The sequence below is a fragment of the Anser anser genome (genome assembly GCF_964211835.1).
Source record: "Anser anser genome assembly, chromosome: 1".
NCBI classification, from domain to species: Eukaryota; Metazoa; Chordata; class Aves; order Anseriformes; family Anatidae; genus Anser; species Anser anser.
In genome coordinates, this window is record NC_139720.1 from 77,204,663 (window position 1) to 77,276,751 (window position 72,089).

At 39.9% G+C, this 72,089-nt stretch overlaps 2 protein-coding genes across 13 annotated transcripts in view; both read right to left on the reverse strand.

Annotated features, from left to right (window-relative positions):
- Positions 1 to 15,059: 15,059 nt before the first annotated feature.
- Positions 15,060 to 23,937, reverse strand: KCNJ8 (potassium inwardly rectifying channel subfamily J member 8). Its single transcript, XM_083829651.1, has 3 exons — positions 22,404 to 23,937; positions 21,702 to 22,150; positions 15,060 to 17,960 (listed from the first exon to the last, which is right to left on the reverse strand). The coding sequence occupies exons 2-3, from the start codon at positions 22,064 to 22,066 to the stop codon at positions 17,060 to 17,062; spliced, it is 1,266 nt and encodes a 421-aa protein (XP_083685777.1). The 5' UTR covers positions 22,067 to 22,150; positions 22,404 to 23,937; the 3' UTR covers positions 15,060 to 17,059.
- Positions 23,938 to 34,368: 10,431 nt separating this feature from the next.
- The window catches only part of ABCC9 (ATP binding cassette subfamily C member 9), a 74,786-nt gene continuing 37,065 nt past the window's right edge, over positions 34,369 to 72,089 (reverse strand). For 6 of the 12 annotated variants that reach the window (XM_083829357.1, XM_083829354.1, XM_083829356.1 and 3 more), the window contains 23 exons: positions 71,313 to 71,418; positions 67,106 to 67,144; positions 65,426 to 65,527; positions 63,909 to 63,993; positions 62,441 to 62,521; positions 61,299 to 61,436; positions 60,687 to 60,812; positions 60,040 to 60,136; positions 58,159 to 58,406; positions 57,049 to 57,197; positions 56,172 to 56,241; positions 55,177 to 55,334; positions 52,222 to 52,314; positions 49,357 to 49,459; positions 46,965 to 47,066; positions 44,108 to 44,228; positions 42,864 to 42,994; positions 41,423 to 41,501; positions 38,366 to 38,474; positions 38,030 to 38,133; positions 37,219 to 37,352; positions 36,781 to 36,843; positions 34,369 to 34,654 (listed from right to left, as the gene is read on the reverse strand). In XM_083829357.1, the coding sequence (XP_083685483.1) occupies positions 34,517 to 34,654; positions 36,781 to 36,843; positions 37,219 to 37,352; positions 38,030 to 38,133; positions 38,366 to 38,474; positions 41,423 to 41,501; positions 42,864 to 42,994; positions 44,108 to 44,228; positions 46,965 to 47,066; positions 49,357 to 49,459; positions 52,222 to 52,314; positions 55,177 to 55,334; positions 56,172 to 56,241; positions 57,049 to 57,197; positions 58,159 to 58,406; positions 60,040 to 60,136; positions 60,687 to 60,812; positions 61,299 to 61,436; positions 62,441 to 62,521; positions 63,909 to 63,993; positions 65,426 to 65,527; positions 67,106 to 67,144; positions 71,313 to 71,418 (2,576 nt within the window). In that variant the 3' untranslated portion in view covers positions 34,369 to 34,516. Of the gene's footprint in view, positions 34,655 to 35,517; positions 35,698 to 36,780; positions 36,844 to 37,218; positions 37,353 to 38,029; positions 38,134 to 38,365; positions 38,475 to 41,422; positions 41,502 to 41,913; positions 42,048 to 42,863; positions 42,995 to 44,107; positions 44,229 to 46,964; positions 47,067 to 49,356; positions 49,460 to 52,221; positions 52,315 to 55,176; positions 55,335 to 56,171; positions 56,242 to 57,048; positions 57,198 to 58,158; positions 58,407 to 60,039; positions 60,137 to 60,686; positions 60,813 to 61,298; positions 61,437 to 62,440; positions 62,522 to 63,908; positions 63,994 to 65,425; positions 65,528 to 67,105; positions 67,145 to 71,312; positions 71,419 to 72,089 lie in introns of those variants that run through there. The other 6 variants (XM_083829359.1, XM_083829355.1, XM_083829358.1 and 3 more) reach the window with 6 other exon arrangements.

Here is a 72,089-nt window from a genome sequence, read left to right on the forward strand (position 1 = left end):
GACCATGGTGAACTAAAAGGTGAGGGTATCGGTGAGACCAGGTGCCTGTGGAAACATATAAAGTGAGACAAACTGAGAGTAGAGGTGCAGCTGTACTTCTGTAGTTGTAGGAATGCTTACCTGGTTTTCTGAAGTCATGAAAAGCTGAAAACCTGTAGCATCATAATGGTTTAGAAAAAATTAGCTTTCTGTTGCTCGATTGGGATCAGCCGGTGCCACACCTGTGGTGCTCTCAGGCATAGGACTGCTGTAGCATTTTTATTGCAAAATTGTGGTAGGGAGCATTTCTTAGCATCTCAGGCATTTTGTGGCCTCACTCCTGTTCCTCTCAGTTAATGGGACTTTTTTTCAGTCCTAGATAGAAACAAAACAAAACAAAACAAACAAACACTTTCTTTTTTCTGGTTCTGCCACATCAGTGCCTGGCCTGGCACACCTGGATGCAGGAAGGCCCTTTAAATAGGTGGAAAAGCCAGTAGTCCACACTGACTGTCTCTCAAAAGGCTCTACTGGAAGGCAGCTAACCAGCATCCTCTAGCCAACAGGAGGCCCAAGACTGCCCAAGGAGCTAGTGTCTCATGCCACATGGATAGGTGAGGAAATGCTGGACTGTTTGCTCCATGTCATGGTGAAGGAAGAAGCAGCTGAGAGGCAGAAGGAGGCTGTGAGCCAGACCAAAGGTGTACTGTGAATCCGCAGCTGTGCAAACAACATCAGACTTAAGTCATAGATATACAAAACTTTTTATTCAAGGCTACAGACCCAGACAGGACAAGATACAGTTCACATATAGTCAGGGCCAGATTTAGAGCTGGTGTAAGGAGGTGATCCTTGGCTTAGACAGGTTAGCTTTCACATTCTGAATAACTAGTCCCTGTTAAATAAGAATTTAATTAGGTCTTATGACGTTTTCATGTAGCTTTTTCTGGCCTTCAATTTTAAAAGTAGGCTACAAATTTTGTGTTAAATTTTGTTTGCTCCATTACGTAACGTGTACAGCGGAAGCTGAGTCCTTATGTATTTAACAGATGGACACAGTTCTCTATACTTGCATATAGAAGGTGGTATGGATTGTCTTCTGAAGTACTGTTCTTCCCTGGCTCTTTCTTGGCATTACTTATGTGAATCCCATTGCAAAGGCAAACCAGTGTGTGTGTGTGTATGTTCACCCGCATTACAAACACAGCCACCACAGATGCTGTGCTCTGCAAATCAAATGGACTTCAGCAATCTGGTAACTTCAGCAGAGTTCCTGAGGAGAGACACGTATAGTCAAGGCCAGGATAGGCTCCACTTAAATAAATAAATAAAGGTTAAATATCCTGGAAGATTCATTTTCCAGTGTCCTTAACCTTGTCTTTGTTGGTGACCTCCTTATTTATTTATTTACTTATTTTCAAATTGAGCTTTTCATGGCCATTGACATAAATTTTCCAGCTTTTCTAATACAGAACATCTGTGGTCCCTATGCAGTGTCCTCTATAGGTCATGGGAAAGCTTTATCTTACTAATAAGCTCCATTCCTCTATATATTCAAGCCCAATTGACAGGGCCAAGTGTGTTTATAAATAAATATTGTCTTGTAATGACCATTTCCGTATGTCCCAGAGGAACAGAGTTTTAGTCCTTTTGAGCTGGCCAGCTGCCTCCTTTGTAACATTGAGAATAGTTTTATCCTGTCTGGTTAACATTTGATTTATGTGGAAATGTACTCCCCAAAGTGACAGACCAGTGATACTGAAGAATGCAGTGCTCCCAGCCTCACGTAATGGCTGGGGAAGTTTCTTTATTTATCCATTGTTTTCCTCTACATCAAACAGAATGATGGGCATGTATATTGAATATTTTTATTTGTCCCTGACTCATTTTTATTTGTCTGCCTCAGCCCAAAAGAAAGACAAAAAGCAGGAGGAAAACAATTGAGATTCATTTCAATGCTATCCCCAAATCTTTCAGTAAGAGAAATGACTATAGGTATAGGACATTACTAACTTATGGAACAATACATTTGCTGGGAAATTCAGAGAATGGATTCCAAAAAATATTTGGTGAGTGATTGTCCCTTCTTACTGATGAATGCAACAAGAAATATGCTGTAATATGCCTTCTCATCTGAATGAAGCATGATCTAATAGCTCTTTATCATTGAAGGATGACATACTGTCTCAGTGGCTTATTTCTTAATATGTCCTAGGGGAGAGAGAATGCCATATATCTGACATGAATCTTGATCTGCTATGCATCCTTTTCCATCCAGGCAACTGTGCAGCAGAGGTCAGGGTACATTTTTAAAAGCCTTTAAAGGCTTTCAGAAGAAATATATTGCAGTTTTTAGAAGATCAACATTCAGGACTAATGTAGCATATCTGTTAATCTTCACTGCTTAAATTGTTGCTTAGCTACATATATGCATGTGTTTGTATAGATATATACACACCGAGTAAAGAATGTTTATTCTAATTTTCCATTCTCCTGGAGTTTTGTATTTTGTGGACAGGAATGAATATCTGTGGATTTATATGGTTTTGTTTCTTGTAAAGCCAGTCTGATAAGCAGCCTCCAGCCTTGATCAGTAACAAGAATCGATTCCTATTCCTAAAATTTCATATCTTTTTATATTCTGTCAGTAATAGTTTGACTGTTTCAGTTGGTATGATAAATATATTTCTAGCAAGACTTGTTATGAATCCAATGAAAGACACCATTAGGAAAAAGTCAAATCTAAAACATCTGTCTCAACCTCTGTTATTCCTTGATGTCATACAAAAGTATGACAAATACCACAGTAGTGTCTTACCATGACATTAAAATCTGCATTAACTCTTCAGATTTAAAAAACAATAAATAAAAACCGTCTGCCTTCTTCAATCAAATTTGAGGCCATGAAAGTTTAAGAATGCATAGTGTTCTGAGTGTGGTTAGACATTCCTATCCCAGAAAGAAATAAACTCAAAAAACCCTGACCCTGGAAACCTGAACAGTAAAAGAGATTAGGCATGAAATTTAAACCTTACCTCCCCTATCTTCTCACAGTCTCTGGGTTTTCAATAGATTTTTTTTTTAACTCTTTCTTGGAATTCAGTTACATCTCTGAATCTTTTTAGCTGATCGTCAGAGGAGATTGCCAGTGCTACAGGTTCACCATGCGGTACCACAGTCACATTGCCTCCAGGAGAAGGGGTGGCCTGAGCAGGGCTGTGGTTCCTGAGTTGTCTGCTTGGGGACAAGAAGTGAGAGAGGACAGAGTCAACTATAGTCAGAGGAAAAGAAGGGATGTGTGTATACATCTGAGGTAACCAAAACGGAGCACTAGACTGTGGAAAGAGAAGAAACATTTAAGAATTCAGTCATTTTCCAGAACTTTATTTTATTATACAGGGAAAGCAAGAATTATCCTTCTCCTTGGCATGTGAGGGCTTTAGTGAGTAAGAAACAGTTATATCAAAATAGGGCACCTCTTTTGGGTGTCTAGGTGTTTCTCCATTTTTGAGACAACTCCAACTTTGGCTGATGCACAGAGGACTGGACAAATCCTCCCTTCCCTGTTCTCTGAGACATATTCTATAGGAGAATTCAGCAGTAAACCAACTCCTATGATTTCAGTTATTAAAACCTTGTCATGTGTTCAATTCTTTTATAGAATAGAATAGTGTATGTTAGAAGGTCATGTGTGAACCATGGTCTTGTTTTGATACCAATGAAATTTTGTATTTCAATCCTGAGACTGGGTCCTTCTATTTTAAATGGCAAGTAGGAAGTCACATCACCCTGAAAATAATATAAAATGCTGTTTGTAGATAATTCACTTCATGATTAAAAAAAAAAAAAAAAGAAAAGCAAAACCCACCCCCAAAAAAGTTTAACTGATCTATTATACCAGGATCAGTTCAATTTTTTGTTATGTAATCTGCATGATGGCCTTGTTTTCTGCTGGTGGGAAATTATCCCAAGGAGCAGTGTGTCTCCTCTGGGAATGCTCAGTACCCTGGAGATGCTTCTTGTTTGACATTTTGTTTTTCAAGTGATTACTGGGCCTTTGCTCAGATGAGAGAAATAATTTTTCTTTCCCTGACGTCAAGTAGTACATGCAATTATGTAATTGCAGGGCTCTTTCCTTTATACTTCATGCTAAACTGGCTTATAATAGTGAATATACATGGATTTGTCCTCCTGGTGCCTATTGAGGAAGACTGGATTGGGCAGCTTCAGCTGTATTTTGGTAGCAGGTATTCAAAGGATCTCTGGAAATCCCAGTTATTACTGGGTTGTTGTCCATGCTTGCTGTCATACATTCTCTCATGGGGAATTTGGGGGCCAGAGTCAACAGACCTGAGTGCAAACCAGGGCAGCATCCTTGGCATAAGGGGCCAGAGATCATTTGTGCCAGCTGTAGCTTTGGTGTGCATGTTATGTCATTGAACCAGAAACAAACTCTGTTTTGTTTATAAAATGAAAACACATATTTGTTCTATCTTCTAGAAATGTGGCATAGTTAGTGTGAATAATGCTTGTAAAATAGGCAGGGATTGCATCTGGAAAACCTGAAGTACTCCACATTGTGCGAATTAGAAGTTAGGATTAGAAGCAGAAGTTCAGATTATGTCTGAACTAATTATAAATTTTAGCTAACTGGGACATCTGTTTTCTGCCTGATACTGTTTTCTGTTATGAACTGCCAGCAATCACAGCATTTTGAAGGCTTTTTGGAGACTCACATGAAGGGCAAAGCTAATAAATGCACACAGGTGATCCAAACCGTGTACCTAAATTTATTTTCATTGTACAGCTTTACAGTAACTCTTCACATTCATACTCTGAGAGGTTTTGTTGATGTGAAGCCAGAATGGATGCGGTTGTTAGCATCTCTCTTGATGCTCCTTCTCAGGTTGCTGTGAGGCAAAGCATACATCATGCAGGTGATGACTAGAGCTGATGGCACTTGCAATACTTCCACTCAGTAATGGTTCCTGTTTCAGCAACTTGCAGTAAAAGGCTCTATTAATATCAGTTTCAAGATATGTCTGATAGACACTAATGGTAAGTTTTGATCATAATCGAATTATTTCAGACAAGCCAAGTGTTAAAGTAATCAAAGGCTTTGCATTTAAAAAGAGGTTAATAAAAGAAGAACAATTAAAAAAAAAAAACAGAAATTAAACTCTGCATGAAAAATCTCCAAGCTGTATGATTTCAGAGAAATGGCATCATTTAAAGTATTTTTAATATCACTACTTTGTGAAGTCCTTCTTTCTGACGTGAATGTTTTAAACATTATTAAATGGAATTCTGGCAATAAGAATTTCTGGTTTTAGTTAGTTGGATTTCATTCAAAGTTATTAATTATCCTTTTCTTCTTCTTCTTCTTCAATGCTGCATAATCTTCCTTTTTTAATTAAAAAAAAATTGCTAAAAGTACTGCTGAAAGAACACAGTCCTTGGTCACAATCTACTTGAAAGCTCATGGCAGCTGATTTTTCTGTACTTTTTTTTTTTTTTTTCATGAAATCCCTTCTCTTTCTGTCAGTTTGGAATATCATAACGGATATAGCAACTCCTTATGTTATAGCAAAGGCCAGAGACAGTTTTGTCCAGACAGAGGTGGATCCACAGACTGTTCCTACCTAGCCTGAAAATTTCATCGAAGAAAGTTCATCTGAACTATACAGCATTTTATCTCTAACTCCACCAGGCTTTGAAGTGAGATTATACTTTTTATTACCAAAATGTTATGAATGTGCTTTGTATATGGCAGGGTTGGAGCAGCCCATAGCTCTGGAAATTAACACAATGCCATAATAACAATGAAGACAAAATTCTTTCTTAATGTGCCTAAGTATGAAACAAGCGCACAGTGCATTCGTGCATAAAGGACAACAGGAACCTTCCTGCCATTTTAATTTCCTCCAGATATTGCGCCAAGATGTCTAAACCAATATGCTTGTGTTTTTATGTAAGTTGAGGGTTAAATAACTCCCTGGGGCTGGAAAGCACACACCCACGCTGCCTGGGAAGGGTTGAATCAGAATTAGGAAAAGGCCCCGTCTAGGCAGGGTTATGCTCTGGAGACCCTGTCACTTTTCACACTAAGTACTCTTCCTGCCTGGACTCTGGGCACTTAAGCATGTATTTAACTTCAGAGGCTTCCTTGAGATACCTCCTAAATTAGAGAGAACTTAAAGCAAGTGTGTAGAGATCACTGAATTGCTCATGATTGCTGCATTTCAACAGTGCAGAGGTGTTTCTGTCTCAGTGGGTAACAGTATCCTTGCCTTGGTGTTTTAATAATGTTCACATTTATTCATGTTATCAGATAGTACTCTATAGGTCATACTTAATTAGGTACCCATGTGTTATCATGCCCTACCCAGCACAGCAGCTGGAATCCAGCACCTGTAGATCTCCCTTTCAGAAGTCTTTAATCAGTTGTATCTGAAATCAAAATCACTTTTACGTTACCAAAAAAGTAAGACATTTAGCAATAAATTCTTTTTAAACTGAACAGCTGACATTCACTTATGCTTTCCTTAAAAGCCAGCCATCCCTTGACTTCTTCGGTACATTTCCACATTAGCCTGGATCCCTGGAGGAGCCATCCTCCTGTAGATGATGTCTTCCTTCAAGTCTGCTGCAGTAGTTTAATCTCTGTTATCCTCAGACTCCACCTTGCCCTGAATTTCTTTCTTTATATTACTCCATGTGTGCTGAAGGATGGTTTGTCCTACTTTTCTTGACTTTTCTGCTTCTTTTGCCCAGCAGACCTTTATTTAGCTGATTAACCATAGCAGCACCCTAGGAACTGGATCAGCATTCATTGTCCACAGTTTAGTACAGAGAATCAAGGTCAGCCAGAGGGCATAAAGCAATATTCTGGTTCAGAGTGCGTGCGAAACCCTTCTATGCAACAATCAATTGTTTAACAAGAGGAAAAGCAAAAGCTGTGGAAAGGAATCAGGACTCTGGTTTGTCTTTCACAGTCCTTTGAATCCTGCTTTTGGCAGCTCAGAGAGAGTCTTCCCTGTGGGGACATTGGGCACATGTACTTTAGGGAGCTGGAAGATCTGGGGCTGATCCTTGCCATTACTGTGATGTTTGCATGGTCACGGCATGCAACCAAGTTGGAAGTGAGTCCCTGCCTGATGTGAACAGTTAGGCATGTAACTGTGAGCTCGCCATTCCTTTTCATGACTGGAAGAACATGTCTTGCACATTGTGTGCAGCTTCCCGTACGCCATCATCTGCACTAGTGGTGCTCCCTGGGGCCATGAGCATGTACTGACATTGAGTGTTAACCTTTAAAAGCTCAGACCTCTGAATGAAATCTTTTGGTTAGCCTACCATGTCTTTGCTAATAAATATGTCACCCCTTGGAATGTCTATTTGTACCCTCTTTTGTGTGTGTGTGCACCATGACTTAGCTGTTGGGTGGATGGGTCCATGCGTAAGGCAATTTCCCCAAGTGGAACTGCCATAGCCTCTTCAAGATTTCGTGCACCAAATTACTACACACAATTTTCTCAAAGGGAGTTTGAAATCTGTTTCTACTAAAACAATTCTTCCTTTTTCACAGAAAAAAAAAAAGTTCAGGAATAAAACATAAATGGTCTTTGCATGCTTGTGTTTGCACAGTTGTATGTGCACATATTACACTACTATTTCCCCTGTTTAATACTCAAAATGACATTTCTGAAGTGCCAATATGAAGTGCCTGGAAATCCTGATGAGGGAAGAAAAAGAAGCTTCACTTTAACTACCCTGCCCCATTTTCTGTCCAGATGGCACACTGGCATGTACCAGCCTTTCTCTGCCACTGCACCCCCATGCAAGTCAATCTGAAAACTTTAAAGAGGAAAGTGGTCATGTGAAGCTCTCTGAAACACTTGACAGAAATCTAAACCAACACATTTCAAAGAGTTATAAACAACAACCGGTCTCAGAAACAGTGCTTCTCCTGTGACATGATGTCACATTAATCACTGCTAGGTTGCCCTAATAAGGATGAAAATTCCCCCTTCACAGCCTGTTCTCCCAAACAACAACAACAAAAATGCATCTTCTGTGTTGGACCTTCCTTAATGTTTGCCAGAACAGATGGAGCTGGTAGCTTTGTTCAAAGGTCAATGAGGTTATTCAAGGCCCTGGGTGGGAGTGAAGTCCAAAGGCATGATAGTCACAGTGATGTTCTTTTCCGTGCTAAAGCACATGAGAGAGTCTCTGAGACATGAGAATTCCTGATGTATAAATAATTTGTGTGTCTGTGTGGCCGGAGACCAAGACCAAGCTTTATGCGGAATCTGTTGGCTGGAAAACCAAATTAACTATAACCTGGAGAATCCCTATCATCAAATCTGGCTGTGCAAACACTTACCTCCTCTATTTCTATATATAGCAAGTTAAACAAGCTTTTATCCTTTGATTTGCTAATGTATACAAGGAGAATTTAAGTTTAAGGAATTCAGTGAGGAGTTAACAGCCATGTGCTTGAAGGGGAATAGCAAAGAATGTAATAATAAGCACAGATGTATCATGCGGAAAGACCCTGAGAAGTTATCACTAGCTGCTAGCTGTGTGATTTGCAGAGAATTGCAAGCACTGTGCAAGGTGCCCCTATGTACCTGAGATGGTCTTTCTTTTTTGTGGACATTACTAGTAGCCTCTCAGTGAATCAGTGTTCAGATCTTGACCTTTGAAATGAGAAAGATACAGTTAACTTGGTCTACATGTCTCCCTGCTAAGTTGTTACGGCTTGTACATGCCTGTGTATGGTCTCATTTTAGCATTGCCATCAGTGAAGTTTCTCCCACTTTTGCTTTGAAGATTGTTCTACATACCACTCAGTGCATGGTCAGGAAACCCCTCTTTTAGTTATCTTAAATCCTCGTTTCTTTGGTTTCAAGCTTTTACTCTGGTAATTGATATGATTGAAGTATACTAGCCCTGGACCTCCTCCAACCTCCCCTGGAAGCAATGTACAGCATAGATCTTCACATTTTAGATATAGGATTTTCCATTAATTATCAGTGTGAGAGGTTTAAAACTATAGTGACAAAATGTTTCAGGGTGTTGTGCATGATTTGTGTTGCACTGTTTCCAAGTTTAAATCAGGGTGGAACATTTGTTGGGAAAAAAAACAACCTAAAAGATGGTCCATTTTTCCTGGAGTGTCCACTGACAGAAGGAGTGCAAATAGGGGTCAGGTAGCTCCACTATCAGCATCAGCTTTATGGCCTTATGTGATCATCTTACTACTACTGGTTTAGTCACAAGAGTATCTCATGGGTGACATATGTAGGTTTTCTCTGTCAACCTGATGATTATAATTTAGGCTGTGACTGAACAAAGTACTTGATCTTTAACTTGAAAATGTGCAGGAGTTAACCCCAGCCAACAGACAGTGAGGATGTACATGTACACTGTGCAGTTGGGTCAATGTTACCATGTCCATGAGAGCGGCTGATTTAATTGATCTGAGTTGGAGGATTAGGCCAGGTTTTCACAGGTTGTTTTTTAGCTAACTTAGGCAATTATGGATTGCTGACCATGCATGGAGCCACTGCATGGACCCATTGGTGCCACAGGCAAATGCTCCCCATCCCTGTGCTTGTCGTTCATCTGCTTTACTACAAGGTGATCCACTTTTGACTGAAAATGCTCTAAATGGGCCCAACTTGTTCTGCTTGAAGGCAGTGAAGGGTGTTTATCCCATGCCTACTTGCAGGCTGAGCCAGGATGGGCACATCTGACACAGGGGGGGAGGCGGACCATGGCCCAAAGGGAAGGACAGCAACCTCTTATGCCTCTTACACCACAGTAATGCTTTTGCAAGGATTTAACAAAATAACTTTGTTATACAAGCAAAGAATAAACCCAGTTTTAGTGCTGGACATAGTCTTATTCTTTCCATGATAGGACAGCTGTGCTTCAAAATTGAGCACACACTTAATTGCAGCACTGACCTGGACCTTGGTAATACATGTAGTCATGCCCAGCTATATATTTTCTTGGGGTCATTCCTCAAGAATTACCACAATAAATTGGATTATGGATGGGGTTTTTGCTTCTTTTTTAATCTCTGAAAAAGGACATGATGAAAACCATGGCCTCGGTTACACAATTTACTACAAACCTTTGAAGAAACCTGATGCTATATCATAAGCAATTCTGCTGTACTCAAGCAAAATGTGAACTTACACTTTGCTCGTTGTCTGTTACTCTTTATCTTTAACCAGAATATCTGAATTGATATTTGAACATACTCTTGTCCCTGAAAGGAAAAAAAAAACATGGCTGATAAGGGCATACTTAGTACGAACATAAACTGAGGGATACTTGTGTCTTTAAAATTAGCTTATATTAAATATTTCAAAAATCTCATCCTGGCTTGCATTCCGTTTTTCATGTTGGTATATAGGCAATACAAAGGGGCTAACTATAAGGAGACCTTTAGTTCAGAAGCCTTATTGTTCTCTTAATTTAATACATAAAATTTAGAGAATATGGTGAGATTTTGTATATGGAAAAAGTAGCACATTACAAACAATTTAATCTGATCCGCCAGGAATAGTATCTGTTTATAACATACTTTAGAAACACTGGCTAAGAGTGAGCATAGAACATCTTTTATTATTTGATATATTTTTTAAATGCTCTGAGACACAAAACTGGCCACCCAAGGGGCTAACAATCATTACTTGCTCTCCCTCAAACTCAGCAGTGTTTCCTTTATCCAGTGTTGCAACCCTTCAGTTTTCCTTTAAATCCTGGCCTTGACTGAATATAAAAATCATGACAGTCAGCAGAAGCAGCCACGTTTTGACAGACCAACCCAGATCACCCAAAATCAAAGACCTAACATCAAAAAATATACCCTGAAGAACAATGAGGCTGGGCCATGGAAGGATGCAATTAATTGTCATCACTATTGTGGTTACAAAAATAGCCCTTGAGGAGAACAGTGGTGCTCCCTGGATGAGGAAGACACTGAGACCCAAACCACAACAGCCCTTTTCAGTCACTCCAGTGCTGTTCCTTAATTTAATGGCCTTTGCAGTAGACCTCAGACCATAAAACCAAGAAATATAGTTTCACTTTGGCCCACGCAGAAGCTGACTTTCTCATCGTTGCTAGTAAGCCAAAATTTAACAGCAGTAGGTAGCAAAGTAAACTCCTGTAATGGTAAGATACCCTAATTTTTACAGATTATCCTCAGGGACATTTGTCAGCAATGTTTGAAGGGTCCATAATTAACACTGAAATGCATTTTTTAAAATAAATCAACAATTTGGTGATGCCTAACACTGTTTTTTATTTTGCACATTTGTTTGTTTCCTCAGTGGGAGCTTAATTTAAAACTTTGAATCAGAGGAAGCCTTTCTATTGACCAAAATTCATTAACTTTCCCTATTAATAGATTTGCAGTCCAGAAGGGACCATTAGATCTTCCCATCTGGTCTCCTGAGTAGCACAGGCCCTGCCATCATGCGCAAATATGCCTGTACTGAGCCCAGAAATGTGTGTTGAGGCTAATGCATATCCTCCAGAAACATAGACCAGGTTCGTGGGTAGAAGTAATGTGTTCAGTTGGATCAACTCTTTTTTTTAGAGTAGAGAAAAAAAAAAAAAAGAAAAAAAGAAAAAAAGAGGTTAAACATTTGTTAGATATGAATAGAGAATCCATCAATTTTTTGGTCTTCCTCTTTGACTATTTAACACAAATGTTAAAATTATTGGTAGCATTAGCTGAAGTATGGACAATATTTTCCTTGAATGAATGTTTTTTGTCTTTATGTTGTAGTATGGCTTGATGTTTCCAGCATATTCTGTTCACTTTTAACTCATCAGTGGCCTGGAAGGAGAGTCCTGAGTCCTGTAAATACACTTAGTATTTTTAAAGGTTTCTTTTAATCCAGGCCTCTTGGTGATGTGTCTTAACTGCAAGTGCCTCAATTTCAGTGGCTGTTTCTCTTGGACAGCACTGATCTTGTCTCCATAAGGTAAATCTCTCTACACTATCCAATGGAGGAATGTGGGAACATATTTTATCTTTGCTGTCTAGTTATCACATGAGAAATCTTTTTTTTTTTTTTTCTTCAAGTTCAAAGAAGTCTTAAAGGGAAGTAGAAAATATAATTCAGAGAGATAGGAAGAAGAAGCATTATTAATATGTTAGGGGTATTAGAAATTCTTGCCTATCAGCTTAGATTAGTCTGGATGTGATGTAAGCACAAATATACAGAAAATATATTTTAACATAAGAATTTGGGGAGGGGGGAAGCGGGGAAGAGAGGAACAGGCAGGAAGTTATCACTCACCTGACTTTGCAAGCAACCCAGAGCAGGAAATCAGGTGTAGAGAAACAGGGTTTTACTCTATCACTTCATATTTCACTGCCTTCTGTTACAGACAGGAGGAGTTTCCCCCACCACCTTGGCATGAATAATGATATCTTCCTATGAAGGATACTGAAGGAAAATGTCTGGACAGCAAGAGCTGTCCACGTCCTGCCCATGGGCCTGGATATCATAAGGACACCAGGTCCTTGCCATTTCCAGCCCTAACTCCGTGTCCACAACCCTTGGCATTGCTACCCATAGAAACTGGTGACCACGGCTCCTGGAGCCAGTCACCATCCAGCTCACCATGAATCCCCAGCATCACGGGTTTGGTGATTGCAGGTGTCTGGAGAACGGGCTGACACACACTGGTAGGATGCTGCTCCATGGCTGCAAAACCCTGTTGCTAATGGCAGCACAGCACAAAATCAAAGGCTAGTGGGACGTGATTTATTGTTTGACAGTGCCTTCCAAACCTTCACCAGTGTTTTGAAAATATCATGCTCTGCAAAGAATATCATTTATCAAAAATAATGAAAGCTTTATTCCTTTCATCATATAATGTATCATGTTTTTCTTCAGGCAAAGTTCCTTTCTGGTCTTGCACCAACTACATTTTCCAGCTTGCATCAACAAGCATTTGCTAGGAATAATCACTGGAGAGCTTGGAAACTGATTTCACAAAATGTCCTCAATCTTAGTTTGTGAAGGAAGAAAAGATATGCAAAATTAGCAATGTTTTTTCAGTCAGCAGAATGGGGTGTGCATACTGCTTTCCAGACAGAAAAACAAAAGCATAATGCCTTGCCTGAATGTTATGCAAAATAGAAGGTGTGTACTTCTGTGAAATGTGTTCAAGATGGTTGTGAGGTAAGTCGAGTCCCATGCCTCTGAAATGAGCTGAGGGGCTACAGTAAGACATGGCATTACAGCGAAGGCCTATTGCGTACTTGAGCTATTAGCTAAACCTAAATAAGCCCTTTGCTCCCATGCCATATGATGTCTTGAGTGTCCCAGAAAGCTTGGGATAACCCTTCTGCAGATGGAGCCACACAGCTGCACTTGCAAGGGTGAACTGCCATGGTGCAGCACATTCCCACAAGGCAGTGCTCAGGGGTGGATCGCTTTTGGAGGGGCTGGAAGCGTAACTGAGGGAAGGCTTCAGGCAGGTTTGCTGTGCAGAGCGGGGTGCGTCGGATGGTGCTTGAGGCAGACAGGGGTGTCTGTGGTCTGCCACCCCTCCTGCAGGCACCTCACTCACTCTGCTGGCTCGAGGTCCACCCGCCCCAGATCCTGCCCTGACCGTGGCTCACACCAGATGTTTTGGAAGAGAGTGCAAGGAAACATGAAATTGACAGCTACAGAATGACCTGCCAGTGGGAGAAGTTCCCTCCAAATCCCATTACTTAGAGGTTGGTTCCACCCTGTAGCATTAAGCTTTATATCCCCTCTAAGTGCTCTCTGTGTTTATTTGCTCTCTGTGCCCCCATCACAGTAACTCTGAATCTTCTGGCTAGCCACTGAGAGAACAAAGGCTCTCCCTGCCATTTTTCTATTTAAAATTATGTCTGTTCTGGAAGGACTTTATAATTTTTAAAATCCTGGAAGGACTTTTCTGCTCTCAGGAAATAGTTCTGTTCCCCACAGAAGGCTGCAGCAGTGACAGGGACACCTTCCTGGTGTGCTGTTTACAGAGCCAAACATAGTAAATGTACAGAAGAGGTGATGCTGAATAATGCCCTTCCAGTTATACCGTGTTACTGGGGGATGGTAATGGTAGGGACACACATAAATCAGTGAAGTGTGAAGAGAGGGCAGACAAACAATGCTTATAAATGATTGCTTCTAATTATTCTGAATTATTATTGATGAACCAGAGGCTGATAAAGGCACGGGCATCAAATGGAACTTTTGGGTGCTCGGCATTTTGAGCATCTTGTTTATTCTCATCCTGGCATGGATGCCAGTGTGTAACCATCAGCAGTGTTTGGTAGAAATGTCATTTGTAACTCTTAACTTGACAGTGTATTTTAAATACAGAAATCTTCAAATATAAAATAACCTCCCCTGATAAAGTTGCCAGGGAGAATAAGTCATTAAACATTTCAAATGGCAATACTAACAGCTCATCCCCTTCCAGCAGTCTTGGTGCTGTGAAGACAGGTCTGAGACCATCCTTCAGTGGGGAACACAGCTCCCAGCCTCAAAACTGCTGCTCTCTGCAGCCAGCCAGGTGGCTCAACTAGGCTGCTTCTGCCAGCCTGCCTCATCCAGGACTGCAATGCTCCCTCAAGGAAGGGTCTTTGCTCTAAGGGGATTTCTGCAAGGAGCAGGAGCACAGAAGAAATGAACGTGAAAGTCATGATACAGCTGGCTGGGAAGGGTCTGCCTTGGGTATCTGTGCAGCACCCTAGCATATGACCAAGGTGCCTTAGTGTTATCTCCACAGTACCAATATTCCAGTAATGTCAGTGTGGGAAAGAGAGAGTACACCAGGTCTAAAGCAGAGGGAAAGGCAAGGGCAAAATTAAAATTAGAAAAAAAAGGATTGTAGTTAAAAAAAACTCAGCTGAAATAATAAGAAAGTATTGAAATAATATTAAATTATTACTCACAGGGACCATAGAAAAGGCTGGGAGAGAAGAAGGACTAAGAGTATAGAAAAACAAATGGAGAATAGAAAGAAAAAAAGAAAAGAAATGAGGAGAAAATCAGAGACGGAATAAATCATTATTGTCACTTTTTATTTTTTTAGAAAATTTGCTTTTGTACAGCATTTGGCTTAACCATATTTCAAACAGACTGCCTCAAGGAAATTTGTAGCCCTGGAAATGGAGGCCAGAGACAAATTGTATATACTCACTCTGACTCTTCTTGGAAGCTACAGATGTTCGTTGTTTGGACGCACAATGGACAGATTAATATCTCCAGATGTTCACCAGCCATCCTCCCAGAACATTGACGGGCAGGACAGGGAATAAATGCTTTTAGCAGAAACTTCAGTTTCTGCTACTGCTTCAGATAAAGCATTTTGTCAGTGTTTATTTTGTGGGGAGCACCTGCTCCAAATATACAGTGCCTACGCTACACAGAAATGCTCTTCCATGTCACAGCCTACATCAAAAGAAGCTGTAAACTGTCCATGCAAGTGCTGATGAACTGGCTTGTAAAGAGAATGAGACTCTGGCATTGTTCTTGACTGTTTTACCTGATAGGAGTAAGCAGATATTTAAAATTACAGGAGTATTTATGTGGTTGGGTGGTTTACAGAGTCAGTACAGGGAAGGGAAGTCAGTACTTCCCTCGAGCCAGAGACTTAATAAGGCAACTCCTGGAAGAAACATGAACAGAAATTTGTCCATAATTATTATTCACAGGGGAAAGAAGCTTGCATCAATTTAGCATTTCCAAAGGTGACACAATTAGTTGTTATACATGTATTTATTCTTGTAGAAAAACTTGTGGTGACATTTTGGAGAAGGATGTTGATAACAAATGCCCATTTTAATTTGAAGAGAAAAGCTGCTTACCACCAATTTTCACTGCCATTTTACATAAAAACACAAGAGAGAGACTGCTGCAAAATACTTCAGCAGCAGTGCCCTACTCCCCCTAACTGAAAATTATTCATCTGGTTTTGAAAATATTATCATTAATATTATTGCCACGATCCCCTCTCATTCCCATTCATGAATTCCCACTGGCAAAAAAAGTAACCTGCTGAAGCAAACGTACTTAATCCTACAAAAGTAATGTAAGTGAATGAAATAGACTTCCTGCCTTCAATATATTAATCTGTAAGAGAAAACAAAACAAAACAAAACAAACAAACAAACAAAAACAGGATTTGGTCTTCCACCAGTACAAGGAGAATGTTAAGGACATGTGTGCTGTTTCCAACTTGAATAATTTCAGTGACATAGATGCTCAAGTGGTGTCTCAGAAGACTTGTGTCTTGGGTTACGGCTACATAACAAATGCCCGCTGTCCCGCAGTTGTGTATCTCACCCACAGAACAAGAGCAGTGTCCTGCAACAGGTCATGCCATTTCATGGGCCTGCTGAAATTTTTTTTTTTTCTCCTGGCTCTGCCCAGAGTGGCACCAGGTTTCTTCTGGGGTGGCCAGGTCACTTTGGCTGACTGGCATTGCTCTCAAAATGACTTTACCATAAAACAATGGAAAGAAAAGACTTGGAAAACTGAAGGGAAAATCCTGGCTCTTCTCCAGTGAAATCACTGAGGAATTTAGCTACTCTTTTCAAGAGAACAGAGAATTCACCCCAAGAAGATCGATATCCAAATATTCCACACAATGTATGTGCAAGCTGTTGATACGCAGCAGTTTTGAACTTCTGCCTGCAGGTGGGTAACCCAGTTCTACAGGAAAAAACACATTTTGTGACAGCCAGCAGAAACAGATAAGAAAGAGACCTTTGATAGGAAAAATATGATTTAAAAACAATAGCATGCCATTAAAAGAAGTATAAATACACTTTATATTACATGAGTGGACTATGTTTTCTTTAGTGTACGTGCCATTTTTATTAATTCATACACTAAGTGCTAACGTGTTTCCTAATGCCATTAGGTGGTGCTTTCAGTAAGTAATATAGTTCTTGAACAGTCCTTTTCTGCATCATGTTCTCATTTTCTTCAGTAGAATAAAATTTAAATCAAACACGACACTGCCTCCTCCTTTTGAACTCCTCGACCTCACACAAGGCTGTGTATCACGTTTCTGAGGCACTCTGGCTCCCCTCGGGTGTGATGAACTGCACTTTGGGCACAATGAGAGAGGGATTGGTTCTCCGCATGGAGTTGCTCCTCCGTATGGAGTTGTTTCTTCTCATGGAGTTGCGTTTCCGTAGGGAGTTTTGGTGGGACAGCTCACTTTTCTGCAGGGTCTGAATGAGAATTGATGGCTTCTCGTCAAGTTCTCGAGCGCTGCAACGTGGTGCTGCCACTTTGACGGTGTTGCCGAATTTGGAGTAGTCAACAGCATATACACCTTCCTCTTCAGTGACGATGGGCACGAAGCGGTGACCCCACAGTATCTCCTCTGCTATGTACGAGGTTCTTGCCTGCGTTGTGATGCCAGTCGTTTCTACAACGCCTTCAAGTATCACTATGAGCTCCAGATCCTGGAGTGCCAGGTCAGCAGCAGAGATATCATAAAGAGGACTCCGCTTGTCTATGACGTGACAAATGATTAAGGGAGCCACCAGGAAAATATTGTTACTTTCAATGGGGTTATCCACAGGGATATCTACTTGGTGAATGGGTATGACTTCTCCTTCAGGGGTCGTAGTCTTCCTCACAACCTGGATTCTCACTGAGGCACTGATGATCATGCTCTTCCTCAGGTCTCCTACTCGAAACATGAAGCAAAGTTTGCCATTTCGAACTGCAATGACTGCCTGCCTGCTGAAAATCAAAGTCTCTGCCCGCCTGTGAGCTTGTGCAGTTTTCATGAATATGCAGCCCAGCATGACAGCATTGATGATCAGACCCACAATGTTCTGTAGGATCAAGACTGTGATGGCCAAGGGACATTCCTCTGTCATCATCCTGCCGCCAAAACCAATGGTCACCTGAACTTCAATGGAGAAGAGGAAAGCAGAGGTGAAAGACCTGGAGGGGAAGATTACACAAAGTTAACTCAAAGTACATCGAACATAAACTGATAAGCTATTAGCATGTACTTTCTAGAAACAAATGGCCTTAGAGGCCTATATTTGCAGTCCTTGTACATTTAAGCCGTCTGTTAACATCAGCGGAAAGACTGCACTCTTGGTGACTCAGTGTTTGCACTATCAGAGCAGCATCTAATGGTGAGAGGGGAAGGAAGACCCGAGAGCCTGAGCTCCTATAAGACCATCTGTAATACGAGGTGAACCTGAGAAGCTCACTAGAACCTCTGTTCCGGAAGATATGTCCCACACCATGTTAGCCAACAGTGCTTTAACTTGCAGCGTGACTTTCCACCTTCTCCTTCCCACGGAGATCTTGGTGGAGCTGTGGTTTTGGAGACAGGTGAGCAACTGGCTGCACACTGACATTCTCCCACCACCCTGCACCTGGAAAAGAAGCTGGGCAAATGGCAGCATTTCACTCACACTACCTGCCCGTCTGTCCTGAACCCCTTTAAAAGGATTCCCTGGAGGGAAAGGGGACATTCCCACATTTCTTACACCTCCCAAACCCACGCTTGCCTCATGACTGAGCCTGCTGGATCAGGCTGCAGAGGGAAGGCAGTGGCCTCCGCGGTCCCCTCTGCGCATCCCTGCAGGAGGACAGCACTGTGAACCTGGGCTTGGGTTTAGCTCACTGTTGTGTCAAGGCTAGCTGGAAAATTTCAACACAGAAGTGTACTGTAGAAGTGTGAGTTAAGTTAAATGTCCCTGATAAGCTACAGTGCTGGACATCAGATTAGGCTGTCCACAAGCTTTCCAAAACACATGGTTTATAATATTGAACAATGTCACCTCCCCTGTATACACCAGGATCTTTAATTTCTGTTTATAGCACAGATATGTCCTTCACCAAAGTCTCTTATGTCCAGAATTTGTACCTTGGAATTTATTTGGTAGACATGGGATCTCATGAACTAACATTATAGTTACCCTTTTAACACAGTGCAACACACAAACACTTGAAGCATCCTCATTCTCATTGTGGCTTTAACTATGGAAAATATATATCCTGTCCATAAAGATGGACATTCATTGTGTTCATTGGTTTTGGTTTGCTTTCCAATGAATTCATTTTTAAATAACGTCTTATTGTTCTGTTGTTGTTGTTGTTTGTTTTTCCTAACCATATTTGCAGTGAGCCTGGGATCATTGGGATCATGAAGACACATTACAATAGCATAGGTAATACCAGGGATAATTTTCTGTAGAATGAGAAAGCTCATCTTTCAGAAAACCAGCCAGCCTCCGCATAGATAACTTTGAAAGAACTTTGTCATTTCGTTCCCCGCCCCCCCCCCCCCCCCCATTCTTTGGCAGATCCCCTGTATTGAGGGGTTTATTTCTGCATTTCATTCTAAAGAAATCAGTGATGAGGGATTTTATTAATGTAATTCATGGAATGATTTCTATGCTCATAAATATTCATCTACATGCAGAATTAAACTTCTGGCTGAAACTTAATTCAATTTTATTCAACTGAAGGCTCTGTGCAGTGAAATATTCTGATTCCCCTTAACAGTAGCCATTTTAAAAGGGAAAAAAAAGGGGGGGGGAATCTACCTTTTTACAGCAGAAGTAACAGAAGCAGCAAGCTTGTACAGCATTTTGAACATGCGAAGAGGGAGCCATAAATGCCAAATCACACTATTCCCAGCTCCCTCTCTTCAGAGCTCTGCAAATTTTCCTCTTTGGATTATGCTTGATTTGCGTGGCAAAGTGCTTCTAGCTTTAGAAATTCTGCAGTACTTTGAAAAATTAAAGTGTTGTGCAAGTTCCATCCAATGATTAGAATTTCCAAAGCCAGGTTTCCCATAAATCTGTAATGGCACCTACTCAAAAAGCTCTCCTGAAATATCTTTGGGCCTAAATCTCAGAAAAAGTAAGTTAAAAAATATTTGCTATTATTTTGGCAGATTGTCTCAGCATGAAATGTTTTACATCCAGCAATTCACAGCTCTTAAAAATATCAGCAGTCATACTGCTGTTGCATGGCTGTGTCCAAAGTGGTAGCCAGGTTTAAGAAGATGAAGATAAAAGATTTTCCATGGCTTGAAGATGGATACTTGAGCAGCTGTTTGCTGAAACTCCTCAGGCACTCACAGCAGAGTGCGATGTGTGCTGTTTGTTATGGGCTAAGCCACGCAGCCACACCAGTTCATTGGCTCTGCTTATCCCCATCCCTCCAGGCTGTTCATGCAGCAGCGGGCTTGCTGGGGAGGTAGTGAGGGGCCATGGCTCTCCTTTGTCCTGGTGGCATGAAGTCCTCAGCACCCAGAACAGGCTTTGTGGGGTGGTCTGGGAGTCCCAAGGGGGCCTCCAGGCAAACAGGGGAGTGTCCTCCCAGATGATGCTGAAGAGCTGCTTGAGTGCAGCTACCAGCTAGTTTGGGTTGGACAAATCCCACACATCCTTCTCTCTAGGACCAATACACCAGAAAGGCTGGGGGTGACACCCCTGAAAGACTTCCACAGTGGGCAGAAGCTGGGCCATGACATCTCACTTCAGAGGCAACTGTGGCCACTTAATGGAAGAGAAATAAGAGCAGCCTCCCCCTGCCTCAGCCCCCAAAGTTGAGGAAGGTTGGCTTGGAAAATCCCTGTTTCCTTTCAGTTTGAAAAAAACTCATCTAGCAAAACAAGTGTCAAAGTGAAGGTAGAATGAAATCACTGCTCCCTCATGAGCCAGATCTGATGTGCCTTCATACTTGCTGAGGTGCCTCAAAACCTACATGCAACTCCACGTTGGAGTTTTCCTCCAAGAGGAGGAAAGAGGAGTGGATACCCTCAGCCAGCTCTGCAGCCCCCTCATGGTCCCTACCACACTGCACCATGTAAAGGCAGTTGCTCTGGCCATTCTGAACCTGGATCTTTCTGCTTAAAAACCTTGTGCTGTAAAAAGAGATGTTACTGATGGCAGAGCAATCTTGTTGCTTACCCCCACCTCCAAGTAACAAACACTTCTTCTAGCCTGTGTAAATATGTGCCAGTTTGTCAGAGCCTTGAAAATTGCCATGGCTTTGGGGACAGAGAGGAAAATATTTTTCTTTAACAGCTGACATTTAACCCAGCAGTCCCTTAAGCTTTCACTGTCTGATACATCATGCACGTCATGGAAACAGTTTATCCGTCAAACCGCTGGCCTGTGTCTTCACCAAGGGACAGGCATTTTGGAGCTCTCTCATGGGAACTGTCTCAAAAGACATTTAGCTTTGCCCTAAGCAGCACTTTTCTTGCTAGCTGATACCCATGGCCAGTGCCCTGCCTCTCAGGCAGCACTTTTGGGGTGGGCGACCTTTTACCAGCATGGCAAGCGGCTTGCACCACGCTCAGGATGCTCCCGCTGCCATAGACAACATTACAATACGTGTAACACATACCCACTCTTGTAGCAGGCTCTTATCTCGACAGGCAGGGTATGTTACCCACAGAGTGTGGAGACACATGAAAAGCAGCGGGTCTCCCTCTCTTTCAGATCCTGTAAGGAATCAAAGAAATCTACAGTACAGTATTTTCCAAGCTCAGAAGGCTTGCTGAATTTATGTACTCTAGAGGAAAACACCACACTTTTCAATTGTCTCAACCAAACATCACGGTTCATTAAAAAAGCTGCATTTCAGGTATCGGCAGGACAGCAGGCAGCTCTGTTCCCCCCTTTCTTTGTCCCACCAACTGTACTTTACCTGACACACGTCACGCAAGGTGTCCACTTTGTGCTGTTTGTGGTGCCCTCTGTGCTTGGGTCCATGTCGCCATGGGCGAAAGCCACCAGCCACCACATCATGGCGAAGAGCAACCAGCTGCACAGGAAGGACATGGTAAAGATGACCAGTGTGTGACGCCACTTCAGGTCCACCAAGGTGGTGAAAATGTCTTGCAAGAATCGCCCCTGCTCGCGGATGTTCTTGTGCGCCAGGTTGCATGCCCCATTCTTGGCGATGAAGCGGGCTTTGCGCGGCCGGTCTCGGATGCGGGGCTTGCGCAGGTTCTCAGCAGCGATCCGTGCCAGCACATATTCTTCAGGGATAATACTCTTCCGAGCCAGCATCTTCCTGCCACCATAGTCCACCTAGCAAGATGTGAAACAGGGGACAGTCCCTCTAGCGCGACTCTGGAGGGCTCACTGCCTACCCTGAGAAGAGAGAAAAGCCAGTCAGATTTGTCACCCGTGCACTGTGGTTAGGTAACCTTACATCAGCAACCTTTACATCAAATGTCACTGAGTGTCTTATTCTACAGCGCCCTCCCCTTCTCAGCCCGTCACTTTTATGCGAGCAGTCGGTATCAGCTCCCGACGGAAAGGAAAGGTGCTATTCCCACGCTCCTTGCGGGAAGGCAGGCTGCAGAGCCGTCTCGCAAACTCGGTGTAAAGTAACCTGACGTACGATAGGACGGATCCTCGGGCTGCTTCTCCGGGAGGCAGCTGTGCCCGGGTGGGTACCGCAAAGTGGGGTGCTCGGTGGTTTGCATCCTCTGGGACTCGAAGAGTTGGGCTCCTCTGCTTCGAACCGAGGCTTGCCTCGCTCAGTAGGGCTTTAGCTGGCGGGGCCCTGCCAAAAAGCCCCCGTCCGGTCCCCAGAAAGCGTCACAAGAAGGAGCCGAGCTGGCAGCTGGAGAGAGGGCTGGCGGAGCAGGCGTTCCCTTTTCCCCTCGCAGCCCTCCTCCCGTGCCGGGACTAGGCGGGGCAGCCCTGCCTTTATCCCCAGCCCTGGCCCCAGCCGGCTGCCAAAGCTCAGCAGCAGCGAGCGGGGCTCCCAGCATCACCACCGGCCCCCCTCCGTGGCCCCAGCAGCGGTGGTGTGGGGCTGGAAAAGGCGCCTTGAGGGATGCTGGAGCATCCCCTAGGGCCAGATCCTGCAAATGTGGCAGGAGGCAAGGCGGCTCCCTGCGCGAAGCCCACCTCTGGCAGCAGCAGGGCTGGCGAGCCCAGGGTTTTTGCCTTTTTAGCCTTATCGTGCTTTGGATCTCAGCGAGACAGCTTGCAGGCAGAAAGCGAAGCATGTGCGTAAGTGTCTGGAGGAGCAATGCCAAAATCTCACGGCCTTTGCTGCTTTTGACAAACTTAATTACCTGTTTCTGTGAGAGGAAAAGAGGCATTCCTTTATATGGTTCACAATTTGTGTTAACTTGGACGGGCGCAGCATCAGGGCCATTATAATCTTCAGCTGGTGGAACAGGCATTGACAGATGGGTTTTTATATATTTGATGGGTATAGGAGAAATTATGCACAATGCCAAAAACAAACAATGAAATAACAGAAGTTCATTCGTTTTCTCACAGGTCGAGGTTTACAGTTTTGGCTCTTGTGTTTAATGGAAACTTGCATTCTTGGAAATTACAGCTTTTTTTCCAAGGTCTTAGGGTTTGTAGTAGGAAGAATAAACAGTACATCAACTTTATGAAAAGATCTAAATTTAGATGTTAATGAAACAAAGTGCAGAGATTTCATTGTGTCAGATTAACTCCTCCATGCCCAAGGAATGTGTGTGTACAGTGGGGAGGTTTCTAAAGTTTTCTGAGTATCACTCAAGTGAATGACCTTTACAGTATAAAATTTACACAGAACATAATACATTACTTCTCTCTGTAAACTGGAGACAGAAAGAAATGCTTCACAGGCCTGCTGCAGTCAGGAAGTTTTTAAGTGTATTCAGGCATGGAAAAATTGAGAAGGCACATTTGACAGGCAGTGTAATCCTCAGCTTGAAGATATCCATCCTATCAAACACATGCACGTGCTCAAGTTTAAATAGAGGAGTGATTCCTGGAAACCTTTCTAGCAGTATCCTTTTCTAATACCAAGTATCCAGTAGTCAGAAAAGAGACAGACTCAAAGCCACGGTCATATTAGGCAATTAGCTAAACATTTTTGTAGGAAATTAACTCCAGGCAGATGACCAGCTTCAGTGTGAAAAATCAGGTTCTAAAGCAATTACTTTGAGTTGTAACCAGGCTTGAGTGTAAGCACATAAAGTCACTTGTGTGTGTATCTGCAGGATCGGCGTTGCTGTCCACTGTGGCACTCGATGGGCTGGCATGGGAGAGCTCGGGAGGTTATTCTGCTACAAATGGAGTGGCAGAGGCTGGTCATGGGGGACTGACTCATTCGTTTGCTGCAGCCTCCAGAAGAGCATCTCACTTGGGTGTAACTGTTGGAAACAGCTGATTTAGTACACATGCAAAAAATCGTCTTTCCTTTTTCCTCTCCCTTCCCCTTTGCCCCTTCTAGCCCCATGAAGCGTTTGTTCCATGCTAGGGCTAGAAACAAGACTGATGTTTCCCCAGTATGGCTGCTAGCTGTGTTTCAAAAAACATACAGAGCTGTCAGGAAATTGCATGCAAACCCCCCTCCTTTTGCAGGAGATCCTTGCATATTATTATTTTGCTTCTGACACAACTCATGCCATGCAGCCAGTTCTAGTTTTCCCTAAGGTTATTACTGACATCCATAGCTTTATAAATGGATACATGTAAATACCAGGCCACCTTAGAGCAAAACCCACCACTGCTACTCTGTTCAGTCTCAGACCCTTCTCTCCATGCCAAGGCACTTTATCTGCTGGTGTGTCCCTTACCCTATCTGCTGATGGTGTTCTGAGGAGGAACTTTCCAAAAGCTGGTCAGGTGGAACAGGAACTGCCTTGCGGCTGTCAGAGCCCCCTGCTACCTCCCAGTCCCTCTTGTTTCCCATGAACTGCTGGGGGCTTCCTCACCATGGTGGAGCACCATGTGAGGGTGCTCCACTTCCTCACCACGTATGGAGCACTGTGCATAGCTGGGATAGGAAGGGGTCCCTTCAAACATACACAGATAGTCTTGGTGTAACCCACTGTGACTACACCAAAGTTATCAATTATTTTCCCCATCATTATACATTGGAAGAAAAATGCTTTTAAAATCCCATCTTTCCATCTCTGCCTACTCAATACTGGAAGAGCTTCCCCCTCACAGAAAGGGATGCCTCCCTCCACTCTTATACCTGAGATCAGCTTCGAGGAAGCTTGCTGGGCCATGACTGCTGGCATGTGAAGGTCAGGAGCACTACTAACAAGAACCATTCCTGGTTCAATAATATGAGACATGATTTTTAGCACAGCACACACTTCCCCAAGCTCCAGTACATGAATATGCTCCAGAGAGTGACAGCTACCAAAAATGTTCCCCTTTGCCCTTATAAATACTTGCTTGGTTACCACATGCACACGAAAGTCTGAGATTTAAGTAATAGCTGGGAAAATCTCCCAAAATGTCTCCTAGCCCTTTTTGTTAAGAACATAGTGTCTGAGTACTGTGAACACATCCTGTACAGGGGAAAAAAAAAGTCAGAATTGATGGCAGGTTTGGGTCCAGGTTTATTACGGCCCATTATGCTTCTCCCTTTTTGCTGTTTCATTTGCCCTCCACCCACAAGAGTTACTGATATTATGGCAAATATCACTTCACAATTATGCTTATCTAAAAAGCATTAAATAATGTTCTTAAGCATGAATCTTAAATTTCCACATTATAGCTGTGCCCAGTCCTTTCAGAAAATCCTGCTTCATAATAAGTTTTGTTTGAAATTCTAATCTTAGCTTAGAGATAGGATGACTTTTCAGGCGTAGAGATGTCATGCACTCAGCACAAGGCTTCCACAAAGACACAAAGCTGATAAGCCCTATACAGACAGCATGGATGAACTCTTCCCCAGCTGAACTGGCAGTAGATCCATCAAACATGAAAGAGCAGAAACTGCAAACTAAGGGCGTCTGTTACCCTGAAGCAATTTTTCTTTTTTCTTTTCTGTTTCATGCAAGAGCAGCAGGACAAAAATAGTCTTTATCATCAAAATGCATGTAACTCATGCCCCTCATCCAATATTGCTAGGTTACATAGTAGAGTCTGTATATGTCCTGTGGGTTTTCTGGCAGAGGCATTGATTTGCATTAAGACTGTCTGGTTTGGAAATGATACACGTTGTTGAGATCTTAGCCACTTTTTGGAGAAATAGTCATTTCTTTTGGCTTTCTCTGTCACTGTAGTGGCGGAGAGGTTCCAGGGAGTTTTGACACAAGATTTTATGGAACAAGTGATAGCACATGCCCCTTTCATGCTTCTTTCTACACCGAGGAAACAGGGGCCAAGTCTGCTTGCATAGGAATGTGTCCTGGGATGGGCAGTGGTACTCCAGCCAAACTTGCCCAGAGCTGGGCCCCTACTACTGCTTGCAAAACAACACGAGGTCCCCTGGCCCTGCTGGCTCCCATGGCCTCTCCTAGGAAGTACTGCCATACTTGGAGGGCTCCCCTCAGTGCTCCAGAGGATCAGCACGCAGGCCACCAGCATGCATCTGTGACAGAGGGCATGGTCTTAGGGAAATGGTGCAGGGAGGTTCCTTTTGGGCTGGGGCTCCTGCAGAGTCAGCAGAGAGGGGGGAGGAGGAGGGAGAGGAGAGAGATTATCGTGCCCAAACCATGTGATTCCTAGAGTGATCTGATTTATGAAATCCAGCATCTTTTAGCCTCTGCTTCCTATACTCCACCTCTGCTCCAGAGACATGGCTGAGCCAAGAAAGGGGTAGATGAAAGAAACGCCTTGTGCTCCAGGATTTACCTTATACTCACTCTCAGCCTCATTTCCCTCTAGAGGTGACCACATCGTACTATGTCTGTGTGCAAAACCCACCAAGACTTCTTGCCGCCCCACGTTACTTACCCATCTCCCTGCCTTTGTCTTTTATTTTAGCAGTGTGTTTATTTCTTTCCAAATATCAATAGTGCAGGTTGAAAACAAAAGGCTGCACGTTGCTGAGTCTCAGCACTATAGAGACTCAGCCTGTCACAAAATCTTCATGCCCTATCCCTTGATAGGGCAGTTGCTTGTCCCTAGTTGGCTCTAGGGACAGGCAAAGATGCCTAAGGTAGCAAAGTGCTGAATGTGGCAGAACAGCCTCTGTCTCCTTTTTCTGTGCCAGAACTTTGGAGAACCAGAAGTTAGGAGAGGGTACATACCCCTGTTGCTAGGGCTTGGACAATTATTTTCTCCTTTACCTCTGGAGGGATCTGGAGAAACAGAGCCAGGTATCAAAGGTTTTTTGATTGATGTCCTTGTCCAAACTCTCCTATTCCTCCTGTGTAGCAGGAACCAGAAGGTTTGTGGCTGTCTTCAGCGTCAGAGTAGCATAATTCATTTTTATCTCCATAAAATTCCATAAAGGTATGGATTTTTTTTGTATGTCCATCTCTGTGCTTCCAAGTCGCTTTGGTTACAAGTGATTGATATAACAGCTCTCTCTGCTGGCAACAGAGTGAGGGTTAAATTAAGATATGCCATTGATGGAAAATAGACACCACCTCTCATCTTCAGATAATATCACAGAATAATTGGCAACTCTGAACCCTCTGGTCTCAGATGCTATGGTGGCCCCAATAGATGACCCCAAACCAAAATGATTCAGCTGTGAAAATCTGCGGTACAAAGAGCTTTTCACAACTTAAGGTCTCCACCTCTGATGGAGTAGTCTAACACTCATAGCTGGTATTGCTGAAAGAGTAAGGGCCAAATCTAGCTAGTATGATAAAAACACACATAACTGTCAACCACGAATCTATAACTTTATGCATTTCAAAGAATATGCGGCTTTGGAGCACCTGTAACTGATATTGAAGGACAGTGGTTCTGGACCATGTCACTTACACTGAGGTACATTAGTTCCTTAGTTACATGGTTAAATATTTTACTGGATGTTTAAGTGATGTTTTCGGATGTAAGCAGGTACAGCCAGTAAACCCTGAAGTAAAATAAAGGGAGAGTTAAGAAATGTCATGGGAATAGCTAAGAGACACTCATGGGCAGTTCTAGCTGTCACTGTTTGTTACTTATTTATACCTTCTATTCTGAGGATGTGCAACTATGTAAAGTATTTATTTACAAAAATGACTAATATGCATACACGAGAATCAGTGTACCAGGCAGGGAAATTTGCAACATGGTAACATTTGAGCTGAATGCTGCATTATTATAGAGTAATTCATAGGATGGAAATCTCCATATTCAATGAAAATGAATTAAGACTTCTTGCACATAGTGAGTGTCAATACTCCAAATAGAAACTATTTTTTATTAATAAAAGTTATTTTGCAATAAATGTTTGTTTATAGTCCGTTAAGAATGTGGCTTGTTTTATTAGAGGAATAAAAAAACTCCTGCCAGGAATGTCTGTTATGTTTGCATGAGTAGTGTCTAACACCAGACAGATTTTATCAATGGTGAATAATTAATAATGACTGTGTAGGAAATTGATTAAGACTTTTCTAGAAATCTCTCTTCTCTTGAAGAATTACATTTGGAAGCTTCTCTGAACTTCACAGCTTCATATAAGCCAATACTCTAAGCTGTCCTGCCAAAACAGCGTCAGCACATCTCTGATTTGTAAGAGTCAGGGAACTTCTGCCTCACAACAATTTTTTGATAATTTGAAAACCTGGTAGTCTTTCCCCACAATTCTACACAGAGGTCAGTTCTGGTGGAGAAAAGACAGAGCAGTAAAAAAACAATGTGGAAATGATTGGAATGTTTGCATGGCAGTGAAGAATTTGATTTACAGTTTTGTTTTCAGACTTTTTTTTTAGTACTCCCTCAGTTTTGCCTCTGAAAGGATTTATTTCCAAAGAAACCAAAGAACTCCTCACATGCCATCACTGAATTCATATCAGAGAGTTCACAAAACTTATTGAGATTTTAAATTAGGCTTTCAAAAGGTGCTACTTGAGGATATAAAATAGCAAATCTGACGAATTCATTTTTGCTTTTTAACACATTTTATGGGAGAATCATTGCTCCAGAGAGATTTTAACTAGTAGCTATGTGGTTTCACTAGCTATTTTAGAACTGATTTCTACTGACACTATCACATTGGGGATATTGACCTGCAGTGCTCACAAGGGAAAAATACTCCAAGATTGCTGTCACATTGAAAAAATTTCATTTCCTAATAATGGAAACATAGTCTTTGTCCACAGCTTTTTATAAAGGTAGGCATTTCCCTGAAATAAAGTATATCTACGTTTGTGATAATATGCCTATACAGCTTGGGTAAAATGGATGTGTGATGTCTCCTTCATCTTCTCATGAGACATGAGCAACATCATATGTGAGTGTAACAGCATCTTTTCACAATGAAGCACAAGAGCCCATTGTTTTAGTAAGCAAAAAGAAAGCAATTACATGAAACAGTTTATTTTGTAAGAATTCTGAAGAGACCTGCTTGGCCATGTTCAAAACTGATGTAATCTGTATTTTAAGAAAACATAATACACCACTATTACTTTTTGCTAGCAGAGGTTTTACATGTAATGAGATGCCAGATCAGCTGGACCATATTTGCTGTTGGTACTGATTGAATTTGGTGGAGGTGCATCAGTTTATAGCAGAGATGTTCTGCCAGTTTACTTGAAACTAGAAGTTGCTCATCCAAGTGCTTGAGAAGCCTTTCATTATGTATTTGTTCATGTAAATGATTTGAAATGATAGCTGGAAAAAGCAGGCAAGCTCTTGCAAATAAAAATACTTTTTCTGCATACCAGTTTTCCTATCAAAGCAATGATTTCTCCCTGCAGACTTTGCTTTGCTTATGTCCTTGGCTTATCAGAGCTATCCCAAAGTGCCTAGGGCTGTCTGCCTTACGCGAAACACTGGTGGATCTGTGCCTCCTCTGTGGTTTATACATGTCTAGAAATCCCCACCTGTCATCTGTTTCCACCTCTCAGAGGCTCTCTGAGGTTGTAAAGTGGGTGACCAAACAGGCAGATATCTAGTTCAAGCTCATTGCCTGGATTCCCTTTGCAGACATCAGTGAGAGATGAGCACCACCAGAGTGTGTGTGAACTATTCTGTGGGCTGTCACAAACCCTTGCCTGGCATTGAAAAAAGCATGATTTTGTTCTGGGAAACCTTTCTTCTGACCAGAAGGAAATGAACCTTGAGTTACTTGCATCATAAACTTCAGAATAAAAGATTGCGTGTGTGTTTTTGTGTTTAACCACACACACATATAGACAACACACTGCGTATGAAGTGGCAAACTTATCCAGGTAGTCCTGAGAGGTCTTCATAACAAAGTGAAGGGACTGTGAATAGTGAGTTTTATGGGATTCTTTTAAATAACTTATCATTTTCATCTAAAACAAGTTTGAAGTTACAAAAAATCAGCAACAAACTCAGCTCAGAATTAGTACTCACAGCCATAGATTTATTTCCTTAAAAAAAAACAAAACACACAAACAAACAAGAATAAAAAAAAACCACACATAAACAAAAAAAAAAAACTTTCCTATTTGGCAACTGTATTGTTTGAAATGTCAAGTCCAAAAAAATTGTTGTGCTCCCCAAATTCCTGAATCATAAATAACAGCAGAACACAAGTGGTTCAGACAAAGCTATGCTTAAGGAGATTCTCATCATCTTTCATGTTGAAATTACCTGGAAAACCCTTGGTAAAACAGTACTGCTTGGATGAATCCCAACATCCATTGTGCTGTATCTGGAGGAGGAAGAAGTTTCACCCTCCTACCTGTCAACAGTGTTGATAGTAGAGGCTTATGGACCTGTCTGAAACACAACTTAAAACCCCTGCAATGGGATTCACGGCACATGAACATTTTGGCTCAGAAATAAACACAACATTTGTATGGTGCATTGCTGGTGGAGAAGAAGCAGTAATGAGCAGTTAGCTGTTACTAGTGTGGTGGAAAACCACATACAAGAAGGGCACAGGGCCATTTGTGCCAGCCAATACATCTACCTCAGGGAAAGGGAAAGACAATCCACTGGTTGCAGCTCAAAGGTTGAGGAACACAGTTGTGGATCCACAAACAGCTGCATTGGCAAAAAGGGACCTTATGCCTTCTATTTTACTTCAAACATTCCAGAAAAACACTTGACAGAGAAAAAAAATTACAGATGAGATGAGAAACTTAATTTAGGAAGTCTCACAAGAGGTGATTTTCCTCTATCCATAGTTTAAAAAACTGTACATGTGGCCAGTGTTTGCATTCAAAGCTCCTTTGTAAAAGGAGGAACTTGATATTTCTAGAGTATAATATTGCAATAATGAAGCCTTATTTAGTTACTGATTTTGGGGAAAAAAATCCAAATCATGATCACACTAGACTATGTGTCCCATGAAGAGGAGGGGTGTTAGGGTAGCAAGCTAGAGAAAAGCAGGGGAAGGAGGAGAGAGCAAAGCTGTGTCAGAGAGGAAATAGAGCAGAGGGCACGGAGTTAAACAAACGAGTGGAAGGCCACAGGCAGAGTAGGGAGCACTCAGGAATACAAACACGAACCTCAAAGAGGGTATGATATATGGAGGTGCTGAGGGAGGAAAAAAAGCAAGGAGGTTGTGGCAAGAGAACAGGTGCTGAGGAGTGACACCAGAGGCGGGAGTGTGGCAAGAGTCAAAGAAGCAAAATCTCTAGGCTGATGCTTCCTTGTCCATGTAGGCCCAACAGCCTAAGAAAACTGCTCCTAAAGGGCCTCAGTTAAGACCTTTACATGTAATCAAGAGAACTTTGTTTCAAAGACTTCATCCCTTCTGCACCCGTTTTAGTAACAAAACTGACTTGTGTGACTGTTGGGAACACCCTTCTTCATTAGTGGGAAACACAAAAAAGCAAAAGTTCAATGTATTCCATTGGTAAGTACATAACATAGGCATGGTGGCTAAAATGCAAGATCTGATAGATCTATGGCAATCTGTGTGCTTTGTCTCTTGGAATCTGTGTGTACTGAGCAGGATTAATTGCTTGAGAAACCAAACCGTGCTTTTAAACTTGCTAGAGGATATGCTCCAATGATTATCAAACACTTTGACCACAGTCGCGTAACTCCTGAACTCCATGCAGTACTCCTGCATTCCCCCAGCAAAACGAATCAAGCATGCTGGTAGACTATACACAGCCCACAATATATTTTCTTTTCTACATATTGAAATAGCAGTGTTTATTACACTGTATACCTCTGGAGGGATGTATGAGCAAACAAGGGTCTTCTTACTTCTGTGATAGCTTTGGGACAAATGTAAGAGGAAAGAGGTGCTAACTGTTGGCCCCTTTTAAGTTCTTTAGGATGCCTAACAAATCCTAGTTCCTCTACAGCCACTTAATGTGGCTTAACAGGAAATAGGATTTCAATGATAGAATCAGTACCACTTAAAATAAATCAGGACTGCAACATCATGAAAGATACACAGGTAAAGTTATTTGTACTTCATCTTCACGCTGAGTCTGGCAGCAATGAATCTGGTTAGCTTTTCACTGAATACAATGAAATTAAACCAAGAATATTTCTGGCCTTTTGGCTCTGAAATCTATATAAAAGCATGTTATAAATATCTGCCTTATTTTTTTTATTTTCTTTGTATGACAGAGTTCAATGCAGGGTATTAATTGGGAAAAGAGCAAAAACTTTTCGCAGTAGTAGACAGGGAAATCACGATGCTTCCCTTATTAAAATTTTCAAGGCTGATTTTTTTGTTTAGTTGTGCCACAAAGCTTTTATTTCCAATAGTTAAGATGGGAAAAACAAACCAAACTAAAACAAAACAAGACCCACATTACTGACAAAAAACAACAAAAACAACAACAACAAAAAACAAAACAAAACATAATTAAAAAAAAACCACAAAAACAACCCAAACCCAACAACATAAACCACTGTATCATTTTTACAATAGTAGACTAAATACAATACCAATTTCAAGTCCTATTTTTTGGGACCAAGGGTAGCAATTATTGTCTCATGTTCTTTTCTTTACACTAGAAATAGGCATAACTGCACTTCTTGTTCATCCTCAATCTTACAGAATCATAGAATCACAGAATGGGTTGAGTTGAGAGGGACTTTAAAGATCATCTAATTCCACCCCCCTGCCATGGGCAGAGATACTTTCCACTAGACCAGGTTGCCCAAAACCCCATCCAACCTGGCCTTGAACACCTCCAGGGATGGGGCATCCACAGCTTCTCTGGGCAACCTGTTCCAGTGCCTCACCACCCTCTGAATGATGAATTTCTTCCTAATATCTAATCTAAACCTTCCCTCTTTTAGTTTAAAGCCATTACTCCTTGTCCTCTCACTACACCCCATGACAAAGAGTCCGTCTCCAGCTTTCCTGTAGGCCCCCTTTAGGTACTGGAAGGCCGCTACAAGGTCTCCCTTGATCCTTCTCTTTTCCAGGCTGAACAACCCCAACTCCCTCAGCCAGCCAAAATATATTTATATATAAAATATAAAAATTGTCTATAAAAATAGATGAATAAGAATTACATTGAATACTACTAGTGAAACTGATGTCTCAAACTCTGCCTTTGAAAATATGTCTATGAAACCCCTTCTAGAGGGGGTTCATTGCTCATTGCTCATTGTGCAGTTATCACGGTTCAGAATCTAGCCATATGCATTAGCCAATTGCAGGCAACCTTTTCAAACATGTATGAGGTAAATATATATCTAAGTGCACCTAAAATCTTGAAGAAGTCATTTGAAAATCATGTCTTCTTGGACAAGATCTGATTTAGAGATAATTCAGAAATGCGAAAAGGAAAAGACAGGTTGTTCAAGCATAAAAAATAATGTGAAGGGCTAAAGACATATAAAACATTTAGTGGTTGGCTAATTACATGCCATTTTAAATAGAATATCTTAGTGGAAATGTTTAAAAGATTGACTAATATCAAGTTCAGATAAATTCAGATTAATTTTAATATGAAGTCTTAAGATACTGTACAAAATGTATTCCTCTATAAACCTATCAAAGCATGCATAACTATAGGATGATTTGGGTCTTCAATTCAAAAAAGTCTGCAGAATAAATATGGATTTAGGAACTGGCTGTAGGGATAAGCCATCATTGTACTGAAAAAATAGTGCTGTGCTAACTACAGTGTGTGAACTAACATGAAGGACAGGAAGAATTTCCTTATTTCTGATGAAATTCCTTTTCTTCATTCACTGCCCATCTACTACAATTTGAAGAGCAAAGTTTATCCCTTTGGAATGCAGCAGATTGCCACAAGTGTTATGGGTTTGGATTTGTTGTTTTTTAATTTTCCTCTCTGGGGACTGAATGCTTCTGAGGGTCTCTAGCTTCCTCGACAAACTGCACGATTTGATTCCTGCTTCCAGAATAACATATGCAGTTTGTAAGAACAGTGCATTCTTTTGTTGTCTATAAAAGAAAATAAGGTCACTTAAAATGTCTAAGAAAAATGCCAGATTTCCAGGAAATAAAAACTTTCTGCCTGCGTGTTTGTGTTTGTGAATTGTAATGGATTTTTAATTAAGTGATATTTTTATTGCTTTGAGGCATACATGTATTGTAATGGGTTTTATTATTTTGAAAGATGGACGTGTAAAGAAAAAAAAGCTCTGAAAAAAGGTTAAAGTGATGTTACATTGAATAGGAAGTATTTGCATTTGATTTGTTTAAAAATAAGCTATTAACATACATCGTGTGATTCTTCACATGTCAGCCCGGACAAACGAAGCAAAGATGCCATCTTCTTGAGAAAGCAGGTTCTCAGGTGTATCGTATTCTAAAATGTTCCCTCGTTTCATGACGATGACCAGGTCTGCAGTTAGAATAGTGTGAACCCGATGCTGCCGTAAAAAACAAACAAACAAACAAACAAACAAACAAACAAACAACATACAGTTTTCATTATGATAGTTTTCATTGCAGTTCATTAATGGGCCTAATCCGAGGCCTATGAAGTTGGTGAACGGCTGTCCTTGTTTACAGTGGTATTTGGAGTAGGTCCTTGTACTATATCTTTAGTCTGAAGAGATCTCAAAATACTTTATAGCCTCTGGCACCAAGCCTGAAAATACTTATGCATGCACGCACTTCAATTTCAGTCAGCTAATTGCCTTTATGGACAACACAGCTGTTGGAATAAATTCCACGGCATCACTGAAATACGTCTTCTTAAGGAAATACGGGCAAGAAACATCCTGAGTATGCCTGCATAGTCAGGTGGCTTAGCATCCTGCTCCAATCCTTGGTTTTTGTACATTGTCTGTACACACTGCATGCATCTTAGGGAATTCCTACATTGTCTCCTTCTGCAAATCATTTAGCTCCCTCTGTGATTAAATTGGTGCATGCTGAAGGGAATAATAGTTTAGTCCTATATACAACAGGAATGAAAACGGGTAGAGTTTGATTTCAATGCTATGTGAATATAGCCAGTCAAATATAGACATGACTAGCTAAAAGTGAGACATTTCATTATATAGACTAAAGGTCAGGGATTACTTTACGGGGTGGATTCATTTCACATCATAGAATCAATGTTAGTTGCATGTCTAGGCTTTAGATAAATATAATTAGTATAAATAGTGACAAAATTAAACAAACCCAGGAACCACACAATAAACACCTTCTTGCACTATCATTTCAGAAGTTGTGCAGTAGAAAGGAAGCAGAATGAAAGGGAACTAAAGAGGTAAAAAATAACTACCATAGAGCCAGAAGTCTTGTGAACAGTGTGGACTGAGAGAGTCTACTTGTGAGTCTTCACCAAAGTGGTGAACAGGCCATCCTCTTTGAGGAGTAAGTTTGAGGCAGTGTCACATTCAACTAGAGAGCCCTCAGAAAGGACTAGGACAATATTGGCATCCAAGATGTGAGATACACGATGCTGGAAAAAAGAAAAGAAAAACAGGTGGGTGAAGGAAAGATCAGCTATGAGTAAAGAAAGGAAGGAAATGAAGCCAGCTGTGTGAGGAATATGTGCCATTTTGAGACATCAAGTTTCAAAAAGCAAGGGAAAAGTGAGATTCCAGAGAGAACAATACTAAAAAATCGAATGGCATTTAACTGGAGGGGAATATGCTTACTGCTAGCATCTTCAGCACTTATGCATCCAGTAATCTTAGAGCCTGTTGTAAATTACCCTGGGTTAAGTCATTTGTCTGACATCAACTAGCCACTGACAGACTAGAAACCAGAGTCCAAGAATCATAACTCTAATCTCTAACCACAGGATTGGATTCTACACACAGTGAAGAAACAGCTGTTGAAACACATATTTATCTCTTGGATAAAATGTCTGCTTTTTGAGTAAGCCTACCATCACAAGGTAGAATTTATCTAAAAGGTATCCTCTTTGTGTGTGTGTTTATGTATGTATATGTATGCACATACACGTGCATACTTGCACAGATATTTGGATATTTGGGTATGTTCTGTGTCACTAGAAATTGCAGGAAAAACAGGAAAAAATGTCAGAGACAGTTGAAGAGATATTAAGTTTTGAGTAATCCCTGTTGATTCTAATTTTTAAAACCTTTATTATAAAACCAACTTTTTTTTTTTTTTTTTTTAGTCTAAAAGAGAAAAGACCATCCAACTTGAGAAATCTTTTGAATCTTTTGGAATTTTGGCTCCTTTTATAAATTTGAGCCATGGTTTTAGATGCCATACATGCATGAACTTTAGAGGCAAAATTCAAATCTAGATTTTAAAGCAACTTTCAATAATGGTTTAACCCATGGATTCAGTTTCAATTTGTTAATGAGAACGACTGCAAATTTTTTTGGAGACAATCTATATGCTGAAGTTTCCTATAAAGTCTTTCTTCAGATCTCAGTGTTTTAGTTTGGGAATATTCTGACCTTGGGTTTTACTTTTATGTTGTTTTCATCGTGATGTTTCACTGTTGAAAGGCAAGAATAACTGCTTAAGAAATGAGGACGGAGCATCTGTGAGCGTCAATACTTACCGCTATTGTTACAACTGTGCGGTCTGCAAAGGCAGTCATCACAACTTTCTGCAAAATGTTTTCCTACCGAAGTAAAAGAGTTACTTCAGTTATTTCATCCTTCTGTATTTTACTTTGTTATGTGTCTTCAAACATCAAAAAGACAGGATCATATTCTACACCATCTTCCATCTGCACATCAGACTCTTAGTAATGAAATGACACACAGGTGAAAAGGAGGGACACTCTAAAATATTTCATTTGTGTGGGTTTTTTTGCCCCTCACTGCAGGCATCGACCCCAAAACACAACATAAATAATTGAAACTAAACACAAGACAAAAGCAAAAAGTCCATCGGTTTTCTTTTCTAACTAGATCTCATAGCTGACATTTTGGGGACGATGATGCCTCTTCTCCTAGTAGATCCATGCATCAATGGTACAAATCGCTATACTCACTGTGGCCATGTCAATAGATGCTGTGGCTTCATCCATGATGAGAATGCTACTCTTGCGAACAAAGGCTCGGGCCAGGCAGAAAAGCTGTCTTTGCCCTACACTGAAGTTCTCTCCTCCTTCTGTTACCATTGCATCTGTAATAAAATCAATTAAGCTGAATGTACGTTCATACAATCAGGATGCGGTGATTTTGAGTGTTCACCATGAAAGCTCTGCTTGTGCACTGTTCCTGCATCAAGCAAAATCCCTGTAAAATCTAGTAAGCATAATATTGGAACACTGGAATGGAGAGATACCAAGAAAAATGAGCACATCTTCTTGGGAAAGGATCAACATATCATTAAGCAAATAGCTGACAAAAATAGTTAAATCTGGTAGGCTGCAGGATTGTATCTTAGTAATATGAAATACACAATATGGCAAAAATTAGGTGAGCTTCCTTCATGAACCAAATCTCAAATGATAAGGTAAATGCTCTGTCAGTGTTCTCAACAACAGCAACAACTCTGCTGGCCAAGCCAGATTCTGCTGAAGGAGCAGAGGTAAATCTGCACTTTTAAAACTCTTCAATGATAGGTCACCCATCTATGATGCTGAAGTGCCACATTTTTCTCTGAAATGAGTGGAAAACAAGACTACTCTTCAGCTTTTTACTAACGATATTTTCTCTGTCATGGAGACAGTATATTCATAAGATACCTGTCAACATGATGGTTCAGTGTGTAAGATCCCATGTATCTGTTTATATAAGTGCATGCTCATGTGTGTAGAATGTCATTATTGGCCTATATCCCTGGCTACTTGGACATACCAAGGCCTCCTGGCAATGATTTGACCATGTTCTTCAGCTGAGCAATCTCCAAAGCTTCCCAGAGTCTATCATCAGTGCACTTGCATTCTGGATCCAAATTAAATCTGCAAAGAAAAACAGCAGGAGTCTTGTTACTGCAATTGGAGTTCATTCAGGTCTTCTGTAAAGGAACAATTTGGCACAGTGTATCTCAATTGATTTCCCTTGGACAGACTGTGTGGGCACATTGAGGTGAGCTGGGAATGGTCATTCCCATTTCCATCCCTTGCTGTCCATGGTAACCATCACAAACATGCCATGCAATGCTGTTTTCAACCCCTGTCTGCTTACACCTACCGGATGGAACCACTGAACAGTATTGGATCCTGGAGGATAATGGAGAGTCGGGAACGAAGAGTATGAAGAGGCAATTTGCTGATGTCTATTCCGTCAATCACTATCCTCCCTGTTTAAAACAACATGCAGAAGACATGTAAGGGAATTGCACAAAATGTGATTTGTAGATAGCAGGCAGAAAGATAAAGCAGATCCTTTGTGCTAGACTCCAGACGATGAAACAGCTTGCCTCTGCATTCTCTCAGCATTGTTACATAAACATGGAGAAGGTGCATGTATGCATTAACACAAGCCAGAGGGAATCCAGTTTATTAGTGATGTTGTTGCCTTTCTGTCTGTCCCCCACCCACACACCTCCCCAATGAAATGTGTGGCTTCCATGCTATGTGATTAATAATAGCACTGGAAAGATAATTTATTTTGGGGCAACCTAAGGTTTACAGCCAAACGGATCAAGAAGAACAGGAGCAACTTATGCAGTTAAGCGATGTTCTGTACCTTTCTCTATTCCCCTTGACTTTAACAGTAGCAGAAGACCTTTAATTTCAGATATGCTCACTTCTTTTGCATAATATATGTATGTATCTACAATCAATAATGCATCAGGAGCCAAAAATCTTCTTGTAACTCTAGAGGGAATGGGGTAGCACTAACTTTTTAACAAGAGGCAGATCAGGAAAAAAAAAAAAAAAGGATGTCATACTACAAGCATTTTAATGCTATTCATGGCAGTTCTTATATATCAATTTCATTCAAATATTTGGTTGTGAATTAGCCACACACTGTTCTTGTAGCATAAGATTACTGGAAGCAGTCACATTAATCATTCCTTAAACTAGTAGTTCATTCCCATACAACAAGTTGCTGGAACAGCTGGGATACTTGGTAAAGCAAGAAGATTTTTCCATTTCTAGTCACTACTTCAGGTTAATGAGCATACGGATCTCATCTGAAAATACGATTCATGATGTGTTAGTTGTGGCCACTGTAGATATTCAGGCGAGGAAGGTGGAGGAAACGTACAAGAGGAATTGTGGATGGCTACTCTGAAAGTAGAAGAGTTGGAAGGGCAGCAGAAATCTCTTCCCTTGGATCCTCAAAGAAAAGCCAGGAACTGCTGAACCCAGTGACTTTCCCTGGACACAGAAGCTTCCCTCTGCACATGTGGAAGGGATGGGCTGGGGTAAACTGGATGAGGATATTATAAGAGGTGTTTTCATCAGGCTCAATTCTGCCTTTTCCCTGTGGATTACTTCATGGTGTGACTGCACACAGCCCTGGAAAGTACCTACTTAATGTTCATTAGTTCTCTACAAACAGGGAGAACCTAACCACGAACTGGCAAATAAATGGATATTCAAAGCTCTGTGTGTGTGACCCTTCCATCATTTCCAATTTTAATGAGATTCCATTTTGCAGGTTACAATATGAGGGCCTATTCCAATGAAAGACCCAATCCCCACCTAGCCAGACTAACATGCTTATGCTTTTCTCAGAAGTTCAGAGGAACCAAGATTTCATCTGTGGAATGCAAAGCTCAGTTATTTCCAGACTTCCATAAAGACTGAATCAGCTCATAACACTTCAGCATGAGACAACAGTGGTTGCACGAACTCAAGCAATTTCTTTTCTCCATGAATGAGGACATGAGAGAAGGTTAGCAGAATATGAAGTGGACTAATGAGAGAAAAATTAATATGGCATGCCTTGGGAACAAGGTAAGATATTTTTGATGGAAGCCAGGGTGCTCAAGGGAAAGAAAAGAGCAGATGAGATGATTTACTTGCGGGAAAAAGTGAAGTAGAGAGGAGTTGGGAAACCAAGAAAGTAATGAGGGCGCTCAAGCAAGACAAAAGAAAGAGGTGGTTTGAAGAGAGGACAAGAAAGGGAAAACATTAAAGACTGAAGAAGAAAGTGAGAACATGGAATATGGAATAAATAAAAATTTTAAGAAGTAACACAGACATAAGGAAGCAAGATGGATACCTTGAATGAAATCTTGGCTTCACTAAAGTTACTTGTAATCTTTTTTTAGAGCCAGGACCCCACCCAGAAGTGGATCAGCTTAGAGTCTTATGGGTTTTGCTGAGAGAGAGATGGTTAAGCACAAAGGATAAACTAAGCTCAATTAGAAAAGGCTGAGGAATTCCCATAGGGAAAAATCAGGGATACAGAAAGAACAGACAAAGAAAAGATATAGAAAGAAGATTAAAGTAGAAGGAAACTGAAAGCTGAGCAGAAATAAAACTGTTTGCACTACTTATATATCCAGGAACCTTAGTCATGAATCAGAAACCATATATACATATAGGCACAGAACCACAACAAAAGCAAGTATTAGCTGCATCAGTTTTATTTATCCTCCCACATCCTACTGGGGTTTCCCTAGCAAACATTTAATGCATAATAGCCAATTTAGAAACATAGAAATCTTTGTAACAGAAAGATGAATTTCCAGTAGTTTTCCATATTTGTACAACAGTTCACATGTATATTTATTATAAATGCCAGGGTGCATATTGCTGCACGCTAGTTCATTCCAATGAGCTAGGAGAGTGAAATGCTGCAGGAGTGAAAACATAGTAAAAAGTTTCCAAAACCTTTAGTCAGTTTCTGCTGCAGTTGTGGGAAAACACAATAAAATAAAAATAATTATCAAGGGAACGGGCTTGTCAAGTTCCAGTTTCTATTCTGCTAATATTATGACACTTATCATAAGTTAATACAGTTATTCTTTAGGGAGAAATTTAGAGGCTCCAGAGAGTTGCATATTTTTTCCTCGTACCTCAAAAATGGCATATTGTTTTGTCAATGCCAAATAAATAAATAAATAAATAAAATTTACAAGCATAATCTGTGTGTAACATTTCCTGGAAGAACCAAATGCTACTCACAATACGACACTTTGTACTTTGAAGGATCAGGTATAACAAGCCCCATTCAAACCAAGTGTCTTCCAAGCCAAAGAGCTAGGATATAAAATATCAATATAGTTTCTTCTGAAGACATAAGGGGGGAGCAGGTCAGGAGTGACAACAGACTCCATTGAAAACTAACCATCAAATATGTCCACCATTCTGAAGAATGCCAAAGACAGGGATGACTTGCCACTGCCAGTACGACCACAGATCCCAACCTGCAAAAGAAAGCAAGATGTTCCTTATAAAAAGAAGCTGTAAGTCAGACTTGCAGTCCTTCAGGAAAGCTGGACTGGATTGCCCTACTGGCGAGAATAAAGGTCCTTCCCAATGGCCAATGGCAGATTCTTTTTGATCTGTGCATCAGAAAAGACTTGTAAAATGAAAAGAAAAGCATTGGGCTATCACTGATGCTAAGGAGTATTAGGAAGAGATCATTACCCTGCTCCAAACTCCAGGCAGAAGGTAATAACAAAAAACAACAACAACAACAACAACAACAACAACCAAACATATTTTAAAACCTATTTAAAGTGGTATTTCAGCTGCTACAGCTGATGCCTTATCTCAATAAATAAATAAATAAATAAAAATAAAATAAAACAAAATAAAATAAAGAAAAAAGAAAACCTGCTTAATTTCTCCATATGGCTTGTGCAGTGCTGAAATTCCACAGAGACCTGGAGAGGAACCCTTAAGTGAAAGGTGAAGCAGCTTCATGTGTACACTGAAGAGCTCATGGAACATGTGACAGAGATTCCCACCTGTCCCAAGAAACAACCTTAGCAATCACATCGTAAAAGCTAGGTATTTTCAACTTGATAAAAAAGAGTATTATTTACTTCACAGTGAGACCTTATGGTGTTTCTCATTTGCATGCAATGAGTTTGCATGTATGCATCACAATTCATACAGTGGAAAACGAAATTTCTGCAATGTTAATATTGCAATAAATGCAATTTTAACCAAGGGAAAAAATATATTTTTTGGTTCTTGTAGAATTTTGTTATTTCAGTTTGTTGAATTGATCAGTGGGGTAATGTACAATTTAATATTACTTTGATTTGAGCATTTTATAACGATTCAGTAGCTGAAATTTAACATAAAAAACAACAGAATTTCAGGAGTGTTGGGATATTCAGTCAAAAATGTTGGAACAAGATAGTTCCCTTTTGCTAAACAATCTTTAGGAACATCTATTCCAGGAAGATTTTAACAATTTCGTAATTTTTTGTCCTGGACTCAAATGACACTATCTACTGAAATGTGAGATGTTCTTGAGTGTTTACTCATCTCCTTTTTGATGTTCATCTAATCTCATCTGCCACCTATGCTCACTCTAAGCAAGGGGGGATAGACACGGAAAGAGATGGGAGTCTCAGAAGAAAAACTGATCGCAGCCAATAAAGTGATATCATCAGTGTGTTTCTTGACCCATGACTATGGACCTCAGAGAGGACCATCAATGTATACAGATGTTACTGCAAATTGTTATTCTTGCTCTTCTGCTACCTTAGAAAAGAGAACACAATAAAGAAGGATCTGCTCCAGAATGAGGACCATATGCAATTATACAGTACCTTTTGTCCTGGTTTAATATAGGCCTTAACATGTTTGAGAACAGGCTTCAAGTTGTTTTCATATCTCACACACAAATTTTCAATCTTGATTTCCCCCTCTTGAGGCCAGTCTTTTGGGACTTGAGAAGAGTCTGGAATAGTTACAATAAAACAAAACAAAACAAATGCTATCAAAGGGCCACTTTTTATGACATTTCCCTTTCCCCTCCCTCCTTCCTGGGAGTCATCATGAAGCCACTTGAGAAACCTAGGCCATGCCAAAAGGACATAGGCTAAGGGTGCGCCCTCCGCTAGGTTGGTGTTCAGACTGTTTTGCAGGGGAGCTGAGAACTGTCTCAGGGCATGTTAGCACTTAGCTGCCAGATCTTGACACATAAGACAAGAGGGTAAATGCCTAAGGGGCTCTTAGCGATGAAATGGGGAGAAGCAAAGAGAGCAGAAACGGTCAGCGGAGTGTTAACATGTTCTGAGGTCAGTAACCGGCAGAGGAAGGACAGTGCAAGGAAGGATGTTGTTACTGCTTTACAAGTTGAGCTGTTGACATTATCACAGCTCATATGTCATCCTGATTTGCAAATATGCAGGTAGGTTTTGTCTTCAGAATAGGAGCCTGGCTTTCCAAGGAGGCTTTCTGACCTGTGAGCTTCTTCATCCTTGCACTGCTAGCACTTGCAAAATACCAATCAAAGCTAATTTGAATAAAACAGCAGCAGTACAAAGAGCAGCATACAGTTCAGGGAAGAGTTGCTGAGGTCTGACTGAGGTTTGATTGCCATCATGCCCCTGTCTTGTAGCCCCCATTTGCTGCAAAGATCCCACATCTGAAGCATGAGACTGTTAATGCACTTATAGTTCTTATACGCATTTTGATAGGTTTCTTCTTCTTCTTCTTCTTCTTCTTCTTCTTCTTCTTCTTCTTCTTCTTCTTCTTCTTCTTCTTCATCTTCTTCTTCTTCTTCTTCTTCTTCTCCTCCTCCTCCTCCTCCTCCTTCTTCTCCTCCTCCTCCTCCTCCTCCTCCTCCTCCTCCTCCTTATTCTTCTTTTTTTTTTTTTTTTTCCTGTTGACTAGTATAGGCTACATATCTCATGGCTGCTTTTGGCTATCCTTGTCAGTCCAATCAGTGGGAGTTCCTACATGTCAAGGAGACCTATAAATTTTGCATGACCAAGTCTACCTTGCTTTAACAATCCTATAGAAAAACAACAGCAGAAATCAACAAACAAAAAAGTTTAGAGTGCAATACCCAAGTAGCCATCATAGTTCTCCGACTCCATGTTCAGGAAGCTGTGTACTTTTTTTACTGCACCCATCTGCACCTCCAAATCAGCCAGATTTCTCACCACCCAGTTCAAATAGTTTGTTATCTACATTACAAAAAGAAAACAAGGACAGGGTTCAGGTCTGTGCATCTATCTGTTTGTGAATAAAACTCAGATAAATTTGTGAAAGTCTTTGGCCTGACCCAGCACTGTGGATCTGTTACTGGCATTGCAACAGTCCTAAACTCAGTGGAACAGCATCAAACACATAACAGGCCTGTCATACTCCAATGCAAACAACTGTGACATAGTAATTTAGCACCCAGTATACTCTTTTTTTTTTTTTTTTGAAGGAAGTTATACCCAGAGTCTGTAGATGTGACTGATTAGGGGAATCTCTTGTTCCCAAGTAAGCAGTACTGAAAGACACCTTCTTTAAACACACAACACAGAAGAAATCAAAATTGGTAATGCCATTTGGGAATATGGCAATTTATAATCTTTCAAAGACAGACTAAAGATTAAGAAAATTCACTATTTGCAAATACACTGAAAAGAATTTTATGGGCATTTCAATTCTGCTTCTTTCTGTGCATATTTAGATAATCCATTTATCTCAGTGGAAAATGTGTGTTTCTTTAGCATAGCAATATATAAGAAAAAAATATATTATCAGCTCAATTATATTTCCTTCTTAGTTTTTATTCCCATTTGTAATCAAAAAGGTATTACTTGTAGTAAGTAACTACTGATTATTAGTTGTCAAATAATACCCAGTAACTTAGGGAAGCTGATCCCTAGTCAAGACTATTTAAGGCTGAAAACTGTATAGCCATTTCCTAAACTTACGTTTCTAAGTGTATGTTTAGGTGCCAATTTAAAAAAAAAAAAAAAATAAGAACTGATCTTATTAGGTACTGTTGATTGACAAGCACCTTTAGAAATTGAGCAGCTTTAGAAACCTGAATAAGGGTGTAGAAACCTCACTTAAGGAGAACATTCTACATGCAAACACAGTGAGAGAATGATTTTGTCATTTATTTGCCGGAGACTGATGAATCTGACAGATGTTTATTATGAATAAATCACTCAGATTCACTTCTTTACCACTTACCTAATACAGACGCAATAGGCATACAATAAATATTTTTCACTGAGAGTCAACAATATTTGTTTTGATCAATTTAGATGATTTAGTTGCTTGCCCTAATGATAAGGAGTTATTCTCAGGGATAGTGTGAAGTACTTTCTTTATTGCTCAGAAATACACATCTTCTGTGTCCAGCTTTTGATTCAGAAATTTATCTGCAATCATAGCTCTAGCAGATTTGATAAAAGAGCCTGGCATCCCAAAGGCTCTGCCCATTGTTTCAGCCTTTATCGCAGTTGTGCAACAGAATTGGCAGGGTTTATACAAGGGGAGAGAATAAGCTTCTGAATGTCTACAGTAAACATCATGTTGGTACAAACAGTTTGAACTCATCCAGGTCCAAACGTCAGCCCTCTCTTAGCTCCAAAGAGAAACGACACAAAAACCTGTCAGGGGATGCAGGCAATCATCCAAATGCATCCAAAGTTTCACTAGTGTTGTTATGGGGGAGGGGAGAGACAGGTAACCACTTTTTAACTGGAGCATCTCTTCATCTGCTACACCAGACTTGAGCAAACAGCTAACTTGCACTAATGATCTGTTTGCAAATGCAGACTAAATACAAAGTAGCCAAAGCTGATGCAGACATCTTGGCGCTTCCAGATCTCTGCTAATGAAGCAGGATTACCAGGAATGTTTTCAAAGTGAAGCTGAAAGTCTGGGACTGATTCTCAGTTGCTGGCAGATGCTCACTGTGCTGCAACAGTGGCTTGAAGGGGATCTAAGGCCACCCTAAGGCAGCTGCCGAGAATCTTCTGTTGCAACCATAGGCTCACCAGCATTTATGGGTAAAGCCAAATCTCAGTGTTAGACCCATACCCATATCCTCTAGAGGACACCACCTTCCTTGTACCAGTGCAAAAAGCAGCCAGCTTTGTGCCATGCCAGACATGATTTCAAAAATTCTCCCTGCCACTATCCTCATCCTGCTTTTATCCCCACTCTCTTGGTGAATTTAGTGATATTTTTGTTCTCTATGATGATAGTACTCATTCTATGCCCATGATGCTCTCTCATTCTCTCTTACAGCCTACTACACTAAAACACTGTTCCGCCTCTGTGACTCATCTCAAATAGCTCACTGCTAACAATAAGAGTTAAAATGATTTGGCTATTGTGCCATCAAAATCTTGTCTTTCCTAACCTCATCTTCTCTGATTTCCAATTGCTACTTGTCATGATGGGCCATGCCTACCAACCTTAAAGGTCTCAATCCCCAAATACATCCAGAATTGGATGGAGAATATTGGGCGTTTGAGCAGATTCCCTCCGAAAGCAGAAATGGCATTTGTGCTTCTTCAGCAATGATTCTATCGGCCATTGGTTAAACATTACCCAGGTTATGACAGTCTGTGGGATAGCAGTTTCTGGCAGGTTTTGCCATATACAGGAGCAACCAACACAGCGTTGTTCAAAACAGAGTGCACAGCAGGTCCTCATGCATTTTTAATTTTTCTGCTCTGCTTGGGAGCACGCGGGGCCTGGGAATGGCTGTGTTTTTTTAATTGGCTCATAAAACCTGAAGCAAGTCCAAGTTGCCCTGAACTCTCTCAACTTTGGCTTGAATCCATTATTTGCAAGATTGTTTTTTTCAAGATTAAGGAAGCTGGAAGATAACCATGTATATGTATTTTTAAAACTACCATAAACTTAATACATTGGTCTGAAAGTTCTTCTGCTTTGGTACATACCGTCAGAGCGTACAGGAGACCTAGTCCCACAAGCCCCGAGTTAGGCCCTTCAGTGATGGAAGTTACAGCTGCAGTAAGAACTATGCAGGCACCGAGGTAATCCTAAAATGAGACAGAGGGAGAAAGAAAGATTCTAGACAACATTAAAATGCAGCACCAAGAAAATTTCTTCAGTCTCACAGCACATTCAGTTTACTGAGAGTTACTTCTATAATGGCACCTAGTCCTTAATTCTGGGTTGTTTTTCCTGGAAAAGGTCAGGGCTTTTGGTGCCCAAACTGAAACACTCTTGGAGTTTGCTGGACACAAGTGAAACAGTCCAGTATTTTCTTCAAATACAGTTGGGCTGGAGCATCTCAGTGTGGCTACACCCAAAAGAGGAGGTATAAAAAAATCTACTGAGCGTGTAAAGAAAAACATAAGAATGGCATAACATTGACACCCTTATTTACGACTACTAAAACAAATCAAGTCTATTCCTCTCCACTTCCATGTCTTCTCAAACATGGGTTTATCTTTCAAAACAGAAGTAATGCTGACTTCACAAAGTCCATGAAAGATTCTAGTAGGACTTCTACAGTTAATGCACGTTTTGTAGGCAGACAGACATAAAGTGTCTGCAATAAAGCATGATGCATAAAGCATTGTGCAATGGGACACTGTGCTTGGGGAAGACATCTCTAAGCCTGCTATACACTCACAGCTTGCAGTGAAACACGATGTCGATGTTGGTATCAGTAGCTGAAAGCAGTAGAGCCGTGTAATTATAGGGCTGCATTTGGGCTAGTAAGCCTTGCTCTTGCAGAAATTGCTGTGGAGATTGTATTGGACAGATCTGACTTCTCATATGCTTTGCAGGAGCTTGAACCTATCTCCTTGATGTGTATCTCTCTTTTGAAGTGAATGCCAGATACATGTGGTCTTGATGTAGTTGTCAAGGTGTAGTTGTCAAATTGAATCAGGATTCATGGAACTGCTGGCATTCCCACTCTCTTACTGTTCCCTGCATTATATTTACTTTGGATTACAGGGTTAGCATTTTCCATCTATTTTTTTCCCTTCTGTTTGATAATGTCCTGCCTGGAGTCTTTTCCTCTGAGATTTGAAACAAGGTTTTCCTAGTTCATCTGTCTGTAAGATGTGTTGATGAGCAGATGACAGACTCTAACCTAACTACTGGGAAACAGAAGAACAGTGCTCTTGGATCTCCATGAGAAGTTGGGACAGGACTTCACAGCTGCCATTAAACTCTCATAAGTTTTGAGTGGTATTAGTACCACTGCACTGTTAGGTAAAGCTAAATGAACTATTCCTTGGCAAGACCACATTATTTCTAATGCGATGATGAAGCAATGCATATTCTTGGATCAAATTCATTCTGCATGTAAGCAAGTCTAAGAATGAGACATTAACGGGCATTGCCACAGCTTATTTCAGGACTGGATGGGGCTCTGTTATTTTTCTGTCTTTGGTGTCAATGCAAGTTCAGCTTGATCTCACATGCTGAATGCTTCATGCACAAGGGAAAGCCATGCCCTCATAAGAAATGAAGCACATCTTTGTTGGTTTAGCAGTGTACCAGGAAGTGAAGGTGGGAATAATGCCCCTGATGTGAGGATTAGTTGTGTATGTTACTATTTGTGTCTAGCAAAATCAGGTCACAGCTCTGTTCATTCTCTGCTCTTTTCATGTCAGATGAATAAGGAAATCACAGTGATTTTGCTTGCCCCTCATGCACATCAGGGAAGTTCCTCACATGCTGTCACTGGAGAGCCCCTATAAAATCCAGAAGCCTGTCTCACTGGTACTGGCTGTGTTGTGGCCTACTGTTTTTAAGTTGAAGTCTAGCTCTGCTATATTTTGTGATATTAAACAGTACTGTACATTACACACAGTATGGGCTCACAGCTGCAGTAAGGGCTGTGCAAATAGGGGCTCTAAATTACAGCTGTGGGATTAAACCTGTTGTTGGGGAGACATCTCAGGGAGCTTCACGATGCCTGAAATAGCCCTGGCAGATTTATGACAGTTCACAAAATTACTTAAAAGCCATTCTCTGCTTTGAAAATAGCTGCTGCAGGGACAGGTCTGCAGATGCTGCACAGTAGTAGAGAAACCTTATTTCAAGTTACGTAAATGTTTGTTCTTGCAGTCTCTTCAGACAGTAGACATCACAACAGCAAAAGATGAGGGAGACTCGTATTTTCTTATTCATGGCCAAGAAAGCTTAAAAAACCCTATGTGCTTAACATAAACAATCTGAATCTATTTTAAGTAACAGTGTGTATAATCTCATCGCAAGATTTATTCTTGTTATCCTCCCTTCTGCATCATGCAAAATCTCTTTGCTTCCAAGGTTTCAAAATCATGGCTGGGACTAAACTGAACGTACCGTCCTGACCTCCAGCCATCTGTTGGCAGCCGATAGAAATAAGTAGGCAATGTTGTTCGTATCCGTTAGTTCCAGCATACGTTGTTTAAACCTGGCTTCGTGCCTGTCGAGAGCAAAGTTGTTATATTACAATACATTACACGCTCATACACAAAAGGATGAAGCATTAAATTCCTCTTTCCCTCCCCTTCCCTTAACCTCAAACTCTTTGCCCTTGTGCCTTTGCCAAACTTTGGATTAAAAGCGTTTCCCTAAGGACCCAAACCTGCTGCCAGAGCTTTCTGACCAGGCAGAAGTTAGCTGGACAGCTTTGTGAGTCTTCAAAATGAGTGGCATCTCTAAGGTTTCATTGTTTATTAGTAGGTTGTAGATTGATTTGTAGATCAATACCTCTCAGCTGCTCAGCTCAGCTGTTTTCTCAGGCAGCCATACACTGCCTAAGAGGCTCAGACCGCTACAATGAGGGAGTAGATCCCATGTAGTCAATGATTCCTATAGATCATTTCTGAATTACAGAAATGAGTTGTATCACCTCCAGTGTCAATTGCCTCTCCCATGTAATGCCCATCATCTTTAAAAAAAAGTGCAAGAACATCAGAGCACCTGAAAATGAAGGTAGACTTGGGTGGAGAGGAGGAGTATAAGTAAAATCTCTGTTGGTATAAATACACTAAATTCATGGTGCCTTGCAGTACTTCAGGGTCTGGCCTGCAGTTACGTGGAAGACATTTTCTCATTTCACATTCTGCTGTCTGTTCAATACCATCACTTGAAAGAAATAGCCAAACTTCATACAGCCACTTAACGTCTGTTTTATCATGGCAAGTTCTTACATTTCAAAGTTTCAGGGCCCTGCTATGAAGCTCCTGTAACCCTTGTTCTACCAGAAACCTTTCCTATCTTTTTTTTTTCTTCTTCTACTTTTTTTTTTCCCCAGTGATACTTCATTTCCCTCTGAACAGCTTGTAAACATGGCAAGCAACCTCCCCAAGGCAACAATGATACTTCATTTCCCTCTGAACAGCTTGTAAACACGGCAAGCAACCTCCCCAAGGCAACAACTGGCAACAGCAATGACGTGGGGAGGAGCAAAGATTCACTGAATATTCTGCTCGTCTGCCATTCTGGCAGCAGAACTCCTGTTTTCCTAATGGAAAATCTGACTTGCTTGATCTGTATCTTTTCATCCACATCCAGCTCATCTTCTGGGCTCTTTTAGACTTTTATCCTGTCAGATGACAAACAGCAAAGGTCACTGAAATTGCTTTCTTATCCAACTGTGCTACTTTGTGGTAAGTTATGCAGAGAGCTGCTCTATTTTATCCTGGAACATACTGAACTCAAACTACAGAGAATGACTAATTGGATTATTAGTAAATATGAGCTTGCTGACAAAAACCACTGGAGAATTCAGGTTCTTGGTTGACAGTGAAGCACAAAATGGGAAATGAAATGGCTTCGATTTGCACCAGAGATTTGGAAAAACTCAAGTGATGGTTACGATGCCTAGTCATTTTCTGGGGCTGTCTTTTACTCTCTGCCATCCAAGCTCACATAGTTGTTTTGTAAGGTAAAGAAGAGTTGAATGACTCCCAAGAAATGCTAAGCTCCTCTTCTTTCTCAGGAGATAACGTGATGAAAGGCCACACTGAATGTCTCAAGAAGCACTCAGCATACATCAGTATCAGGACTTAATTATGAATTGCTGGTTTAATACTTCATTCAGATTGATACAGCTTGTCAAAACATTTTGTGTTAACCATTGGCTCATATCTCTTCAACACACTGCATACGTTTTTGCTTGTCTTGCCACATTCCCTTCTGCAGCTCTCTGAACTAATAGACTGGGTCCTAAAGCTAGCTTGAAGCGATGGAACAGTCTCAGAAAATGTGTAATTTATTGATAAGATGAGAAAAGAGTTCTTCCAGCCACTGGCCATCTAGGGTTTAGACTCTATCCTACTCTGCCCATCTCTCTGCAAAGAGGCAGAGGCACTGTTGTTAAGCTCAGCCTGATCAATGCTGGCTAAAATGGGCCAATGCCAGTAGAGCTGGGAAAAATATCAGAAGTCTCCTGCTGAGCTGAACCAGATCAAATACATATATAAATAGTAGTACAGTGTGATCTGCTCTGGTTTGAAATTCTACTGTGTGTAGAATGAGTGCAAGTTATACTTGGGGACAACATCAAGCTTGCACTTTGACAGAGTTATGCATGCTAGCTGTAATGCAGTGAAAATATGAGAATTTGGCCTATATTTCATGTAGAAAAGAAAAACATGCATGGAAAAGTGAAAAAATTCTCACTTGGAATATAATTTTTTGTTTTGGTTGACAAGGCTACATTGTAGAATATCAAGATCAGATTCTGTTCTGTTGTAGTTTTCTTGTAAAGTATCTCTAGTTGCTTATTTACTCTCCCAGTTAGAGAGTACAGCAGTGATGCATCCCTGACTGAGGTATTGGCTAAATAAAGAAATGATTCAGAGGCACTTGGATAACACAGCTTGTAGGCTGTAGCACAGGGATTTTGAAGGAGTGATTCCCGTGCCTGCCCTCAAAGGCGAGCTCTGTGCTGTCCAAGTAAGGCACAGTTAAACTAAACATCTTGAAAGTTTAAAAAGCATATCCTAAAACTGTCACCATCTTTAATTCAGAGGAAAACCAATATACATGTTTAGCGTGTTACTGAAAACATGCACAAGAGTTTAAAGGTATGGAAAAGCAACATGAAAACAAAAACCACTTCCCTTTTATGAGATAGCTTAATTAAAGTCCACCAAATCAAGTAATTTGACATGCTCCAAGAAAGCTACATGGGCCTGACCAGAACCAAGCCTCCCTCTAATCATTGGTTTTACAGACCTGAATGCTCTGATGGTGGTAAGGCCTTCAGCTGTTTCAGAGAAGTGACAGAGTAAAGGTAGCTGGGTGCTGTCGTCAAGTTCCTGGAGGTCCCTGGAGCAGAGAAAACAAACAGCAGGAAGCTATTACATCTTTTCCTGTAGAAATGTTACTGCCTAATGGACAACAATCAGTATTTTATGTATTGAACATATTCTTTTCAGGATCATGCAAAATACAGTTTCTATAGTGTAGAAAGAAACTGGCACAGAAATCTCACACTTCACTTTTGTCATAGAAGACTACAATCACATCGCAGCCACCTCCACCCTGCCAGTTTTTGGTAACAGTCAAGCTTCTCTTGGTCCCACAGTGAAGATATCATCACCTCTCTCCTGGCTAAAACCCTGCTGTCAATTTTAGCCATCGTTAATCACCTTTTACTCTTAAACATTCTAATTTATTAATATAATTAATACAATCAGCTCAGAGCAGTTAATTTGAAACTTCAATGCATGTTATTTGTGGCTCTTACATCAGTTATAAAATAAAGCTTGTGTATCTGTAAATTTGTCTATTTTAGTGCGTTTCAGCTGGCCTGACAAAGATGATGCCTTTGCATAAAAACCTTTCCTCATTTTCAGTGTCTGTAAGTACAACAGCATGCTGAACTCAAAATATGGCAGAGTATAGCAGACCACCTGTTTGTAGTGTTAATATTTGCCCACCGGTTGAAATAGAGATACCACTGATAGAGCAATAATATGAATGAGAAATTTTCTTATTTTCAAAAACTGTATGGAGCAATGATATTTAAGTCTAAAAGTTCCAGTCTCCTGAAACAGGAATTTTTTCCAAGGCACGGAGACAAATACATCTTTCTGTCACACTCTGCCATTGGCATACCAGGCAGCTGTACAAGTATAAACAGAACAGAGGCCAGAGCATTAGATATTTAAACTCCTTATTAAAATACTACTCTGTTTGCACACTGCATTAGATAGGCCAGCAGAAAGAGCTGCTCCATAATGCTGAATGTTACAGTATACAGAACTGAATTTGCTGCTTATGTTTTGATGATAAATATGCTCTATTTCAAATTTATGATGGAAAATACACAGAAGTTTTTGAGAGATGTAATGGAAAATGCAATAAAGAGTCAAAGTGCTGCAAGAAATACTGTAAATATTTGCATTTCTAAAAATTATTGAAGCTTATATGGCTGGAAAGTACACCATGCAAATACTTTATAAATACTGGCTCAAGCTATTCCTTCATCATACATTTCCCAAGAATATTTTTTCTACAAATAACTATTATATGTATTCATTTCTATCACGAAGTGGAAGAACACAACTCAATCCTGTGTGCCTCACAAGTGATTTAAAATAATTTAAATAAGTTAAAAAAAATAAAGCACTTGCTGATGCATATTTTCCCAGAAAACTGTAAAGAAATAAAATGAATGAGGTAGTTATGGACTTGCAGAATATCAGTGACTGCAAAACCAATGGGTACATGTGTGTGTGTGCTGACCTACAGGGGTGACCAATCTCTTGCTGGCTTGTGTGGTACGGCTATCAGTTCAGCACATGGGAAAAACAGGTTTGGAGATGGATGGAGACTTTTCTCTCACATATAAAATCACAGAGAGAAACCATAGTATTTCACTGGGGTCTAATACATCAGGTTTTGTTTATTCTTGTGTATTTTAAGAAGTTTAAATGATGTGCACTGCTGTGTGTAGCACAACAGGGTGACACAGAAGATCATTATGAATTTATGAATGAAAACCAGGTCCCTTGGTTCCCTAGCCACCTTGAGACCTGCTGGACTGTCACGCACAGATTCAGTTTGGAAACACAGTGTGGAAATAACAAGGTTTTTGCAAAATCTTAGAAAATGTAAGCAGTTATTTTAGAATTAAACAGTTTTTGTTTTGCCAATTCTGACTTTATGAAGTTTTCTTATGAAAAAATTTCATTGGAAATTCTGAGGATAGCTGAAGAAAATCGGCTACAGTGAAGATAAATTACTGACACTTTGCTCTGTGCCCCACTTGCTGCATTGATTTAAGGGGAATAACTGGCATAATTCTTTCTCAGGCTACCTAAATAAGAGAATTATCCATGAAATTAACTGTACTGGAGCACTCGATTGAAAAGCACCATTCCTCTTAGATGGATGCTAAAAACCAGAAGTTAATGCTTTGCAATGTGCCTACTACAGAGACAGGACCTGAAGTGAACTGTTGCTGACTAGAAGGTTATTTTGGCCTCTATGCGTGTTCCACCAGCAGGTACCTTGATGGGCATTTTTAAATATCAGGAAGTGGAATAAAATGAGTCAGACATCTGTCTGATTACAAAAATAAAAGAAAAAAGAAGCATGACTGAGTAAACATAAGAAAAAACTTAGAATGACTTGCTTAGATGTGCTACTAAATTATATAATTAGTACTAAAAACATAACTCTGAGAAATCATGGCAGTTTTCTACTGAAAAAAATGCTCTCTTTAAAACCAGCCAAACCATTCTGAATATAAGATGTTGCTGTACAGTGGAAATAGCTTTCTGTGGATTTTTTCACAATATGAAGAAAAAGTCATGACTGGCATTAATCCAAGAAGTTATTTTCAATTCTCTACTAACCCTCAAAAGATCAAAGAGGAGCTTTGACCAGATGTGAGCTGGCTCAGGTGACTTACCAAAACTCACGCTAATCAGTCTTGACAGCCAATAGTGTACAAGACTTCAGCAACTAATGTTACTTCCCAAAATACCTTATTTATAGTCAGATCAGCTGGAAACATCCTCTAACGCATGGCTCAAACTCATACCTCAGGACTGTATACAGGATGGCATGGTCACTACGGCAATTTTCCCCTTATACTAGTTCAATAATCTCACATTTCAATACAGCCCTTACATACCAACTTTTAAAAAGAAATTTTCAGGGCAAATTTTGAATGCATACTTGGAAGCAACTCTGAAGTATTTCTGGATGAAGTAAAATGCTATGCCAAGGGGCACGAGGGCGACAAGGAACCACGGAGTGGCGTACGAGATCATCCCAATGGCTGACAGGCAGAGTAAGGTGGACCGGGTAAGAGACTCCAGGGTAGGGGGAATGTGCTAAAGCAAACAGAAAAACATATATAAGAAAAAATTAACTGATAGCACCACTACATGCCTTTTCCTGTAGAGGACCCTAGGGAAAGTGGAATGATACTACTGTACACTCATTGATACCCCCCTACACTGGGAGCCTGCATGTTTCTGTGGTTCCACTGCCCTAATGTGCAGAGGTTAAAAAAACAACCTAGTAGTTCTTATTCTAGAGGTCAGTGTTCCAAAGTAGATGAAGTAGGGACCATTTCCACCTCACTTATATAAGAGGGAAGAAAGAGAATATTGTTCTCGATATACTAAATATTTAGAGAAACAGCACTCTCTTTCTCAGAACCTCTTAATTTTCCTTCCATGTTCCCATCATCCTTATATTCAGGATTATTGGTCATCCAAACCTTTTGGTTCACAGACATAGTAAAAGTATCCCTTCCTCTCCACGAATGATCTAAATTCATATGTGCTACAGCCAGGATGGAGCGCCTATTTATCTCACATGTATTCCCATATAGTAAAAGTTATTATATTCTAAAGTCTGTTTTCCTGATTTGAATCCAAAATCTTGTGTTTTGCTAATCCAGATTTTCCAACAGAAGTTACTAATCTGTATATGAAGAAACTAAGAGCTGCCGTCTCATATCGCATTTAATCTGATAGTTTCATGCCCTCGTTACTACAAATGTATGACTAATTTATATTTTGAATTTGTCTATTATCCTTTCCAGAGCCTCTTTTTGCTATGCCCTTCTGCAGTGAATACTTCAATGCATCACCTTATTCAGCAGCTAAGTGAAAATTTACAAAGCCAAGATATAATAAAACAGAATATATTGATATGTATACCTGATCAATGATATTGGTATCAGCAGAGAAGCGATTTAGAATTAGCCCCAGTGGAGTCATATCAAAGAACCTGTTGAAAAAATTAAAAGCAAAAAGTTATTTGAAATGGAATCCCAGTTTTGGATAAAAATCCCAGTCAGATAGAACACAAGGCTGTGTCCAGCTATTTTGTAAAACTAAGCAATAAACATAAATATCACACCAGCCCATCATGTCTGCATTCTGACTATTCAAATGCTTCTTTTGGCGTTTTTCCCATCTAGCTGCTAAATCACCTCTTGCAAAAGCCCCCAAATCATTTTACCTTTTGCTCTTTCATCTACACTCCCTCCAGGCTTACATTCCATTCTAAGGACCAAATCCTCTCCCTGATTGCTATTTGACCTCCTGCACAGGTCCAGGCACCAGGACTTCGTTGTTTAGTGAAAGAACTGTGATAACTGTATTCATTATGCAGGAATGCATATGACCCTTCTGGCCAGCCCATTGCCTACAGGAGACCATGCTTGGCATGTACAGAATCTATCCCCACAGGCATTAGAAGAAGCCTAGTGTCCAAGTCATTTGACCCCAGGGCTGGCTCTGGGTACTGTGAAGCCAGGCCTACACTCAAAGCCTTCCTTGATATCCAAGCCTTGAAGCTTGCATGCAGCTATCTGACACACCTACCTTTCAGCCAGATAAAAAAGGGGTCAAAATTTGACATGTGCTGACATTGAATTTTTTCCCCCATTGCTTCACTGCTTATTTTCACTTTTTGAAGTCTTGAAGGAAACAGGGCCATTACAAGAGTTTTTCACAGGAGTACCCTTCCAGCTACAAAGAGGGCAGATTTTGACTGTGTAGTTCTCCAGAAGGAACATTATTTTTCCTGTACCTGATTGGTCCAAGGATGATCTTATTGAGGAGATTATGATGTAGGTTCTTGGCTGCTGTAAGACCCATCCACTCCACAGTGAGAGATGTGATGAGGCACAGGACGATTCCTGCTCCAGAGAGGATGCTGAAGACAGCTACATGATAAGTCTAATAAAACAACAAATATATCAGTCCTAGAAGTAGCCACACATTTATTTTGTCTACTGTGAAGTTCCCAAGGTACTAGTACCAGGTAGAAACAGCTGGTATGTCACATTGCAGATACTACATAATTATATTACATTTTAGATATTTTTTTTTTGAAAATAAAAGAGTTGTCATGGAACTGAAATTCATGAAGTTAATATAATTAGAAAATCTGACTGCTCCAAGATTACTCAAGCTACTGATAAATATACTTCAAGATGTTGAAGTGATAGAACTATGAAGATAGTTCTTGGTAAACATGAATGTATGCAAATTGTTAGCCAGGGAATTCAGACAAACATACTAGAATCTCTGAATAATTAAGGCACTATAGAGATGTTGGAAACTTCCACATTATTAAGTTCAAGCACCACAAAAATTCTTAGAGCAAATCCTACACTAACCTGCCAGGGCTGTAACACACTTAAGCCTTCTGAAAGTTTGCTAAGTGGATTCTGATATTTGTATATCAGTTACATTTAGAACAATAACCAGATCCTATTTAAGCAGTACATTTGAAGATTTGAAGACTTTTTGTTTGTTTGTTTTTCTTTTTTTTCTTTCCTGACAGGACATAACTGGATAGCCACTACTTAGGGAAATGGGGTCATTGACTTAGGTGTTAAAAAATCCAGCTGGAAAAGTTTGGTATGAGATTCCTCATTTTTCAACCATTTTTCTACCCTTAACATGCTTCTGCTTCAGTTTTACATGTTTGAAAAGACTGATAAAGTTTGAATTGCCTTATATTTTTAGCATAAATTTCTCATCCATCCTACCTCATGATTGATTTTACTACATCTATCTGTCTTTCCAGTCTAGCTGGCTTTGAAATGAACAGCAAACATTTTCTCTCTTTTTTTTTTTTTATTATTAATTATTTATTTTTTTCTTTTCTGTCAGGTTCCAAGGTATGGCCCACCTTCTTTGTGCTCTTAGCATCAGCAGCATTCCTGAGTTCATTTTCATTGTCCATGGATGTCCATGTAGCAAGCCAATAATCTATGGCTACTATAACTGAGTGTTTCAACAACTTTGAGAAAATCATCAGAAAGAGCAAGAAAAATCCTCCAGAAGTTAGATATCTCCAGCAGGTTCTCCATGGCATCTTTGTCCTGAGCCTCAAGACAGTTGACATATTATCATCTTCATCTTCTTCCTCTTCTTCCTCTGTGATTCAGACATTTAATCAAGTTAGCTTGGATGCAGTCCTAAGAATTATACCTGGCTTTACTGTATGTGGTTGACTTTTGTTTTGAACCTTACGTTTTAATGACAAAATACAACTCATCATTTGAAAACAGAAAACACTTCAGACATATTTTCATAAGACTTCCCCTGTGTTCTTTGAGCAACTCTGTAGTCTGTCAGTGTCAAGTCTTCAGTACTGACTGTATTTATAGTAGAGACTAGGCCTTTTCCCAATGTGTTCAGCTGTTTTTCTTGTACTGTCAGCAGAGCATTTTGGGTTATGTTCAAGATTACAAAATGCTCTCCTAAGCTTTCCATTCAGAGGCTCTGTCATCTGTTGTACAAGTGAATTTTACTCTCACTTTATTTAGAGGTACTAAAGTTTTGTCTATTTAAAAGAACGTATATGTTGGATTAGTGTTTCTTCTAGGCCTACCATTGACTATATGATAATCTGCACATCATACTGAAATACAATTGGTGGCAGACTTTTCTATGGCAAATATATATTTCATATATGCATAAATATTACATTAAAATATTTTTCCACCAAGTAAAAAGAATATACGTCTGATAGCTTTGCAGGCTACACTTGGGGAAAAAAAAAACGATGACCTGCTCTTGCTTGACAGCTCTAAACTGACAGTGTATGCAACCTATTTCTGTTTTTGAACATTAAAAATGAATTAGTAAGAAGCATTTTCTTTAAAGTTAATATTACACACTTTTGAAAATTATATACTTTTTTTGGACACAGAGACGTGTACATTCCCAGGTAACATAGGAAGTGTGGATGACCTGGAATGCATTCTCAGGTTACATTTCAGCCCTGAAGATATTGATATATATTTTATAATCCTAACGATGACTGCTTTTTTGTAAGCATTCTGTGGACTATATGGACACATCTTTTTTTTTGGTATTTTCTATCTTACCCCACAAAGAAATAATGGCTTCCAATTTCTGTGATTAGGTTGTTGGCAAGGCTTTCCTGCACAGACCAAAAGGAGGAGCTTGGGAGTGACCCCAATTTAAACTCCTCCAAGAAATTAACTGATAAAATGTAGTGATGACTGCACATAGTAAGAGCTGTTCTGCCCACTTTCACCAAATAAATATGAAGACAGTGTAGCATTTCCATCTCAAGGACTTTGATGTCTAGCTCTGCCTATTGTACAGTGATTGGGAATCTCTTCAAAATGCAGTAATCCAGGCCCAACAGATCTATGTCCTAAATAGCAATCCACCATGAGTGTTGCCAGATGAAACACAAGGTGTTAATAAAGAGCCTGCAAATAGCTACTCTGTATTCTACTATCATTACAGCAAACAGCACCACCAGAATCTCTGTGATTAGTGCTCCCTGTAAGAGGAAGCCTGCACTTCACATTTTCTCTTCCCTGGCATCACTAAATTGCTTCTCAGGACTGACTAATCCCTTTAGGCCTAGTCTGTCGTCCCAGGGATGTTCCTGATGGGTCTTGTTGCCAGCTGCCAGTATCCAGCCTACCCTCAACATCTTCATACTTCACTGCTAACTGTCAGCTTTGGATATTCAAGTGAAAAGGCAATGATAGCAATAGAATAAAAAAAATGAAATGATAAAACATACCTTCATCTTCATCTTCCAGTTGTGATTTGGATTCTCTTGGGTACATGGCTCTTCTAAGAGTTTTTCTCTCCAGAGTAGTCTGGTCAGCTTCCATATCCTGTGATAAGAAATCTTTCATTAATTTAAGAGCTCAGTTGTCTGCTACTGTGTTGGCACCAATATTAACCTCAAAGAGACTTTATTTGGATCAGTGAGGCCACAGAATGCAAAAGCACAGAATTTTAGGACTTTTCTTTCAGAAAATCCTGCTTTGTCCACTTTCTTCTGCTTTTTTTCCTTGTATTCTTTCCCTCCCTCTCTTCTAGAATGATAAAAACTTTGAAAACAGCTCTTAAAGAATCCTAAATCCTTATGGCAATAACAGAACATAAGGCTAAGAGAGATTTTAGGAAGTCCCTTCGTAGACCCCTTGCCCCAGGAATGGATCAATTGTGCACATCATTCCAAAAGGATGTTTGCTTGATGTGTCCTTAAAAACCACCTAAAATGGACTGCTCAGACAATCTCTTCTAGACCTTAAATCTCCAACTGTTCATGTGTTATTCCTTAGTGTCTAGTTTAAAACATGTTTCATGACACGTTTTGATTTTTTAGAAATTAACTGAAAAATATTTCCTTGACATCCTTGCCTACATGCTCCTATTTACCTTTTCCAATTCTTGATCTTGGCGATTCATCAAAGTTTTCCAGTGTTCATACAGCTCAACATCCTTGTTTTGTATATCCTTTAGTGTCCCTTCCCGAAGTACCATTCCATCCTTCATTGCTATGATCTAGGGGAGAAAGCATCCAATAGGTCTACTCAGCAATATATGTAGTATAATCACTGACCTGGATCCTACAAGACATCCTAGAATTGGTGAGATTACATTCATATAAATTTCTGTGTTCACTGTATTCAATATTTAAGAAATAATTTCTTAATTTTGTTAGCACAGCTCATAAACTGAAACTTCTGTAAGCCAAACTCATCTGTACTTGTAAAAAACATGGACAAGCCATAAGTTATAGTCATAATTGTAATTAAGTCACAATTCTTTAGTGGCATTCCATCAAAAATCCTACACAAATAATATAAAAATAAAATGTTTTCTTCTACTATAAAATCCATGTTATGTAATGTTGTAGCTAGCCACATGATATATAGAATTAATCACTCTATTACAGAAAGCAATAGTGAATTTGTCAACCATTAGAGTGTTAACTTCAAATGTATGTTCATCATTAGCAAATCTGCAGCATAGTAGCTCTTCTCTTACCCAGTCAGCATGTGGTAGGTATTGTAATTTATGTGTCACCAGAACAAGGGTCCTCTTGTCTTCTTGGAGAAACTTCAAAATCCCTTCCTGCATTAAATGATCACTTAAGTGAATGTCCAGAGCAGAGAATGGGTCATCCTGCAATCAAATAAAATAAATAAAATAAATAAATAAGTAAAAAGAACAGGTTTAAAAAAGTATATATTTTTAATTTTTTTTTTTTTTAAATAGAAAGCATCTCCCATTACCAATCATCTCTCTCTAATGACTAAGACCTAGTCAGAAGGGTGCACTATGAAGCAGTGACCTAGAATCCATTATTCTTCAATTCATAGCAATAGACTCATTTAATTTTTTGTGTCTAGATGTGTGCAGTGCTGGTGCCACCTGACAGTATGAAGAAAACATGATCAGGAACACTAAATCTGAAATTTCACATTCAAAATTGAAAATGTTGGAATCCAGAGCCAAACTTGGGTCTAACTTTGATGTGAAACCGGTACAGCTAAGATAAAGCAGAGTCAGGAACTACACTAATTTCACCCAAACTAAACTGCAGGTGTGCTTGGTCTTCACTTGGAGTAAGTACAGCTAGCAATAAGATAACACTCAGCTGTACAAACACTTCTTCTCTAAGAACAGAGTTAAGTCCCCAGTTAATTTTGAAGGGTCTCAGACAGCCCTTTCATGAACAGTAGACTCCTGAAATTCCTGACATACCCTGAAATTAGCAACAGAAGAAAAAGTCTGTCTGAATCCACAGCGTTCTACAGGAGACTGTTGAATGCTCAGTCTGTTCACTGCTCAGAACTAATTGCATTATGGTGCTTCTCCTTATCCTGAAGTCTTGCTGATTTCAGCAGGATTATGTTGATACAAGGTACCACTGTGAGTGAGTAAAAGGCAATCTGTTCATCTCCTTCAGCATTAACCTCTGTAGATCCCACCTTCTTAAGTCTCCCAGTATGTTTTGATACTGCCTCTGGTGGCTTTTTATTTCCTAACTCCATAACTTGGATTTGTAGTTGAATACAAGTCCCTATAGTTCTCTAAAGATAATATAAAGTTTTCTGAACATATATACAAGGAATGACAGTTTTATTACTAACTTTACGTGCTCCATATGAAAAAGAAAATCTTACCAAGAAGACAATGTTGGTGTTCTGATAGAGTGCTCGAGCTACACAGATTCTCTGTCGTTGGCCACCACTTAAATTAATCCCCTAATGAATATAATGGATCAGAAATATGCATCTTTGAATAAACATTATGATAGGTCTTGGGAAATATGATTTTTACAGTTATACAAGGTTCCAATAAAAATCAATTGCTTAGTTAAAATGCTAATCCTGTTGATAAACAAGCATAATCCTTACATAATAGACAAAGAAAAATTATTATTCAGCAACAAATCATGGATAAGTATAAATTATGAAGAGCTTCTCTAAGCACAGTAGGCTTCATAGATTGAAAAACGCAACCAATACTAGCATAAAATTCTGCAAGCAAAATACTGGCGATAAAAAATCCCTTTTGAGGTACAGTTGAAGAAGGATTTTTTTTTCAAAATAATTTTTAACATGTCAATACAACAAAAAGCAAGGTGCAGCTGTTTAAAAGGAGCACATTACTTTTTTTTTTTTTAATTTATTTTCTTTCTTTTTCTTTCCTTTTCAACCATTGAAGTGTTATTCTTGCTCCAGGCACGTCCATCCTACAGTTAAGGATGGAGGGTCACTCATGCGTATCCCTGAGGTCTTAATAAACCAGATAGCTTCTGATCTGTGCTGTAGCTGTACAGGCCTCAGTCCTGTCTATCTGCCCAAGTATTTATCCAAGGATGTTCAATTAAGCTTTATACGGCCATATATTCATTATTGGGATAGCAGAATTAGCTTTTTTAAACTAACTCATTCACACACATTCAGACTGCAATGGAGATGTGCTTGACAAGAGCTTGGGAATAAAGCTCTCCTGGCTTAAGATCAGCGCCAAGTAACCCAATTTTCCTGTAGGACAAAATATACAGTATAAACTTCTGTATGCTCACTTACAGCAACATCACTCTGCTATATAAACATACTGTAAAAGGGCCATTTCCCCCCACACTTTAAACCCTATTTATCCTTTTACTGATTGCTACAGTTAGAATTTTATCCCATAATGAACAACAAACTCACTGAAATAATTCCAGTATGAATCTTTCCCAATTTTCTTAGGAAATTTGCACAAAATTAATCCCTTGAGGATCTCTGTTTTTCATTGTGTATCATAACATCCAGTGTAGTAATTCTATGGCATACAAAGAAACAACGTATGCACAGGGGCAAATTCTGATCGCTGAAACAAAATACATTATTTAGATTTGTATCTGTCTTGTGCCCTCCAGATTAGAGATCACATAACAATATTGTTTAGTGTCATAACACATATTCATTGTTATGACTGCCTAGAACGCTGCAGCAGCTAATGCAAAATAACTTCACTAAACCCTGGTGAATTACAATTATTTACCAGGCTGGCAACCCAAAGCAGATTAGATGAGTGACATCAGAAAGACTCTTCTTAATACATAGACTAAGAAAACATGAAAGCCTTGAGGTTATTTACCCTTTCTCCAATTTCTGTCTGATCACCAAATGGTAGTAAGTCAATGTCAGGCTGCAGAGAGCATGCATCCGTAACAGCTTTGTATCTGTAAAACCAATATGTTCATTGCAATTATTTAACCAGCCACACGCTTTATTAATGAAAAAAAATAATAATATATAGCTCAAATTCACAGCTAAGTTATCATGGCCCTGTGGTGCTTCGCAAATGATAATTGCAAAAATAAGTAAGGCAAACATTGTAAAAAATCATGTATTTATCAGAGATTTTCATGGGCAAGACTATTTTTTGAAGATTCTGTTACTTAAATTGCTTAGTACATTCTTCCCCGTCAGTGAGCAGTTTTGCTGGACTCTGGAGTATTTGAAGGCATTTTTCAATGAGTTATTCTTCTTCCCCTTTTAGGTGCCTCTTCATTTACTTCAGTGTGATATTTCAGGGCAAAGGATCCTTACAGTGCTTCTGATCCTGAGTCAGGAAACCTCTTGCAAAAACTTGAAATGTGTTGTGAGATTTCTAGGTCTGTGGGGCATCTCTGATGATCTGCTAATAAGCAACTGGGACCAGAAAATTTGAGTGATGTTAATTCAGTTTTGCCCTTTTGATAGGAATGAATTTAGGCTGATGCACTAGCTGAAGAACCTGGTCCCTGGAAATGTAGGTGCTTATCTGAATTTTGAGATATTTGTTAACTTTTATTAAGTGGGAATAGAACCATACATCTTATCAAAGCACACACTGAGAGGAATGGGTTGTATTTTTTATAATTTAAAGTAAAGTGAGTATGACCTTTGAAACAACAGCAATTTATTTTACTTAAGTCATTTTTTCCACTGTATTTGTTAGCTGGCCTTTTTGGAAAGACGTAAGAAGCAAGTGCTGGACAGGCAGAACAGAAACTATGCACTTCAGCTTTCACACTCCCTTCTCCTGTATTTCTATAGGAAGAATTAAGGTTATTTCCTTGAGGCACCCCATCTGCATATGTTCATCGTTTTTGTAAAGTGGCTGCTCCAGAAACTTGATCACAGCATGATTAGGACATAAACTCAGTGGAAACTTGCCTACTATCTTTGTTTCCATAGTCCTCTGGCAACCTCAAGCTCCACTAAACAGAACAAAAATATGGCACTAGCATCCATAGATGGGATTCATCTCACCTGATTTTAGCTGCTTGAAAAATAGACATATGGCTTCCATTGTATTCCATGGAGAACCGCTGCCGCTGTGTGATTCCTCACATAAATTTTAGACATGCACTCAGGGTAGAGAGAGAGCCTCAAAAGGCTAATTTAAAGCAAAAACCTTCTTTTAAAATGGCTAAAGTCAGGTTAGCTAAATCCACACCAGGGTTCATGTGCATTGATATTTTTCAGAATCTGCAAGCTTCTGCCAGATGGAGAAGACAAAACCCCTTAAAGGAAGCAGTCAATTTTATTATTATTATTATTATTATTATTATTATTATTTTTATTTTTATTTTTATTTTTATTTTTTGCAAGTGTTTTGATATTTACCTTTGTTTATTAAATGGGCTCCCAAATATAATGTTCTCCTCCACTGTTGCATTCAACAGCCATGGCTTCTGAGCTGCGTAAGCCACTGAATATCTGTTTCTACTGTAGATGAATAAAGAGCATTAGTAAAAAGCAACGCATCCGCATTATGAAATGTCTGAGAATCAGGGGGAAAAATGTTCATTCATAGAAAATGCAGAGAAACACATAGACAGAGCAATTGTTACTAAAGTGAAGGGAGGAACTTTAAATGAGATGCTTTTGTTAGAACAGCACGCACTCTCTCCCCTGGTGGCACAATCTATATTCTAGGTTGTACTCTATTCTACTATAAATGACTGGTACCTACCTCAATTTAGTAACTGTAATTTCAATCCAAAAGTAGATTATAAATATTCAGAATGATTAAATTATCACAAAAATGAGGGGTTTTTTTAATTATTTTTTTTTCTCCAACATTGAAACAGGTAGTAAAAAGGCACTGTTCAAATGTCATCACTATACTTGTCTCGCTGCTTTCTGAAGCCTCAAATTATTTTACCAGCCTGTGCACATGAAATATCTTTTTCTCAGGCAAAGTTTTTTTTCCTTTAAGTCTATTAGATGTTCAGTGAACAGACATGACGTGGGAGAAGAGGGCAATTCAATACAGATTTGGAAGGAATCATTACAGTATCCCAAGTACTTATTAAGCTTAATTTTAAATGTGTCTAAACACCTCATTAAATATGTACAATAAGGGTAAGAATATTCTTTACTTCTGGATGTTTTGTCTGTGTATTGTGGCAAAAATGTTCATATAATGCCAGGCCTTTTTCTGAGATGCCTGAGATGTGTGGGAAGCACTATTAATGGCTTGTAAATCTGAACACTTATCTTCCCTTTCCATTTCTTTGATTGCATTGTTTCAAACCAAGCATTCAAATTAGCTTTGAATGTAAGTATCTAGTATTTTTGAGAGAGAGGATGATAGGGTATGAGTAATAGCTGGTTAGAAGCAGTCAGTAGCACTCCCAAAATTTTAGCAGTTTTAGCAGTTTGATATCCACTAGTATGAAATATGTCCTCAGGACTGTCAGGTATCAAATAACGGTGTGGCTCCCAACCACAGCTATTGGTGCCACTACTTGTTTGTCATTTATGGTGTGCCTTTTTAGTTTAGCTTGCCCATCTTTTAAACCTGCAGGCTCCTTCATGGAAGCCAGGGCTGGAATCACTGGCTGACATGAGCTGGATCGCTCCGTTTGCATGCCGTGTGCCCTGCTCCATCATGCAGCAAGCAGCTGGGTTACCAACAGCATGAAACCTAGTGCCGATCAGAAAACATGCAAGCTCATAGGAGGGTACATGTGATGATGACTTGTATCTGGAGGTCCTGTCTTGCGAGTTACGGAACACACTAAATTCCCAGTGTTGTCAAATAGGAGCTGGGAGCACTTAACCTCTTTTAAGCAAGACGTGGGCCTTTCTGGGATGCTGGTCCTCAGACTGAGGTAGTGGTACAATGGTTGGGAAAGACTGGGATCCATTGGATTTAGAGCAATCTGTCAGTTAATTCTACAGTAAATAATTATTGACATAGTAAGGAAACACAGAGATGGCTGAAGGATATGAAGATGAAGTTTGAGGAAATTCTGAAAAAATTAGTGTATTATGATACACTAAAAACAGAAATAATACCTTCTGGATGCTTCAAAAGAAGGTTCAGTCTCATTTACACTGTAAGTTATGGTAAATGACATTTAGTAAGCAGGAAATAGAGAAAATAACATTTTACGTAAGTTTTATATACAGGAAAACTGTAGTTAAGTATATACTTTAAGAACTCAATATCAGCTTTTTTTTTTTTTGTCTGGTTAGGGTTTTTTTTTTTTTGCTCTTAAAGGGAAAATAAACATGGACCAATTAAAAGCGTATAACTTTTCTAAATACAACTGTTTTGTATCTATTGTGCATAGTGGCTAAACAGGCAATCTATGTTGTTAGAAAATTAATTAAAAATGAAAACTGCATTGTAAAACCTGTTAAAATGAAATTATTAACATTGCCTGTGAACATAAAAAATTGACAATCAATAAGTCAGCTTCTCTATACTGTTCCACCAATGACCTATGGAAGCTGGTAACTACCCTAATGTCAGGTTTCTTTGGAGCAAAGATAACCTTCGCAGATATGATTTCGCAAGGTTCAGGTGACACACTTTTACTGTTTAAACAGAACAGATTTTGAACCTGTTTGTAGCAGCGAGGCTGCATCAAGCTATGCATGGCACTGTGTAATGCCTAGACTTTTCTTGTCAGCCTCCACTTCTAAGGACCATATCCATGAAATGCACTTTGTAGAACACACAATGTCAGTAATGACAGTAATGATATTGCAGTGTTCTTTGTCCATGAATTAACTTATTAACGGTGCCAAGGCCATGGAATGCCATATAAAGGAGTTCTAGACCAGCAATGGTGCTTGCTGCCAGGAACAGCAATGCATCACTCTAAACTGCAAAACCTTAACAAGTAAGTTTATGTCAGGTAAATGGAAACAGACATTAGAAAGGACTAGGAAAATTATATTAATGTGTTATTTGCCTCACTTAAACAAACAAACAAACAAACAAACAACAACAAAGCAACCACCAACAAAAATCCCCAAAATCCTCCCTTCTCAAGTCTACAAATCCTCCAGATGAAGTATTTTGCTGCTGAAACAGAAATGTCTGTTTGCCTGCTGAGATACCAGTAACTGCAGCTGCACTCAAAAGCAGAGGATCCAGATCTGGCAAAGGACAGAAAAATTCTAATAGCAGAGCCCTCATAGTGCCAGACTCACATATTGAGCATATTACCCAAGTGCTAGAACTGAGACATGCTGCTTTCTGTGCTGTGCATCAGCTCTCTAAGAACTTTGATAATTAATGCTTCCTTAAGTGCACAATCAGTGTGTTTTCTTCATGCACCAACTGCTGCAGAACATGTTAGATCAGAGGTGAATAATCCCTGCTGGTAATCTCAGAAGGGTCAGAGAGCCACAAACCGAGGCTCAGTTTGAACAGACACTGCTTCACCAGAGTTGGTCCTTTATCAGCAGAAGCTCACAGTCTTCTCTATGATGAAATTTACAAGAAATCAAAAGATGGACACTAGTGAGAGATTAGAAAGAGGTCAGAAATTAGGTCAAACCAAACAAAAAGGAAGAAAGCCTAATGCAAGTAACTCTTGAATTTCCCCTGTTTCTCACTTAGTACACAGCAGCCTGTTTGCAAAGAAACCTGTTCGATGGATGTATACCAAGTGAAGGGCCTTCCACTTAGCTACTCTTCCCTGCTTGTCTGTCTGAGAAGATGGTTCTGACTCCTTGGCTTGATGTGGATGAGGAAAATATACATCTTTGCATATTCCCCACATCCATCCCAGTATACAATTAACGGTAACTGAACGGTAACTCAGCTGAATCACTGAATCTAGATAGACTCATTTTTCAGTGTTTAAGACATCTGTCTAGCTGATTGTTCACTGCGAAAACAAAACCACAGTTCCTTGCAAAGGTTTGCAATGCACCCGAGGCTTGTCTCATATAACTGGGAAGAACTGAGACCTGGCCCATAAGATTTGTTCTTGCCAAGATCTGTTATGCTCTTGCTTTCCCTAAGACACCAAAATGATGACAACCCTGGCAATAGCACATACAGCTCTCAATAGAGCCAACCACAACAGCAACAGGGCATTCAAGCCCCTTGATGGGCTTTCACAGTGATGTATTGCAGGATTATCCCATCACAACTATGGCTAAAGTCTGATCCATCATTACTTTACTGTGTTGTTACCCCTGAATTTGTTGGAGAATTCACCTAACCTGCGTATCATCCCTGGATCAGTAGCTATGTTAGTCATGCATATGGAATCACATGGAAAGCGATTCAAGAAAGTAAATAGGACCTTTATTGCTATTTTGTAAAGCATAGGATCCATTCAGTTAAATATCTGAAGTATCCTTCTGTACTTATCTCTCTGTCAGGCACTCTGAAATTATCAGCAAAACATAACCGTGTTTGCATCAGCTATAGCAAAGAACCAAATTATACCTTGCAATGAAAACAGTCACTCAGTAAGGCCTGAGATGCTTGCAAAAACCTGAGTTACCTGTTTGGTTATGTACAGATTGCTGGTAAAGAGACAATATGGTTCTAATCCCTTAAACACTGTGAAAGTTCAACATTATTTCATAATATATTTCATAATCTGTAGCATCTTTCAAAGATTTCTCTATTTCTCTAATCTTTCTAAGATTTCATATCCTTCTCTAGGACTTGATTTGAGTCTTTCTCAAATATATCTTTGAAAACATTTGTGAGAATAATTTTTATGTATACTCTTCTGGCTCATCTTTTCTTAAACTACTTCAGAATAGAATCCACCTCATTGCGACCTCAATATTTTCATTATATATCTTGAAAAAATTAACCATGGCAAGTCACATATTTGTCCATCAAAACTTCATCTTGCATATGATTACACTAAAGTTAGTCTTGCCTTGGCTCCAACTGTACCTACTACTCCAGTGAGATCATACGTTTAGAATAGCAGAAAGTGAAATATGGCTAGGGAACAAAAAAATGCCATGCGTACTAACACAGGAAAAGTAAAAATATCCAGCTTGCAACATTGCTGTAAGAAAAAGATGACAAAGCAGGTTCCTATTCAATGGATAGGGCAAAAATAATATTGGTATCTGTGACAAAATTCAGCCTTTCTCCTCAAAAAGCTACTTAAGAAGATTTTGGATTGGTAGATTTAAGGAAACAGAACCGAGCTTTAGAACCAGAGAACAAGTCTTGGGGTTAGAGCACACCCCTTCCACAGTCTCTGTCCTGCCTACGCTGGAATAAAGGTTAGTGTCCCACTTAGTTTCCATAGGAAGTTTTCATTCATTGGATCTGAATCCATGTAGATCCAGAGGTCTGACCCCATCCGCAATCCCCTCCCCAATAACAGCTTCTTCAGAGTACTCACTCTTCAGTATTTGGCATCCTCAGTCTGCTTTCTGTAGACATAGGGGGAAGAATATGACTTTCACAGGTGAAGCTTGGGCAGATAGCAGGGAAGGGGGAAAACATTTCTCTCATGTTATTATTAAAGCTTTATTTATTTATTTTTTCTTCTGCTAGCAGCAACATCACTGAGTGGCGAAGACAGCCTTTCCCATATGCTGGTACTCCACATGTACCACTTCTCAAGTGAAGAAGCTCCAGCCTGTCATGCCTTCACTTGTGAACAGTTGCAGCATAATAATGCTGATTTAACAGTCTGGGTAGGAATCAGCATTGTTTTTCCTTTTACATTGGTTAGCTATCCCATCCGTTCAATGCTTCTTGAAGAATCTTGTTATTTGCACAACCTGAGTTGCAAATGCTATGCACAGTGTTACTAGACGACAAATGTCTCTGATGAAACACAACAGATATAAATTGAACCTCATTGTTCTTACCACGACAGGGAAATACATGTTATTTGCTGTAAGATTTTCTTCTAATATAATGAGTACTGTAAACCCAGAGCTGATTCCCACCACGGAAGGATATTTGATAATAGGAAGAGTATATTCTATTCTTTCTATTCCAGTAATTTCTTAGTGCTAATATATTAGATATTAATCACCATACTGGCCCATTTCCCTTCCTGAGGCACTCTGCTCTGCCTGCTATGAACTGTGAAAAAAACAGAAATGAAAATCCCTCATAAGCTTTCAGTTGATGCTTTTCAAAGAGGATCTGGGTGATGCACATGGGTAATTATTTAAGAAGCAGTATGAGACATGAAGTTTACATTTCTCACAAAAAAATCCAGCTACCTCCTTCCTGAATGAAAACAATTAATAGCTATATGATACATACTTGCTCCAGTGAACTTTTCCCTCCAGTGTCTGCATCTCTCCCAGTATAGCAAGGAGAAGTGATGACTTGCCACAGCCAACTTGACCCACAATCATTGTCATCTGACCTATGATAATAACAAAAAACACATTAAAAAGCAAACAAACAAACAAACAAAAAAACTACTCAAGTCCATGAGGCCCAACTAGATCCCATTCTACAGCACTTGAGATAGTTCATTAAATTTGTTAGTATATGTTATGTAATTAGATAGCATTGCATCTGTTCAACTATGGAAATACACTTTAATGGATAGTACAAGTACACACCAAGTCCCATAAGCACAAGAATATTGCTTTGACATACATTATCATACATTGTATGAGAATGTATTATTTTGTGAAAATTATTTAGGGTCAAATGATAATTTGGCTGGGCAGTAATTATTCAGTCCATGATTCCATGAAAATTTGGGCCAATCACAGAAGTGTTTGCATCTGAAAGAAGATCCATTTTACTCTTTTCTCCTTTGCTGTACTCTTCCTCCTGCCTCCTCCTCCCCCCCCTCTTCCATCTGCAGTCCCACCCTATGGTGGTAATGGTGTTAGATCTTGCCACAAACTTATTGAAATCACAAAGTGTGTTATTTGTTGCTTTTGCCAGGTGAGCTTCTTGCCAGATAATGTGTTAACGGACTCATTCCTTCCAAAGTATGTAAGCTCTTAGAATGGCTGACCAAACTTGTGAACCTGTGGCCTTGGATTGTAAACTCCTTAGAGCAAAGACCTGCTCCTGGTG

Bases quoted from the DNA above. Each gene is read 5' to 3' on its own strand.
- KCNJ8 (XM_083829651.1), bottom strand. From the start codon at position 22,066: ATGCTGGCTCGGAAGAGTATTATCCCTGAAGAATATGTGCTGGCACGG. The intron at 17,961-21,701 runs GTAAAGTACAGT...CTTCCCCTCCAG, and splicing joins CCTTGCGTGACGTGTGTCAG to GTCTTTCACCTCTGCTTTCC.